Source organism: Brachionichthys hirsutus, chromosome 9 (genome assembly GCF_040956055.1).
Source record: "Brachionichthys hirsutus isolate HB-005 chromosome 9, CSIRO-AGI_Bhir_v1, whole genome shotgun sequence".
NCBI lineage: Eukaryota > Metazoa > Chordata > Actinopteri > Lophiiformes > Brachionichthyidae > Brachionichthys > Brachionichthys hirsutus.
The window spans coordinates 9,601,269-9,660,122 of record NC_090905.1 but is presented as its reverse complement, the minus strand read 5'-3'; the positions used below and the strand labels follow the sequence as shown (position 1 = coordinate 9,660,122).

Sequence of the window (58,854 nt, the reverse complement as noted above, 5' to 3'; positions counted from 1 at the left end):
GAGACAGAAAACGAGAAGAAAGACTGTGCAATGAAAGGACTGTGTAGAGAGAGAGAGATGCCAAACGAGGTTGCGCACCCACCTATCGCTGTTTATGCACTGTGTGAATCATAGAGGCAACCACATCCTCTGAAATAAAGTGCTTTTAAAATGCTGCTCAGAGGAACCGAGAATACAGGCACTAACCGCTGCAGCGACCATGCAGGTGCACAGCCTGGCAGCGGCTACCGGCGTGGTGCTTTCAATTTGCAAGTGTAACTCCGGATGAGTGTCAAGTCCAGCTCGCTGCACATCAAGTGGAAAAGTCTCCGCACTTTCCCACAGACAGGGCATGGATGAAAAGCACCGAAGGCCATTTCTGCCGCCGAAAAATACCCTCACACTCCAATGCACAGGAAAAGAAGACAAACAAGGAATGCAAATTGTAGTTTGAAACCAGGGATGGCATCTTAAATTATACTTACATTTGTTCAGTGGAGACAGACGGCAGCAGGAACATGTCAGCTCTCCTCCAAAACATCCAGAGACAAGAGAGGCGATAGTTTGGAATCACTGGAGGCTTTCATCCTCAGGCTGACTGCAGAGAGCCGGACACAGGATCTGAACCCTGCTTCCTCTTTGTTTCATTCTGTGCAGCTGAGAACAAAGTGCTGCTGATTGGTCCACACACACACACACACACACACACACACGCACACACACAAACACACAGTTTCACACGCCACTGCTGCTTCATATGCTGTTGCGTAAGTGCGAGCGACTTAAAGGATTTCATCACTGACTGAACTGAGCTAGGACCAAATGCTCTGATAAAGGTAATGCTCTCATGGTTGGACATCAGTGCCCCCCCCCCCCCCCATTATTAACCTGTGGGTTAGACCAGGCTGATTGGCAGACCTGTGTTCTGCAACCTCGTGCAGTTTGCTCCCACCTGCATCCTTTAAGATTTGGGTTGGGAAGACCTAACTTTGTTGAGTGGACCAAGTCAGAGCATCATCTTCATCTCACACCGAGCTGGAATGTTCTCTGGAAAGGTATATGTAAAAAAGAAAAGAAAACTGTATATTCTCTCTCAACTATTTTCAAGATGCTCTTGTGAAAGACACTGAAGTTGTGAAATTAATCCGTCTCATGAAGGAACAGCATCAATGTTAAATGTGCGTGACCAACGGTGGAGGAGGAAATAGTCTCTTTTCAGCAATGCAGTTAGAAATACGAGCTTCAGCTTCCTCACAGAGGACAAGATGTTTTGATACTTGATGGGATACATTTTACCCTCCACACGCCGCTTCAGGTGTTCTTTTGAGGGATGGCTTCATTCCTCTTCCTCACCTGAACACCGGGCTCTGAAATGCGTCCTCTTACGCTGCACTGAGACATTTTTTAAACTGTAGTACTCGTTAGAAGCAGCATTTTGAATTCACTAAAGCATTTAATTAAATTCATTGAGACATTTAAACTGTTCTTTTATAATTTAGTTATTGAACAGTGAAGAAATATGTCCTATTGACAATAAATAATTTGATTCCGATTGCATGCATCGTATTGATTTATTGTCACAAATGCATTAAATATTATGTAGCTTATAGTAATTTATAAATCAGTCTAAAATTAACAAACTAAATTACGTTTTCACACATTTATACAATTTTGGAAAAATCGAATTGTTTTTTTTTTGGCAAATGAAATCTGTTTACTATATATCGAGGCAGGTAGATTTTAGGTAAGTGCAAAAAAACACACAGATCCTCTCGTAATTGTATTCATAATTTTAATATAAACAGTTAATTGAATAATTTACACACAGCAAGATTTTTATTTTCATATCATTGCAACATTTTCTGTACAAGTCACTACTTTTCTCTCCTTTGAAAACATAGAAAAAATAAATTGTCAAGCGTTCATTTAGTCATGGCACATTTTTGATCCTGTACATGACGCACACCTTTCTGTGTGTGGGTGTGTGTGTGTGTGCGCGCGCGCATTCAATATGTTGATATACGGGATACATAAAGATAATGGCACATTTGGATCCAGTGTGAGAGATGAAGCGATCTCAGTGGGCTGCGAGTTTCTGGACTGTACAAACACACATTTACAGACCTGTGTCTCGACACGCTGTACACACAATGCATCCCAGAATGAACACATCAGCGCGTTCATCGGCAACGAATGACAATAATAGAAGAGGTATCCTGCAAGGACTTACACACAGCATTCTAGGGACCACCTATGTGCACCGAGGGGAGAGAGACAATAGAAGGACAAGGAGTAGGAGCGATCGGAGACAGAGATGTCCACCCAGACGGGCGACACACTCCGTTAATCTGAACAATGCACAGCAGACGGCTAAATATGAAGCATTGGCGTGTAAACTGGAGCAGACCACTGGACTGACAGATGAATTCAAACTTCCTAACGGCAGCTCTCTTTTAATCAATAGCACATATCGACAGGTCACCGTTGCGTGGCCGACACAGTGATAAAGCTTAAGGCCCATCACCTTTACGCTGAGCCATCAAATCAGAACAGCGTCTCATTGGGAAAGCCACTCATGTACTGTCTAGTGTTCTAGTGGAGAATAGCACTGTCCGTTCCTCAACTCCCACCAAAGTCAGCGAGCACTTTCTCCCAAGTGTCAAACTATTCCCTACAAAAACACGCAGCTTCTGGTTGTGGAACCATCGGTAAAGCGGTTTCTTCTTTTTTTTTTTTTTTTAGCTTATTAAGGATTTCATCGCTCGTTTCTCCTTCTTCAAAAGGAGGTGCAGTGGTCTTTTCCAGTTTTTCCCCACATAGAATAAAAAAAATGCATTTGCAAAATGAAATATATTGTTTATCATTTACAAGATTATCTGACAGGCGACACAGCGGTGAGACAAAGCTCCACACGAGATTGGGTCGGGGTGAAATGCATGTCGTGGGTCAACATTCAGAACGCACAGCGGGTTCATCGGGGCCCGTTTGGGGGTCACGCATTGTTTAGGTTGTGAGGTTGAACCCTCAAACTGGATTGTGCAGCTCATCAAGAGATCTTCTCTCTGTAGTTGGTTGTGTCATGAAAAACAACAAAACATCCGACTTAAAAAAAGTTATATACATATTGATAATAATTTTTAATTCTTAATGTACAAGAGTAGTAAAAGTTTACAGTCAGAAAAAGTAATTGTATTTTTCCTCCATACTTTGGCTAAAAAACTGATATCCACATCTCTAAAATGTAATACTTTTTTCTTCTCCTTAAAATAAAACAATAATACATCAAACGCTTTGCTCTCACTCTGTCCTGTTAATGGCATGCAGGTCATCAGAGTTCAACAAAACAAGCCTCCACTTCCCTAAAGTCAAGTGCTTTAGTATTTTTTTCTAGGGGGGAGGGGGGGATTACGAGTTTATTAATCAGATTATTTCTTGAATATCATGAACAACCGAAATGGAAATCCCCAATTGTAATCAAATGACTTGTTGCAAATCACATGTTTAGTTCAATGTGCTTTGGGGCCTTGCTTGCAAAATAGAAACAAAACATTACTACACGTGAAGTTATAAAAGCCATCTGCTGGTTTAGATGATTCATTTTTCATGCAAAAAGCAAGTCAGATCTTAGCAGTGTGGAGACATGAGTACAATATAATCCAAATGACAGACTTTTCCCACCAAGTAATTTGATTCCCTCTGCAGATGCAACCAAAGAACACAGAATGCATCCAACGAAAAGTTTGGGGAAGGAAGATCTGCTGAGGAGGTGGGCTGGATGGGAGGGGTCAGGAGGGCCATTAAGTCTGAGCAAGGCACTGTGTGGCGGGCCCCCGTTTACGTCACCACTCTTGACCTGCAACGCTCCCACCCATCCGCTAGAGGGCAGTCCAGACCACGTCAGGTCAGAGAAGAGGATTCCTGATAAACCTCAGAAAGATTTCAGAATTTTGAAAAGGGTGTCTTTTTGCAATGGTACTGAGAACTTCAGTCAGATAAGATAGCAGGTAGGTAGGTAGCTGTTCTTCCTCCTCCTCATCCTCTTTATCCTTGAACCACAAAGCATCAGGCTGCCCTCCCTGAGACGAAGTTACAATCTAGATTTTATATCTGTTAATAGTTATTATGGCACAGAGGATTGTCCCACTGCAGCTTTTTTTTTTTTGCAGAGTAGGGAGGGGGTTCCCCCTCGATGAAACGCTTTAACCAGCCCAGACGTCAGTGGGTTCATCCAAAACACACCCGAGCCATGGCAATGACAGAAAATAAAGGTTATCTCTTGATATTCACAGTAGAAAAAATATAGATACAAAGCAAAAATGAGAACAGAGAAACACACAAAGCAACAACAACCGGAGGAAACAAATAGGACTCTAATCGCTGTGTTGAATAAAATCAACTGGACTTGACCAGGAAAAGCTTGAAGACGTTTTCGCCTCTCTATTGAGAGGCTTCTTCAGCCAGGATTTGAATGTTAACTGTTTTGATTACAAAGAAGAGGAGCAAAGAGGAGGAGTAGCGCTTTCTGCCACATCAGAGCTGCTAACGACATACTGTCCAAATACTTGTGAATATGGAAACAGGGAAGAGACAATGAAGCTGTGCTGTTCCTTCCGGCGTCTGGGGAAAGCCTCGTGTGTGAACATTCCTAAACAGTACTAATCATAAAAATTAAATGAGGCCAGGAGGCCAATTTACTGTCTGATGTTCAACGCTGGATAAGTGCTATGGGTAAGAAATAGAAGAGGACTACAGCTGCATATCCTGAAAGACTGTTACTGAACTCCACACCAATGGCTGGAAGCGAGCTCTAAAATCAGGACGTTAAAATAGAATCAATGAAAAATATTAGCCAGAGTCAGCTTCCCCCCAGGAAAGAAAAGAAGAAGACAGGAAACCATGAGGCTGCGGGGGCTTAGCAGAGTTAATAATTGTATATACTGTATACTTTTTAAAAAAATGTGCCATTATTTGAAATGAAGGGAAACCAAGTGACTGACAGGGATGATTTATGCTGTTTAGACTGATTCCTCCATATGCACTGAGGTAGAGTCCGGCCAAACACAAAGACGACAACGACAATTAGGATCTAACTCCAACTCCTCCTGCACAACAACAAACTCTTTAACACCGCCCCGCTTGCAAACACTCAGAAATGCTTGACTGAAGAGCTAACTGTGTTCTTCTTACACAACGAAAATGATCATAATAAAATAAATATCTGTTATTTTAAAGATATGGGCACCATCTCAATTAAAAATTGCATATGCATGTGAACATCAGCACAAGATTAGCAACATAGGAGCTACGTCCCGCTTCCTCACTTACACACCAATTTCGACTGGGTTTTGAGTATGTAGTGTTTTGTTTTCTTTCTGGTAAATTAAGTACACTCAAAGTACAAAAGATGTACTAACAGCCGAACCATATGATTAAGAGAAGAATGTAGCATTAGCATATAGCGTGGAATTGCAACACAGCAAAGGTCCACCACTTTTCGTGTCGGCAAAATTGACAGGAATAAGGTTTTTATTTCCTTTTTTTTTTTTTTTTAACTTTTATTCTCCAAACTATATCACAGATTATTTACAAAGTACAAAAGCTCAAGATTGTAACGCCTCAGAATAATAAGGTTAAATCTACATCATCACATCAGGCGCCTCGGAGCGCCTGCAGCACAGAACCCGGGTCGATCCACAGTGTCGCTGCTGAAAGCACGAGGAGAACATCAGCGTTCGAACCTCAACGCCGGCAACAAACAAAAGACACCAAGTAAAAACGACCCCGGAGACACCTGCTCCTTCTCTCCCAGAACAGAACGGCGTTTTAAGCCGACCAAACACGACTCAGAGAGAGCAGCAGAGGCCTGTGTTTGTGGGTCACTCGCCTGGACGTGGCTCTGGGTTTGAAAGGCACTGGTAAAACACGGAGGCAGCTTTCTCAGACTGATTCTGTGGGTACACTGCTGACAGAAAGCTGTCAACACTTTGGCTATAGTATAAGTGCTGAATGCTGTTCGACTAGATTGGAAACCACACTGGTCAGTGCGTCCGGATTACCGGACCTCCCATGTTACTGACTGCTGTTGCTAGAGAGGCACTCTGACGCCTGGGTGCAGTTTACAGGAATGGTTATGAAGGGGGGGGGGGGGGACTTCAAATACTCCACTATTATGAAGGAAAAGCATGTCTTTCATGTCTGTTCTAGATCCGACGGGGTGGGCTGATAGTAAAGGCTTTGCCAGCAGCACAACAGGAAGGCTGAAAAGGGAACGAGGAGTTCCAGCGAAATCCTGGAATGTCAGACCTGAGTGAAATAACCGCTGCACACTGTGTGATAGCAGAGAGAATAACAGGATTAACAACCCATCAGTCACACACTGTCTGTCCCAGACACACTGTGAGAGAGACTGCCCCCCCGCCCTCCACTACCTGCTGTGGACTCTGTATACAGTTAGAACTTCATTTCCATATTCCCCAAGCCCTCCACCACAAAATGTGGAAATTTCCATTTTGAGCAACAAGCACAGAAGCCAAAGGGAAGCTTCATGAAAACTGAAGAGGGAGGGCATGCGGGAGGCGCAGAGCAAAAGGTACAGCAGCGAGAGGAGACCGGTATGTGCGCATTTGAGGGAGAAAAAAAAACTCTCCACAAACCACTCGAGGCCTTGCTCTGTGCCAGCCCTCAGCTCAGGTAGGAACACAAACTCAGATCTAAATGATGGTTTCGCCTGCGTTTGGTCGAGAGCTGAAAAGTCAAGCTGAGATAAAATCACCAGGCAAAGACAAACACTCGACCTTCCCGAACGTCACTGATGGCTACCGACGACCCAACCGGCACAGACACAATAAAGCTGTGATCTGACCAGACACACAGCGGACAAAGACAAACCCGCAGCAGGTTGCACCTCTACTAGACCCCTCATTCCCCTTTTTCTTTTTGGTTATTCCGTTGTTGTAAAGTTGCACCCAGATACTGACAGCTCTCAGTGGTTACAAGTTCCTTTAAAAAAGAAATCATACAGTGAGTTGATAACATTATTTCTCCCATTCAGAGGGAGACGAGTATTCAAAGGGTGGACTGTAGGCCTAAGACACAGAGAGCGCTGATGATAGTGTGATTTAAGGGGCTGCAAAAATAGGAACATTTAAAAACCCAGAAAGACAAAAACCTGGCCAACAAAATACAAGCAAAGCCTGGCAAAAAAATATTACAAATATGAACTATTTACAAAAACATCAATATGTTATCTATTACATAGAAAATATCGGTAAATGAATACCAATATTCCATATATACTATATATATTATATATATTTCTATAACCACTAAAATATATTGGAGCAGCAGCTATTGGTCAGTCTGAGGAACTATTTTGTCCAATTCTCAACTGTTTAAATATCCTTCAGCCATATCGTGAGGACACAGAAATAAAATCAAGAAAAACAGAATAAGAAAGAGCAAATATCAATAAGAGCAAATAAATTAAAACTATCTCACCAAAAACCCAATGAAATCTGTGTGTAGTTTGGAATTCTGTAGACCCCCCCCCCCCCCCCCAAAAAAAAAGATTCCTCCAGGAATAGACAGCCATCCTCCTGTTCCAAACTGATTAAGTAACTGTTCAAAAGGAAACGAGTATAGACGCTGATAGATGCTCCTCTTTGTTGATAGGCCACATATAAAAAGGCCACAATTTGAGTATTACGCTCTCTCTTGAAGAAAAATGCACAGAAAAGTAGACTGGAAGGGAGAAGAGGGGCAAGTCTAGGAGAGGCGTTAGCAGCCTTCTTGGTTGTCTAAGGTTTGTTGTGTTCACAGTCTAGTTTTATCCATTTCCATCTTAAGTCCTGGAAACACGGCAATAATGAAAATCAATACACGGCTAGTATGGCAATAGAAAGTCCAATGTATTGTGGAGGAAGTTAAAAACGTGTTACACCATGTTTATTTCCCTTGCTGGCCTGTTTGGCAGCCATGAGGAAGAAAAGTAAAAGTCCTGAGATCTGTGGTTATTTTGAAGGGCTTCAGAAAAGGATACAGAAAAGACAGACCGGTAGAGGAAAAAAGGAGACGTGGGGTTAAACGAGTTCTTTAAGGAAAAAGGAAATGTTAGGAAGGGCTGGATCTGGGCAACGATAAGATTCGTCCATTTTTCTTGCCACCGTTCATGTGTGTGTAAGGAACATGCTCCTCATAGTTCCCTCTGAGGGCCACCGAAGGCCCGCTGTCCCTGCTTAAGATCTCCTCTCTCTGCGAGTAGGAAGACGGGTCCAGAGGAATGCTCTCCATGTTGTCCAGGTCCAGGTCAAACTCCTCTGGCTCTGGGACCTTGTGCTCCTCGCTGTAGAAGAAGGAGACCTCCTGGAAAGATGGGTGCAGATCCTCCCGCAGCATCTCAATGAGCTCGTGGAACATCGGCCGCATCTTGGGGTTGTACTGCCAGCACATCTGCATCAGGCTGTGCCTGGGATAACAGGGAAAAGGAGACCAAGCTTAAACCCTTAATCCTAGACCCATACATACAAGAAATGCTATGACGTCAAGCAAGTGACAAGGATTTCATCTTTAGTAGCCTCCAGGTAGGATAGTAAAGAGTATAAGGGCCTGAAATATAAAGAAGTACAAAAAATAAATACATCTGGATGAATGATTGTAAAAATCATACTTAAAGTATATTTCTGTGTTTGTTATTTCTATTTTCTCTATCTCTATTGTACAGATAAACACATTACAAATGAGTTGAGTGTAATTGTACAAAATCGTTATTTTCCTGTTCATGATAATGCAAGCCCTGTTTGTCGTCTCTTATAATATTTGTTTGTGTGGTGTTGCACTTCTGCATCTTTTTTTTCCCCATGTGGAATTTCTAACTTTGTTTTTTATTTTAAATGTGAGTTATAATACAATTAGACAGCATGTGCCGTTAGCAATAATGATTGGGTTTTTGTGATCCTGTCCATTAATTAAAAGATTATTGTCCAATCCGTATTTCTTTGAAGATCTGAGTTATTTCGAGTTCTTTTAATCTGTTTCTATCAGCTGTAAAGGATCCACGAAGTGCTCGTAGAGCTCAGATTTTCTACCGTGTCAATGTGTTAGACTCACATCCTCTCGGGGCAGTTGTCCGGCTGGTCCAGGTATCCTCCATCCATGACAAACTTCAGAACCTGTTCGTTGGACAGACCCTGATAAGGCTGCTCTGCCAACGTGCTGATCTCCCACAGAACAACACCAAATGACCTGCAGACACACACAAACACGTGAGAATGAATGCCCTACAAACGTAATCAGGAATGTAATCCCTGAGCTGTGACATACCAGCAGTCGGAGTGGGCGGTGAAGACTCCGTCCTTCAGAGACTCTGGAGCCATCCATCTGACAGGAAGTAGTCCCTTCCCTCCTTTACGGTAGTAGTCAGTTTCATAAATGTCTCGGGTCATCCCAAAGTCTGTGGAAGCAGTGAACACGTGCTGTGACAACTGATTTCATTCAACCACAAGTAAGAGGTGAAGCTTTAGCTGCGATATAAACCTCCAATCTTGACGGCGAAGTCTTCCGCCACCATGCAGTTCCTGGCTGCCAGGTCTCTGTGGACAAACTTCTTTGCGTTGAGGTAGGCCATGCCGTCCGCAATTTCTGCCGCCATCTGAATCATCTCTTTGAGCGTCGGCGGTAGACGACCAGTCGGGTTGTTCTGCAAAAGCACACAAACATAAAATACGTATTTTCTTTGGCTGTAATAAGGATCTCTTCCCAGTTTCGTAGATCCACGGTCGACACATACCTCAGAATCTGGCCTTAGACCCCGCAGGTAGCTCTTCAGGTCACCGTGGGTCATCAACTCCATTACTACCAGTGTGGGCTGACCTTTGGAGACCACGCCCAACAGACGAACCTACAGGGAGAAAACACACAACGTTATGCAAACAATGGCGACGCTGACATAGACGAGAAACACCGGTCCAGGTTTACCAGGAAGGTAAAAGCGTTTAATATTTTTAGTATAACATGCTTTTGGAGCCAAGCGGTCATTATCATGATGGGAAGCTGTAAGTGCGCGCTCGTGAATGGCGAGCAGCCCCAACGGGTTTGTCAGTGATGAAGCTGAGAGAGAAAGCAGTCTGTCAAGTGTCGTACCACGTGGTGACAGCTGAAGGCCTTCATGACAGACGCCTCATTGAGGAACTCAATCCTCTCCCGCAGGCTGGCTGATTCGTTCACAGTCTTTACGGCTACGCGTGTGTCCGGATCTCCTTTGACAATATCCTTGGCGATCCCCTCATACACCATGCCGAAGGAGCCCTGACCCAGCTCTCGGAGCACCACGATCTTCTCCCGTGGCACCTCCCACTCATCGGGAACATACACTACGCGGAACAATAAAACATTTTGATGAAGTAAACTTCATAAATCATTCTACCATCGCTTTTGTTATAATGTTCTCCTTACCATCATTGGCGCTGAGGTACTCGGGGTTTGAGGAGGCGATGAGAGGTCCCGTCGGGCCTTCTGTTTGCCTGTAACAGAGCCACAGAAAGCATCAGACACCGAGACGTGAAATGGCATAACAAGCTCTGTTTAGGCAACAAAGATCTTACTTCTTCTTGAAAATCACAAAGACCGCGGCTCCCACGAACAGCAGCAGGATAAAGCAGACGACTGGTCCAATCACAATCCAAATCAAACCTGGATCCGCTGTAATGAACACAAAGACCGTTTGCGTCACTTCCAACAACAGATCTGCATTAAATGATCATTAGTGAACAGTGTACGTGTGAATAATGCACGACAATAATACATGTGACTACAGTAAAATCTTGCACACATAGCCTGCAGTCTTACGATTAGGCATGAAGAAATACGTGGTTTCTGTAAAGGAGCCATTTCCTGCCAAGGACGTGGCTCTGACCCTCACGCTGTAGTTTCCAGGCTGCACAAGCGAAAGCTTCGTACCACCTGACTTGACGTAGCCCGGCCGTGACACACAGGCTGTGTGGACCTGGAGTGGGTGACGGGGGAAACACATTTCAGTATGAGAGATGAAAACCAAATAATGATGAGTGTTAACATTTAACCCTTCATTCTCTCAGTCCTTCAGATGCTTCTTCTTCCTCCTCCGGCTCGTCCCGCCCCTTCAGGGGTCGCCACAGAAAATCCACCTTCTAGTCGATTGCATGATTAATTCTGGCAAAGTTTTATGCCGGACGCCATTCCTGCCGCAACCCTCTGCATTTATCCGGGCTTGGGACCGGCTCAGGGGACACGCTGCTGCCTCTGAGGCTGTTTCTATCACATATTAAAGACTAAAATGACTTATGAGGCTCAAATGTGAATGACTTTCAGTTTGAATGAAATGAATCTGGAAAACCGTCAGTCAAGTAATTTCAGCCAAGTTATACAAGCTCCAGACCCAACGACAGTGCAGAACTCAGTGAGAGGTCTTTATTAAATATGTGTTTGACATACTGTACGCCACCGCTGTGAGATAACCCGAATAATTGAACGAGAAAAAAAAAGAAAAGATCCGGATCCTCCTTAGAAGCAGGGTGTGTTAGTGAGCATCCTGTTAGTGGTGCAGTGCACTGAAAATGTAGTCCATCCCAGGCACTGCATGCTAGTCTTTCTTCCTGCCTCTGTCACTATGGCAACAACACTGCTACTGGCTCTTTGGGTCCGGCAGTGCAACAACGAATAGCAATTACAGATTAAATCCTGTGTTTACGTCAAACAACAACAACAACAACACATTTTACGCGCTGTCACACACTGACTTGTGCACACAAATGCACAAAAATAATAATGCATGCAGCAGAGCACATCAAAACACATAGAGGTATTGGGAGTTAGTAAACAAAATGTTTATTTTGTTCCTTTATAAATCTAAGATTTATTTTACTTAACTCGCCCCTCAATTGGGAAATTCTGTTTTACACTCTCCGCATAGATAGTATACGAACCCGGCACCTGGGAAATTAATGCGCTACCCACTACACCACCGTCCCGCCTCAGTTTGCATTTTCTCCTTGTGTCTGTGTGGGTTCTCTCAGGGTTCTCTGGTTTCTTCCCACCTCCAAAAATGGATGGATTATTTCACTCTATTTTTTTACACATACAGTATATAGGCCAAAACTAAATAAATTCTCCTCTGCCCTTTAAGCCCTGTGCCTTTCCTACCTACAGATTACATTCAGATCATTCCTGGGGGCTCTGTCCTTCCCTCGCTTGTGTCTTCAAATTAGGACAAAAACAATAAGCATAACACTCTCACACTTCTAAATGCTCATAGATGATTGATACTGACCTCGGAGTCGCCAACCTTCTTGTAAAACACTTCATACAAGATGATGAGGCCATTAGGAGAGTGGGGTGCATTCCATTTAATCATTACATAGGGAGGCTCTGCTGTCACTATCTCATGGGTCACTGGGCCTGGGATTTCATCTGCTTTTTCTGCAGGCACCAGACCAAAAGAAAAACACTTGATTATTAACTTGGCACACATACAGGGTAAACCACTGCATTTTCCAGTGTTCATAGTTGGTCACTTAGCTCTCCAACTGCCTCTATAAATTGTTTGGCGTATAATAGGTGCTTTTTTTTGTCGACAGGGGCATGCATTTTTGACTACATGACTATTCTAATCACCAAGGCCACTGAAAATGATTAAATTATAAATTAAGCCGCCAAATGACAACATAGTTGAATCAGCACCTTTTAAAAAGTCATACCAAGAACTGTACATTTGACATTTTTTGACAGCAGGATATATTGCAGGCCTATTGCATTACCTGCTTAAGCCAACTAAACTGGCAAATGATGAGGGGAGAGATTTGTATTAGTTCTTACCCTCCGGCATAGTTCGAGCACTGACACAAGTAGCCAAGCTGCAGCGTTTGAGGTCTGTTGGGTGGTTACAGGCCATGATCTCTATCTTATAACTGGTAAAATGCTGCAGGCTGGAGATGACTGTTGATTCCTTTAAGAACACCTTCAGCTCCACCTTCAGCAAAAGAGACAGATCTAATTAAACCAACATGCACAAATGGTTTATGGTTGAATTCAATAAAACAAAAATAATTGTTCTTTTAATTTGCTTATTAAAGTTCTAAAAATTAGTTTGACTCACATTTATGCAAAAAAGTTCTTGTTTAGTGACTATTAACTGTGTGTTACTTTAGAAAGCCGAGTAGCTACATTGGTCATTTCTGAATTGGATCATGATTCGTTTTCTTTTTTCTTGTGGAAAAGCAGACGAGCATATAATTTTAGGTTCAGTGTTTGAGACCTTGGATCCCTCCTCATCCTCTTCTTCAGCAGTAGATGCAGTCGAACCAAATGGCCAACTGGGAGCTGTCGTGAGGAAGAATGTTGATTGTGTGGCATTGGCAACTCCCACTGAGCGCCGCCGACGAGATGGTCTGAAGAGACAAAAAATGGGCAATGACTCTTAGACCTTATGAACATACACCAAGACATGGGCCACCTATAGTGCACCTAAGCTATGAATTAGGGCTGTTTCTTTTTCCAAGATGGTCACCTTGCAGTTTCCTGAGCAGTGCCTGTTACCCTTGTTGCTTTGCTCAATGAGAGCATGAGGAGTTCTTTGTATAACAATCTCCTCTTGACCATTCAATACTGTGTGCTCAAATGCAGCAGAGATGTGCGACAGTTTGATTGTTCGTGTGTGTGTCCAAATAGCAGTGTGCATGACTGCTCCCCTGACTGGCATGAATGATAATGGGAACAGTAAACACTCTCCTAGGGACGCAAAGGCTGTGGGACCATGTGTCGGGGGAGAGAAAGCGGCAGCAGGGCCTCGACGATCAACACCTCCCACTCCAAGACCTCCAAAACGCAGGGCACAAAAACAAGCCCCCACCCCCCCCATATACAGATGGACAGCATGGTGGCTGGGATAAGAAAGAAGAAAAAAAAGGATAGAAGTGCTCCTATTTGGCCGCCTGCTGTAGTGTCACAAACAGAAACCGTGAAAGACAGATAGTCCTCGTGCTAAGCTGGGTATAAGACGGAATTTTCTGAACTTTTACATCAACCTTTTTGCAACTGAGAGCTACTTATCGGGTACTGATTAGTGCAAAGAGTTTGATAAACATGTCTGAAATACGCTCAATTTAACTTTAAAGATTGCTAACAATAATTGTCAACAAGGTAGGAAACAGATAAATATTAATAATCAACAGTTGTTCAGTCATGCATGTTGCGTCCACGTTCAGGCATGGATTGGTAATGAATGATACAAATGGCTCAAACTGCTGAAGGTCAGAAAACCGGTTCTCACGCTCTTGCTCAAGTGAATTTATCACTTGAGAGCACTTTTCTGCAACTTTGTCAAAGGTCTCAGACGCAGAAGCATTGTCTTTCAGCACAATCTGCACAGAGAAGTGCGGCGCCTTCTTCTCTGTAAGTACACAGAGAAAATGTTCATCTGGGCTTTAAATGCATTTAGAGCACTTACGCCAGTAACAGTTTTGCAGTTCACAGTTCAAATGGTTCAGTTTCTCAGTAATGTCCTGTACGTAAAACACATGCAAGGTCAAGTGTCCACTCAATGTCCTCCAGCAGCAAGGCGTCTTTGTCTGTGGTTTGCTTCCTTAAACTTAAAACAAAGTAGATGCAACCCACTAGTATGTGGTGCTATGGTGAGCTATTTTTAGAAAACATTTTTGTACATCAAAAACATCCTCAATTTGGAAATGGTAATCTAATATGGGATGTCTACCTGATCTCAAAAACTTCATTGTGCAGGTAGTCCTCAAATGTCTTGCGGTACTCAATCTCCTCCTGCTCCTTCTTTAGCTGATTATCTGTCTTGGGGCAGGCACAGCACCTTCCCCCTGAGGTTGGCTCATCAGTGTGGTTCCACTTCTGCTCATCCTCACTGTCCAGGTGGGTTGGAGTACGAGATGGGAGCTTCATTCCTGCACAGAAGAAATTGGTGTGCAATTTTCTTTTTAAATTAACAGTCAAATAGGCAGAGATAAACATGACAAACTTTGGATACTAACCTTGAAGGCAGTAGTCAAACTTGTAAAGGTCACTGTCCTCAGGCTGCTTACGACAGATCACCCGGTAGTGGGTGATGTTTCCATTGGGACTAGTGGGAGGCTTCCACTTCAAGATGATCTGTGAGGAGGAGTTGGAAGAGGAAATTGGGTCCAGAGGAACAGAGGGCTCTGAAAGAGATGGAAAAAGAGTGCGACAACAAATTACAACTGCAATGGTGTTGACCAGACTACTTTTAGACTGGCCTTAGCCTTATAATAATAATAATTATGGAAAAACTTCAAAGACTAAATTCAAACATTTGAATTGCAGTAAGTACAGCTTATACCTCGACGAAGGTCAAACAATCGGACATACCTGCCAAGTTTGTCTGGCCCCACCCCTCCACACAGTTTTGTGGAAATCAGTCTTGCAGTTTTTCCATAAACCGAGAAAATGTCATCTAATTTACATTGCAAAACAACTAATATTTAATAGGTCTTCTGTACCCAAATTGGAAATACAATTTAATGCATTCTATGTTCGCCAATGCCCCATCCTTCCCAGTTTTTGTGTAATACTGATTTCAAACAAATTAGAAACAAAAAAATCAACAAAACCAAATGAATGGCTACATGTAAACTTAAAACCCCCTTGGAAAATGCAATTACTGTGTTTGATTACATGAAAACACCACAATACATCATGAAGCCAGGAGCTTCCAAAGCACAATATTTGCATTTCTGTATTTAATTTCTTTATTGTCCAATTGCAAAGTCAGAGTCACTTTAATTCCAATTACTTTTAATATAATATAATATACTAAAATCCACTTTGTGGGATAAGTAACTCACTGGAGGCATTGGTGCGGACATAGATGATCTCGCTCTTAGCTCCAAGAACCTGGTGCTCATCAGATGCAGACAGTTGAGTCTTAATCATAATGGCATACTGGGTCCAGGGTTTCAACGGCTGGATCAAGTATGCTGGATTCTCCGCTTTCTTGCCATCAGTGGGGCGGGGTGGAGGCTCTACATCAGCGATGGCCCAGCTGTTAGATCCACACGCATCCTGTCCATCGAACTCTGTCACGTTCTTATACGGCCTGGAGCAGATGGAATTACGGAAATGAGAAAGAACTCATATAATAAATAACTGATCCTATTTCATCCATCTATTTCTCGCTCTAGCTACTCAGTCATCATGAAGTATAAATCTTCCCAAAGTATTTCAAAAACCTAAATACTTATTTTCCACAGCCATAAAGACTGAGGGAGAAGAAAAAAAAAGAACACAAGTCAATAGTACCCTTTAAAATAATCTTATATCTGACCCTTGTGGAATCCCTGAGAAAATGTTTACTAAGTTTTAAAGTCACTATTATTTATTTTAATTGCTGATATTATCAGAACTGATGTGATGAAAGGCAACAATGAGAACAAGCCAAATGTAATAGCTGTCAATTGTAAATCATGTCATTTCCATCCATTTAACTTTTATCAAATACTTACGCCTCTTTGTACAGAACCATGAAGCCGAGTAAATCTCTATAGTCTGAAGGCCAGAAGGGCTCCCACTTCAAAATAATCATATTTGATGTGGTCTTGATCGCAGTGAATTTCAGCACCTTGGTCTCACCTAAAGGGTAAAACAGACAATGCTCAGCACATGCCTTTGGTAAATTAGCAAATGAACAGTTGAGCGTCAAACAACACAGTGAGACAAACATGTCATTGCTCGGAAGAAAGAGAGAAATAAGCTTGAGCCTCAAAGCTTACAAATAAAATCCAAAAAGTCAAAGTAGTTAAAAAAAATAGTAGCATAAAAATCTTTAATTCTTTTAAAATGTGATTCCGTTTTTCTTACACGAGGCTTGGTCCCCATTGGTACGTGCGGCAATGTCATTCTTTAGGTTGCGCTCCTTCGTTCCTGTTACTTCCTCCATCTTTCTGATTTCAGACATGCAAAGTTTGGAGTTATAGTGGAAGAACGTGCGACCACGGGGAATAGTCAGGTTGTGCTTGGACCAATCCCATAGCTCACGTAGGTTCTGGTTGTCCAGTGCGTAAAAAGCATAGATGCTGACAGAAACAAATACAAAATAAATACATGCATACATAAATAGCATACATATTTGTATTTATATATACAGAGGGGCAATAAAAGACATCTTACTCTCCATCAAGATGCTCCCCCCTGATGGTGTGTAGTTTGCGGAGGAAGGAGAGGGAGACCAGGGCGTAAGCTCTGCGAACAGAGAGGTAGCCTGTGATCTCCTCAATCTGGCCCAAACTAGCCTCCAATTCAGCTGCAATGTTATCTGAAAGGAAACATTTGGTCACACGGACAAATTGATCAGCCAAAAGTTGATGACAAAAGACAAATGTATGGTCAATTAAATGGAAAGACAAAGTGCATGGCTAAAATCCCTAATAACTAGAGACAAGGGGAAATGAAAACCGGCAGCATTTGAACAAAAAGCCTCTAAAGGAGGCCCAGCAGGAGGTGAGGTGGAGTAGTACTCACTCCCTCCTCGAATCTTGATGATCATGCTGCCATGGAGAACAGTGCAGCCTCTCAATGCCTGGGCTGAAGTTACAGACTCAATCGTCTTGTTTCCCACACACAGTTTTGGGCACAGGCCTGCACATGGTGAACAGGTCAACCTGCAAAGAGACATGCACACAGATTAAACCATTAATGCATCACAGAGGCAAGCGTGTGTGAGTGAGTCCCAATGGTCATTTAATGCAGTAATTACTGGCTGATAGAGTAGCGCACCTTATTGATGCAGATCATAACAGATGACTGACTTAATCATAATTTAATCACAATTAATAGCTATGCCCGATATAATTCAAATTCTATCAAACTTGGGCTAAAAGGGTCATAAAAACCAAGAACTGTAGAACAGAATCATTTTGTGGCAGGACGCTTGGAAACAGAACAGCAATTAGACTTCAGTTGATGAAAACAACACACTTGTTTAGGAGAGTGGGCCGGGAGAAATACCACGAATGCTTCTGCGTGCATGCATCAGAAATGGAATGAAGCAGAATTTACAGGTGGGAGGTAGGAATGTTCAGGGACATGTTGATATGACGTGGGCTGGGGCAAGTCAGAGATGTGATGCGCTCAGAGGTGAATTTCTAACTGCCTCGATCAATTTGATATTCCCCATAATGAATCAGCGGGCTTTGATGAGTGGAATAAAATCAATCAATCTCATCGACATGTGAGTCTGTTTCCTTTTCATTAGCATGAATGTACACAAAGCTTAGTTCAATGAGAGTCCTCTCCTTGGAAATGTGTTTAGACATGCAGCCACACACACAAGTACACAGAGAAATGAAGCATTGATGATGCTGCCTTTCAGAAAAATGCACTCACAAAGGGCGGGGCATGACTCATGAGCACAAGGATTCACCCACAGCAGAAGACTCAACGCTTCATTCACCGACGATTACTTTCATTTGGAGATCTCGCAAAAGAAAATAATCCCTGTGTTTAATTTTGCTTTCGGCTTTGACATCCCAGAACACAAAAGATACGCCCGAGACATAAACTAAAGTGTTTATTATGGCAGGTCGGCTTCAGCAACCCTTTACATATTACTCTAATGATAGCTTGGCCAAAATCTGTCGTCTTTCCAGGTGAATATACCCACAAATCAGATGATTGCAGGGGGTGACACCGGCTCACTAGAACATAATGTGAAACCGTTCCCATCAGGCTTTAAAAAAAAAGCTTGAAACAAAGATTGAAACAAAGAAATGAAACAGAAGTCTTGGCAGGCAAATTTGTAATTCTCAACCTGTGGCCCGGGGGAACAGCTAACAAAGGAGGCTGCTGTTCACGGCAGAAACCAAACAAGCTGTGAATGAACTGCCATTGTATATTCACCCTGATATAATTTCATGTTTATTCAACTCTTATTATAATCCCCTCTCCAGGAAGCACGCACGCGCACACACACACACTCACACACACACACACACACACACACACACACACACACACACACACACACACACACAAATCATTCCCATTCTTTCCCCCCCAAGCAGCCATGCTGCGTTAAAAATGCCATTCACCAAAATGACACGAATCTCTGCTCCAGGGGTGTATCTGACTTTTCATTACTAGCCTGAGATCGTCACACGACCCATTACACACCTGGCTTCTCCTAGTTACAAAAACCAAATCACTGTTTCCCCTCTATGACTTCTGAGTAAATGGAAACATCCCGTCATGACCACTCTCAAACAAAAGCGAGAAGAAGACAAAATCATCGATAGTATGCGTGTCTCTTCCTCCCTCGTGGAAAATTGCATATTAAGCATCTCAGAAGTAATACTCTCGTTTTGCAGTGTAGGAAAAGGGAATGTTTTGTGATTTTGTACTGAAAAACACAGACATACAGGCAAAGCGGCTGGAGATAATGGCAGCTGGAACAGAGGCAGTGTTAATCTGTCTGACTGTTTAGCCATCCAGAGATTGGAGCTGATGATCGGCTTCCAAAATCAGACGTGTCGTCGCATGCGAACATACACTGCTGCGTTTTAGCTGATGATTGAGTGTCTCTTATTCTAAGTCCGATGTCCTTTTTCCTTACACCCCAACATCTCTAATACTTGTTAATTAGAGTGCACTTGCATGCATATACCACGTGTGTCATCTCCCTGACTATTTGAATGTGTGTGATGATGCTTGTTCTCGCCTTAATGATGTAATGAAGTCATGGCAGTTAAAAAGGCAGAGCCTCTAATGTTACAACTGCAACAGGAACCCAATGAAAAAAAGAAAAGCATCTTCTATTGTGTAGTGTGTGGTATAGACTAGAATGCAATAAAAGCGTGCACACACACACACACACAAAGGAAGCCATTTGCAATTATGCGTCAGGGTTTGTGACAGAGGCCTAAAGCAATGTTCTTTTCTGTCTAAGCATCTGATAACCCCCAGCAGCAAGGAAGGGAAAATCAAATACACACACACTTTGAGAGAGTCATGCTGGTTTTAAATGTCCTTACTATTTCTAATGTATGGGGTGAAATTCAATGATTAGAGAATATGTGTCGTTTACCTAATAATCTTATTAGTTTAGTTTTGAGTTAGGTTGAGCCCGTAGCACAGAGTGGAAACATGACTTCAAAGTCCAGATAGTGATGCTTCTCTTCCCCTGTTTACTACCAGAAAAATGGTAAGGTCATACCCTTGCTTGTTGTACATGTAAATAAAGCTGTGTCCTAAACAGGAGCAGGTGAGATGCTCAGAGCGTTTGAGGTTGCTTCTACATTCAAAGCACCCGGCCGCCACTTTTATTAGGGTGTCTGTGCATGAATACAAATATCATTTCCAGGTCTTTGGTCCTGTGATCTTTGCCCTAGTCTGATATACAGACCCTTAAACAATGAGCTTTACTGCTGTTACAGACACCCCGAAGCATCCTTCAGTCTAAACATCAGCGTCTCAGTCAGTGCATTTTTGTTGTTATCCTAACTGGCTCAATTCATCCACCAAATGCTCACTATCAGTAATTACTGGCTCGCAACCGGTTCACATTAAATCTTATATGAACCACTCAACCCGTCGAAGTTAACAAGTCCCCGACAGAGTGCAACGTTGAGCCTGCTGAACAATTCTTTCAGTGGGAACGTAATTGGCCAGGCACATTGTTTCCCTCCAGTGAACCTTTCTAACTCACTTCCAAAGAAAATCAACACTTCTGCGTGATTAGAATTAGTGTCCCAGCTCCATTTTAAGTTAATGACATTCATGCATTTAATTTGCATGTTGAAAATGTTGAAGCTGCTGTGGGCAGGTGTTCCCCTTTTTTTTTTTCAGTCAGTTTGGTGAAGCTTTGACTTCCTCCAGCTGTGTAATCATCGGGAACAGAATGTGACAGAGGCTGAGAAAACACCAGACACTCAATTACTGCAAATGAGATTAGAGGACTTATTTGCACACGACATGATGTAGCCTTGCATCTTTATTGCACCTTTATTGCACCTTTGCATTGTGTGCCATAGCAATATTGGGCTGACAGCACTTTAAACCTGTCTGTCATACTCTCTCCTTCATAAAACAGACAACATGTTCCTGAGACTTTATTTTTATTTTTATTACCAAATCATAATGAATTAGTTTTTGTAAAACATTTAAAATGAATGACGAGGAATACTGTGAGAACCCCGTTTACCTTCTATTCAAACTAGCCTGCATGTTTTACCAGCTAAACAGCACTCTTTATATTTGACAACGAGGCAAACAGAGAAGCAGGTGAAATGTTGCCTTTTTCTTTCTTCTCGGTTATTTGTTCTCAGCAGCCCGGCTGCCCTCCACACAGACATTTTCCATATTGCAAAACGCTTCTGTCTTATCGTTTGATTGACTTCCAAACACCCTGATCTCTGGTGAGCAAATGTCACTAAGTGTGATGAGTCACTACAATCCACTTGCTCTGTTGCAGTCACGGAGGAGTGACTGTTAGCGTCTACAATCATGTAATGATGACCACCATCAATAACTCGGCAGTGTTTATAGTGGCACATGAAGGGTGTGCCGCTGTGTTTGAGGTAGACATACGTGGTGGAGTTGATAGTGGTGTATCCAGACGGACACTCTGGAACACAGGCCCCATCGTGGATGACGTATTCACGGCAGCCCGGCTCCCGGTCCTGGTCGAATTTCTTAATCAGCCTACATTGGTTGTGGAGTTCCTTGAGTTAACGACAACAAAAATACATATAAAGCATATGTGTATATAACAGTATGTGTCCATATATATGTGAAAAATGATACGTGTTAATTTCCGAACTATAATTCCAGTTCATTACCAACCTGGCAGAAGGAGAAGCTGACGCAGCGCCAGCCCCTGAAGATATAGTATCCAGGAGGACACTTTTCCACGCAGCTATTCCCGTGCTGGAGGTTCCTGCAGGCCACGCAGCTGCTGGCATTACCAGGTTCAGAACAGCCGCCGAGGCACTGGTCATGGCAGCACTGGCCCTGGAGGCTACACGCACCGTGCTTACAGTTATCCAAGCACACTGAAATAAGACAAAAGGGGTGAGGGGAGAGGAAAAGAAATGGTTAATAACAGGTTAGATACACGAGGACTCCAACTATTATTATCTTAAAGTCACTTTATAACTAGATGGAGATGAGTAGTAGCGCAGAGGATTGAACAAAAATTCTGAAAAACACAAATACCCTGCAGGGATAAGGAAAACAAAAAACAAATATGAAATAAACAGCAGCGAGCTGTATTTAGGTAGGATGCTTGTCTCGATCTTCATTCCTGTCTGGCAAATAAGGCTTCATAGGGCATAAAAATAAAAAGGGAAAGAGAGTGTTTAAGTAGACACAGTGGGGATGTACTTACACGAGAAGGAGGAAGATCAAAATGCAGCTAGACAACACTCGATCCTTCCAAGGTTTCAGGTTAAGCATTTGGTGAATGAGTCCGTGTGTCAGTTGTGACTGGATATCAGTCAGTTTTGACCTGAGCCCTGTCTGATTCTAAAAAAACTAGCTGTTAATTAATATATTGTACCAAAGGCAGGAAAGTCTCATGAGATTTCACCTGATACCAGAAAATGCCCTTTTTACCAACCTTACGTATTGATTTAAACAATCACAATGCAGCTCTGAGGCTTCAAGATGCACCTTTAAACAATAAGTACAAGATTCATGGAGTGACTCGAGTCCTGGTGTTCATTAAAGCATCCAAAACTCTCTGGGTTTTAAGTGTCTAATCCTTTTATTCAGTTTCCACAGAGAAAGACGGCAAAATATCTGGGTCACGACCTCCAACTGGGCTCTGCGTTCACCATCGCTCACCACGTTTCTCACTATGCTGTCAGCTTTGATATCGAGTGCCAAGTGAACCAGAAAGTGTCAGGGCAAGAAGCAGATCTAGGTCAATCAACAGGCTATAAGCATTTCATATCATTCATGCCTGCTTTCGGTCCCTTAGCGGTGAACATACAGAGACACTGGGCTAATATTCACGACTGTTGAAAAAAACAACGTAACTGACTGGATATTAGCGATGGCTCCCTGCTACAAAAAGGAAAGAAACAGTGTTTAGAACGGTGCATCTGTTAGATTAAAGTCACTGTATGCCATCCCTGTGGATCCCACCTGCCATCCCTGTGGACCCCCCCCCCACACACACACACACACACACACAGACACACACACCAAGTGCTGCCTGAATAAATGCACACAGGACAGAACAGATTCTTGAGGGGAGAGTAAAGGGCGGGAGAATAAGGTTAGAGAAAAAAACAATGGTGAAAGGCAGTGCGGGTTAAAACCACAGACACAGAAAAAAAAACTATCTCTGACATGGGGGGGGGTCATGTAGGGGCTGCTCAATAACATTTCTTTCTAACAAGCTACTAAATCTACCACAGTGCACACGCTACTCTGCCCCAGAGGAAAAAATGCACAGCTCTCCCTCAACCCCCCCACCCCTCATCCACTGTGCTGTGTGTGTGTGTGTGTGTGGTGTGTGTGTGTGTGTGTGTGACCACGGCAGGGAGCAGGGAGCTGATGCAGCGTGCAGATCCAACTCCAGGTGCGGATCCATGCCAGAGTGCTGCTCCAGCTCCAGATCCACCCTCGGTCTCAGCCAATGTGTTCGCTGACTGAGGGAGGCAGCCATTCAATGGTCTCTTCCATGTTGGGGAGGAGAGCCACCCAGGGTTAACCCTGGCCTTGCTGGGGCAGACGAGGGGGGGGGGGTGACGAATCCAATGCCGCTCCAGGAATGAGCCAGCACAGATGCTGCTGAAGCTTTTCCTCCAGCTTTAGAAACGTGCTATAATTGAATTATCTACCTCTGGTTTGTTGTTGCTTTATTGATCTGATGTGTGTTTATTCTGTTTCCTGCTGCTTTCTCAGCGGGAAACACGATAGTAGGATATCCCCACTACTGCAGGAGTATTATTCCTCATTCTGCTCACGGATATGCCAAACATCGTCCAGTCAGCTCCCTCGCTCATTCATTCCCTCCCACTCCACGGCCCTCTTCTGTGTACCACAGCTTCACCCTGCCCTGCACCACCATCTCTCTATCTCTCTATCTGCCTGCCTTTCTAGGCCGCACAGCCCCTCCCACTTTCATTCATACGCCTTGTTTTGTTTTCATGCTGCCTGTATGGGGGGGGGGGGGGGGGGGGGGGGGGCATGGGTTCAGGCTCATGCTTCAACAACAAGAGCAGTGGAAGGAGCATGCTGGAGCATCCTGGAGAGCTTATCTCTCATTAAGCTCAACACACACACACACACACACACACACACACTCAAAGTCTGATCAAAGGTGTGTTGTGTTTACCTTTCATTTGGCCATGGCAGTAAAGAACCCCGGCTCTCCCCAGGGAAGGAACATTGGAGAAGCTGGGCAGCAAATAGCATGCAGCCCACACTCTGCAACACTTCCTGCTCTTAACACATAAAACCTCCCCTTTAATTGGCAGTGTTGTCTACAGGTGAAGTGCTGGGAACAATAACAAACACGTTTTACCCTAGAGGCAGTCACTCGGGAGAACAGGCGCGCGCGCCCGCGAAGCTGCTAGCAGCGTGTTAACTATATTTGGCCACAGAGGGGATCCTCAGCTTCAAAAGCGCCGCTATAAATGCGTCGAGTGATCTGATGTAAGACATTCTCCATGAAAGAGTAAAGCAGGGACGGGGGGTTAAACAAAGACTTACAGATTGCTGTGAAGGTGAGAATATGACAATGTACATACAGGCACGTACGCAAACAAATACAAGTAACTGCTCAAACAGAGACGGAGTTCTGCTTCTGAGCGTGTTCATCGCTAGCATTGTAAAATTGTTGGTGATAAATGTAATCAGTGGCGGGATGAGTGTTGTGTTTTTGTTCCATGTTATATCTTTATTATTATCAATCAAACCCAATTAGTTCATGCAGCGGCCTCTATTCAGCGCCGTTCCTTGTATATGTCACACGAACCTTTATTCACTCCAAGCGCTTACATTTCCCTCTCCAATACACACAATGACAGGCGAAAAGAATGTAAAAATTGTAGCCTTGCAGAGCTTCTTTTTCTGTCTATAATACATACATACAAGAACAATCCTTCAAGAAGAGATCAGCATGCCTGTCTCAACATGTCGACGGGTTCACGCACTGGAGATGAAGGCAGCGCTATGTCAGTCGCCACACACGAAAAAAAAGAAACTGGTCATTTTCAAGGCTTTTGTTCCATGTGGACCAGACTGTTGTAAGAAACATTTATTCCAATGTCATAAAATCAAACTTCCCTAATCTCAAACCAGGGAAGTGTAAATATCCTGTTATGTATGAAAAGTTAGCTCTTTGTTGACAGCTGCTCCAGCAATGAATCATCTCAACGTAGGGTCGACAGGTATAAAAAAAGTGAATCGAGCTTAATAAACATGATTTCACTCCCTCCTTTGTGAGTGTGTGTTCATTGATTTCTCTGTCTGTGCCTTCCTGTGTGCTGGCCAGCCCTGGCAGCCCATCTGGTTACCATGGAGATGAGTCCAGACATAGACTGTCTGCAGTAATTAGCTGCATGCACCCAACAGGCTTTTCTAAAATTCCCCTCCAGTCACCGTTTGTGTCTCGTCTTTTATCGTAGAAGCCACACCGTCTCCTCTCTCTGTCTCTTTAAGCTCTGGACTCCCTTCTCCTTGATGTTTTTCAGTCTGTCGCCTCCTCTCGACCCTCCTCGACTCGTTTCCCTTCTCCAGCTGTTCCGCCCAGCCGCAGTGTCTCGCCCCAGGTGATAAATTTGCTTATTTAGAAAGCCACAGAATCAGATTGCATAAAAGTCTCTCAAGTTATGAGTTATGTGCGTCGCGTAATGCCCACGTGGTTCCATACGCCATTTATGATGACGTCGAAACATCCGTAAAAAAGGCAGTGACAAGTGAAAAGTAGGCAAAGGTAGGGGAGGCTGTGATGCACTCAGCGATCAATACAGCCCTCACTGATGGTCCTCCTCTTCCCTTGTATTACTGTTCATTCCACCTAAACCCCCCCATCCCTCTTCTTCTTCCATTCACTGTGCCACATCTTTAATTTGGCCGGCCGCAGAACGTGCTGCTGGCTGGACTTCTTCCCTGACATTGTCAATACAAACTTGAAATACACGCGCACAAACACAGACAAGCCGGGACCACACACACATTTATACATGAACTAGTGCAGATGACAACATCTTTCTCTCACACCATGCAAAAAAAACCAAACCCTGATTTAGACATGGCTGGGATGAACATACGAGCGCTCGCTCTCTCTGATACACAAACACACACACACTGGTCTAGCAGGTTTTGCTGACTGGGCAGTTTGGTGATATTGGGAAGGTGATGAAGAGAGGCAGCGGGAGCACATTCATCTATAATACAAGACATCGGCATCATCACCGGCCTTTTGATTTTCCTTTACATCCCCACCAACGACAATCACACACACACGTCTATCTTATTCTGAGAATGGTGGGAGATGCTAATCTCTGAGCACCAGCTAATAATCCAAGACTTTTCCCCTGCAGCAGTCAGTCAAGCTGAAAACACGTGAAACAACTGGTTACTAAAACTGTCTTCCTGTCATATCTTCTGCAAAAAAAGTGGACATACGATCAGAAACATCCGTGATATAACATCTTGAAATACATATTCTATGCACAAATGTCTGGATTGCAGTCATGCTCAGATAAACACCCCTTCATTTGTGTAATTTAATAAGAGGCACTAAGTGCTGGTCCAGTCATGACTAAGGGGTTTTAAAGCTTTCCTTTTCTGCCTCAATGGCCCATTATCTCCTCAAATTAACTGCAGAAAGAGAGGGGGAAACAGGCTAAGAGAACTCAGATGGCTCTCCCTCTTTCTGTGTCCTCAGTTGGCATTAATGTTTATCAAAGAGTTGATTGTAACAGATTCCTTCTCTTTTCCACTTTGCCCACACAATCTTTCTCCCGTTTCCCTCTCGTTTCAAGGGCTTTGGTCTTTAGTTGGGTTAAGGACTTGGCACAATCTTAAAGCTGGTGGGGCTACAAGAGCTGCAGAAGCATCCCGCCATTTACCGTAGGTGTGAGCTCCTTGTTTTGTCTTCATAATTGTTCTGAATTATCCATTTCAGGCCAAAATGGACACTCCTTCATGTTTCGATTGCCTTCATGCTGCACAGCCTTATCATGTGAATAATATTTAAGATACCCAAACTTGGCTTCTTACTGTAAGGCTGCTTGATAGCCCATCAACGCCTCCTTTGATAGACCAGGCGACTTCATCCACGTCCCCCTTATGTCAGAGAGGCAGATTGTTTTCCATACATTGAGCTACAGTGCATTCTACCCAGCTGTGTGAGGGCCTGGGAGGGACGGCTGCAGTGCAGATGCTGGCTGTCTAATTTCATATTCACAGCATTACACTGAACAGAGCTATGGTACACAGGGAAGTATTCATATACATGCAGTATGTTCACACACACACCGAGGTGCATAAACAATGGGAGACGAGGCATACGGTTCATTCAAAAACATCAGAAGTTTCAGAAAAGATAAGGCTTACAAATGTTGGAACGTCATCAATAGGACACAGATGGCACAAGTTAAATTTCCACGCACAAAAAATATCTAATTACTATAAATCATAAAGGCAGAGACCGTTTTTCCATGGCAACCATAACACATGGAGCAGCCAGTAGATCCTTCATTATTACCGGTAATATGTTTCTGTCTTAAATCATCTCACACTGATTTTAGTAAGTATCATCATCATGTTTACATTCACCAAAACACACATTTAAAAAGCAACATGATCTGTTTTCCCCTTTCTGTTATATGTGTAAATGTGCACATGGGTGTATTTGTTACTTCTTTTATTCATTCATTTCTTTTATTCAAGGACTACCAAGTTTGGTTTTCTGAAATGATAAATTACATTGAATGTTTGACATAGCCAATAAGAAACCTTTCATCTTATTTTTGGTCCAAGCCGCTGAGTTAAGAACACACGCTTTCTTAAAGCAGGATCTTATTAAATAATTCAGATTACTTTGTATTTAATTATTGTTTTTGTTTCAATACATTTATTAATTGAATATGTTAATGAAATTATCCAATAACAAATGGATACAAATGCAGCTAGAATACAATAATACAAAAGGGCAGTGGCCCCCGCATCTGGATTTCTTTGATTATTTTGCATCTCATTTAAAAGGGTGTCTGATCTTCCAGCAAATTGTAAACTAAAGCAAAGTCAACGTGACCCAAGACAAAATGCCAGCTTTGAACAATCATTCTAATTTAATGAGACACAATGGATATCAATACCTAAAGCTCAGAGGTCATGGCACGAGACAACGTGAATAACGGAAACACGTGGATAGAGCTACCACGGCGGCTGCAAAGCAAACAACTAGCAAAATTACACACCCTAGGCACGTGGATTCAACGGTCCACGGTGAAGACTCTCCCATTTCTGTCCTCCAATCCCCTCCTCACTCAGACTGATCGGTTTGCTTGACAAACACCCCTCCCCCAGGCTTGTTTTTCCTCTACTGGTACAGGAATTCATGGGGCGTCTCCTCAAAAACAAGATTACAGGGTGGATACATTAGTTACCTAGGAAGGCCCATTCAACAGAGAAGTTACAGCTATGCTACTTTTAATACACAATAATAATATTCTTCTGTGTACAACTGAACAACCGTTAGAGTGCTTTAAAGCAGATTACGCCACACGTGATTATTCCATCACTGCCTTTTGAATTTTACTATTAAATTCTTTACCTGAGATGTAAGTCTGAATAAACACAAATAACACATGCACACGTCTGCTGATCCCAGCGCTTAAGGGAAAACACATGTACATGCACTTTTGACTTTTCAAGACAATAAAATCTTCCAACACTTCTCCAGAAATGATGCAAACCAGTGAACGTGGTGAACAAACATATTTGAAGGACGACTATGAATTGAGGAGGAAGAGAATGTGTATAAAAAATGCATTCCATACAGCTGGCTGGCTATAAGGGTACACATTGGCAGGGGTGCCGCCTGTTTTACCGACAGATGAATTAAATCAAGGGTTTTGCAGCTTTAAGGGCTTGGATCCTCTTCTATCAAGTGTTCTGTCCACATCTGATAACAATAAAAATGAAACAAACTGGAGAAAAAATAACAATATTGCAAAAGGTTTAAAAGCATGCCATTTTCTACTTGTTGTCCGACACGCCTCTGGCAACAGACAGATTTATTTCTTTGTTTATGAAAACATTCGTGCTATTAAAACTGTAGCTCGGGCATAATGTGGACAATCTGAGGCAAAAAGGAGAGGCTGCCGAGGCACATCGTTTCTCCTGAGGGGCCTGACTGGAAAACAAATCTCAGCCGAGGGATTTACACAGCAGGGTGACGGCCGAGGTGAGGGGCCAATCACAAATGAGGACTTATTGGTAGCATGTGGCTATATTTGTGCATGTATGTACACACATAATACCTGTACACTAAGGCAAAAGACAAAAGAATAAGGAACATAATGTATATATTAGGAACAGAGTCATAGAGGCCCTTCTTGTTCTTATGGGTGCAGGTGTTGTCAACAGAGGCCCAACTAGAAGGCAGGCAGTCTGGGGGAGTGTGCGGGTGGTACACAAAATAAAAGCCTTGCACAGAAATCCAGCATTCAGGGGGCAAAGGAAGAGAAAAACGAGTCAGCAGACATTACCTTTGCCTATTGTGCAGCATCAACACAACTGCTGCACATGAATAAGGGATAAATAACATATATAACCGGAACAAATTTGAATTATACATGAAATAATCATAACATGATTGCGGACATTTCAGAGTGTTGCTTTCCTGAAAATTGCTGGAGTGCAGTGATATATAGCTGCAGGTCCTTCTCGCTTTTAAACACACCAATAACAAACAAACTCTAAATGAGTATTTAGTGAGCTGCAAATACTAAGGTCAGCTTCTAAACGTGACACAAGCTTCTACACCGCAGTAGAACAGATGTAATTCTCAGGCACAGACCATAGGCCAGGCAGAGGTGGGGGGGGGTCGTTGTAATAAGATTTTAAAAGCAAATTGAGGGCTGAATTTGATCAGCGCAGACTGGACAGTCTGGTGGGTGGTCAGGAGACAGTGGTTAGCAGGAGCCAGTAAGAATGTAGTGGCGATTGATGCCATCAGAAGAGGAAAGCATTTACCAGATGACCTGTCGACAGAGCTGTGTCCAAAGGGAAACAAACTACCACTTGCAGATGAATCAATTTTCATTCAATTTGGTCTTGAACATGAATTAAGAGGGTCTGGCCATGAGCCGTGGTGACTTAAATTAATCGCTACTACTGTAACTTTGATTAACTGACCGGCTGTCTTGTTTATGATCAATAATCAGCACAGTCAAACTCCTTAAGAAGCAAACACATTGAACTGGCCATTTTTCTGATATTGGCACATTTATCTCTGTCAGTGGCACATGTGTGATGAAGAGGCTGGAAGCATCTGCCTCAGTCAACACATACTGTCCACAGAATGGAGTTATGGAGCGCCAGACAGCCCCTCCTACAGCCATACGTGCTGTCAGGGACGACTGCGAGCTGGACTCCTCATTCAAGCTGCTCTCTGTATCTGTGCTATCCAATCCCTCAGAGGACGACACACATAGAGCTCAAAGCAATTATGGACACACTGACTGGTCAAATGGAGGAAGCAGTCATGTCAAACAAAGCTCGTTGTAATGAAAACAAATACTGAGAGAACTGGGTGTATTTGCATTTTGTGGACGCTATCCGATGTTTTTTTCTTATAAGAAATGCCTAAATTAGCTATTTTACTTTAAACTCAATCCAAAAACAAATACCTACAACGATGCTTGTTGCAGTTGTACTAACACAATTTCTCAACTGATTTTGTTCATACCAAATAGAGTCCTTTATAGTACCTGAGTTTTTCATGTTTACAGAACACAAACATACAAAGTTCCATTTTTGTTTTATACAAACAAGCCTGCTCAACCAGTTATTTTAATGTAATTAACCAGACGGGTGAACGTTCCTTCCACACTTGGCCTGGATTAGTTCAGGCTGGTAGCGGGAAGAGAGCTGGTGGGTCATAAGGGAGGGATACACCAGCATTCCTCCTGGGAGTTTACATTTTACATGGGTGACTGATCTGTTATCAGATGCATCAACGACAACAAAACAAGTGTGCAGTTGGATCGGATGGATGTGGTGGGTTAGGTGGCAAACGGACTACAGGTGGACTGGCGGTGTTGTCCTGTCTCTATTAATGTCCGCTGCTCTTCCCTCATGACTGATATAAATTACACTGTAACACGCTCACTGTCCGGACACCAGAAATACTGCGGGTCCAAGTTGATCTCATTAACCTAAATTCTGGGTTGTTAGCCAGACATTGGTGCAGTGCACAGAGGCGACCTAAAAAAGGAAAACCCACAGCACATGACAGCAAAATTCCTGGAGAGGGGATGGGATGGTGTGGGGGGGGGGGGGGGGGGGGCGCAGAGGCGGGGGACCCATTCCATTCTATCTCTGTCAGGTTATGAATCACACAAGAAATAGTCAGATGATATATGGATATACCCAGCAGCACACACATTTGCACGCAGGTGCATCACAGTCCATTCACAGCACTAGCAAACATAGCTGTACAATTCATGCATGATGTGTGTGTGTGTGTGTGTGTGTGTGTGTGTGTACAGCTGACAGCAGAGTGCAGTGTGTCTGGCTGATGGGCTGCGAGCAGAGCACCGCAGTACAGCCTTATTTAGCTGCAACAATGCCATCATGGGGCTTGGAACAGGAGACACCGGGGAGAGGAGGCAACAGCCAAGGCATGTAAATATTAGCTGGGCTGAACGTCATTCTGCTTAGTGATACAAATACATGTGTGGTAGCTCATAGCTATATTAAGGGATGGGCTGCTCAGTGTCGTCTTCTATATATGAGGAGGTGTATATAATGGAAATAGAGGTTTCCCTTTTAGCACAGTCTCCAAAAATGTCCTGGGCCTACACAATTATAAAGAGAAAGCATTTAATAAATTGATTTATCTCCCTCCCCCCCCCCAGTGTTTTATAACTCTGCGCTGCAATCCACATTCACAACATGTAGCACAGCAGTGTTGGCAACTCGTGTAACATTTCATATCTGTGAATGGTTGAATAACACGGCAAAAACAATGATTTGCAATCCCTGCAGAATGGCTGTTGATCACGTCAACTCGACCCATGAAATCTTCGGCTAATTGCCGCTGGAAGTTTTTAAATCCACGGTGGAGTTTCACACGCCTAACATATAGCCAAAGTGTCAGAACTGTGCCGACTGCTGCCAGCTTAAACTTGTGTATACAGTAAACCGTTGGTCAGATACATTTACAGTCATTGAGTTTTTGAACATGTGAAAAACAAATCATAACATAGATCCTGATTTGTCACATATCTTTAGTGTGTTGACAGATAGTTAAATAAAACATTTCAAGACATAGTAATCTTGGGCTTTTGGAAGTCACGAGTTCTTTGTTTTGCTGGCCTTTCATAGACAAACTATAAACTATGCAGGAAGCCATTAGCAAAACTAGGAAATTCGGTTGCAGCCAGACTGTTAGCCACTTTGTGCTCTGGTGTGCTGCAGCTCTTCATTTTGCCAAAAGGTGAAAACAACATCCGCTGAATAAATTCATGCACACAGACGCAAAAAACAGGAACATGCAACAGCACCAACATCTCTCAAAGCAAAAGCATGGCGTGGACAAATCAAATGGAAACTGTGTCCTATACGTTCACACCAAATAATAGGTGGCCAATCACACCCAGAGTAACTGAGTGGGCGGCCAATCACAGACACAGTGCCAGGGTGGCCATCTTTAGTAACAAGAGCCAGAGCTGACAAGTTTGGTCTATCATTTTGAGGCTCAGAAATTCCTGCATGTCTGCATACCACAGTGAGCAATAAGAGAGAAGAGGGAGAGGGAGAGAGAGAGAGAGAGAGAGAGAGAGAGAGCACAAAGCAAAGTGCCTGAGAAAAGAAGGGAAAAAGGAGAAGGAAGAGGGAGGATCTTTCACATGAGGTGGAACAAAGAAGCAGGCGAATGGAATGGACAAACAAAGGGGGAATTCTTTTGCAGAATCTGATTCTGTGTCTGTAAAAATATAATTTATATAAATACTGCATTAATTTCTTATCAGCGCACCAGATCCACACAGTGCTGTAAAAACAGTAGAAATAGCAGGGGCCTCCTGCTGTGAGCAGAATTGACTCGGTACTAGTGAGGTTTTATACCCGTCACCTCTCTATTATTATGAGGCAAAAAGAGAAAGATTATCAAAGCATATTTTACATGCATCATACAAATATATATGATCATTGAAGCTATGACGAACAGGGTGGAGATAGTACAGAAACTTTTAAATTTCAAGATCATTCTGGCTCAATCAAAACAATCAGGTGGCATGGTAGATAAAAAAACAAAAAGCAACCAGAGTAAAAACTGAAGCAAGAATAAGGACACATTTGTCTGGATGACTACAAAGAAAGAAACATTTAGATATTTAAAATGGTCAAGCTTTAGTAGAAGTCCTCATTGTCTAGATTAGAACATAAGCCAGAGAGGAAGTTTCAATAGTCACAGTATACACAAAATACAAGAACTTGTCTGATGAAGAGCTGGTCAAGGAGTCGGATGCGTTCCCCTCTCCCAACACACTGTACGAGAAGGCCTAAGGACGTAGAGGGAAATCTGGAACTTCAGCTGTAGCACAAAGCGGTTACATTTAAATTGTACTTTCTTCTCCTTGGCTCTGGATGAGATCTGTGATGTTCGTGACACTGCTCAGCAAATCACCGTTTTACGTGGTACAACCACGGACTTCAGGTCCGTCTCCCACAAGGAGGAGAACTTTCACCAAATAAAGATGCAGAAGATTATCTTCCTCCTCGGTTCCACCTACATAGGTGAACAGAATTCCTCAGAGCTGAAGTTCAACAAATCCAAACACAAATCCTCCATCATTGTTGTAAATCTCCCAGCTGTCCTTCAAACACCCACCTCAGGCCAGATTTCGGTGCACTGAAGCCCAAAACAGATTTGATTTTTCTCACTGAATAATAAAAATGAACTCAAAGACATCTAAAGCATTTATTGATTTTTGTATGAAGTAAATGAATGTTTACATTTGCAAAACAATTCTTTATTTCTGATTCTGAACTACTGATGCAGTTGTTTTCTTGTTCAGGTCTTGTACTTTTGACTTAATCCAAAATGTTCTTTATTGTAATGAGACGGAACTGGCTTCCATAATAACAAACGTTTCCATGAAACCATTTCCATACTAATTTAGATACTAGTTCTCCTTATGAGCTCTCCGGCTAAAACCGCCAGTGCTTGCTCCAGGTACTCTAGCTGGGGCGACTTCAAAGAGTAACAAATGTTGACACACATCAAATTTTAATTACAGAACATTGAATAGCTAGCTAGACTTTACCAGCATGTGTGTGTTGTTTGAATGTTTTCATGTTCAGCTCTCTAGTTGTAACCAGAAAATGGTTCGCTGGTTTCTGACCACTCAAGCCTGTACTTGCTCACCTCTGACCTGGGTGGACCAACCCAGGGTCACATTCTTCCAATAACAGGCCCCTGCATTTGTCCACAATCACACCCTCCTGAGCAACCACACGAGCCTAGTCTGAGAAGTATCACCTTAAATAGACAGAAATTCTCCGAACTCACCATCACTGCCTGCACGGGAGCGCTCGGCACCATCAAAGCTCCTGTTGACAGAGAATTATGCTCTTTTCCTCGAACGCTTAATGTGTTCTGGAAGGAACTGAACTCCCTGGAGGGTGATAGAGTTTTTTGTTTTCTTAGAGAAACTTACTACTAGGATCAAGGACAAGATTAATTTCTTTCCACATTTTGTGAGTGAGGACATTCAACAAAGGACACTGGACCTGGACAGATCTGCATGAAAGATTTGGCTTTGGGCGTAACCAGCTTCCATTGGAGGTTATGTGAGGAAAAACAATTTCAATACAGGAAAATCAAGTTTAGAAACACAATAATAATTTCCAGCAGTGTCTTCTAAGGGCTTCCCTTTAGTGGATGCACAGTTATGCGCTTCCGTAACTTTTGTCTGCTCTCGCTGAACAAAGCCAGTAAAATATGTTCAAAATACCAAAAGCAATTGAAAAATCTGATTTTCTTTTTTCTTTTAATTAAACAAACATTTCACCGCCGCGACAATACCAGAATTTAATTCTTAGGAACAATTCTTTCCTAAGAAGCCAAATTAACAATGAAATTCTAAAAAGTCAAATGTCTAAACATCCATTATATCCCCTTCAGCTGAGCCGGTGGGCCACCTCAAAGTCACCCATGAGATGCCGAGTATTCTATATATCCCTCCAAATACATTAGATACTTAGCAGCAGCGCTTACAGACTATGTAAAGTCATTAGCACGTGGTTCTGAGATCATATATGCGTGAACACAGAACTTCCCTGCTCGACTGGCGCAGCAGTTTTCAGTGTTTTCGGCGTTGCATTTACTTGAGGGTTGCTGCATTTGCTGCATTTTGCCAAAGGATTCTACCGGTAGGTTTAGAAAGCGATCATCCACCAATCTAAGCTTTCCATAATTTTCTATCACATGCAAATAACATCCAGTAAACTCCTCTTTCTTTGTCCCATCAGCCCCCCCCCCCCCGGGGGGGGCCCAGTTGTACAGCTTGGCAGTAGAAGGTGCTCAGAACAAAGGCAGGAAGTAATGAGGAAGTACTTTCATGCAGCTAAAGCAGCAACAAGCACTCATCTAGCAAAGCTTTATCCACTGGTCAGATACAAATTCACACATAAAAACAAATCTGCCGAGACAGAATCAAATATTACTCTAACTGGGGAGATACAACAGTGTCCTCCTCAACACCGCTGTGTCCTAACTATACACTTGTTAGCCATCATGCTATAAGCTACTTACATTCCTAAGAGCTAATCGCCTGTTAGAATAAAGAGCAACAGTGTCCCTGTGCTCTACTTAGCCACATGTGTATGATTGGGCAGCACTTGCCTCTCTGGGCATGTGTGTATTTGCTGTGCATATGTCTATCTGAATGTGAGCATGCAGAACAGGATGTGGGAGTGCCCATCCATTGATGATTTGGAGGGAGGGAGGAGGAGAGAGTTTTCCAAATCCCATGTGGCACTCACAGCTAGCGCTGTGCACATTTTCTTTTTTTTTTGCCTTGGTCAGTTCTGAGATCCAAGTATCAGGAGCAAAAACACAAATATTCCATCAGCAATGATTAAGTCAATTTAGTTCTTAGAGAAATCCCTTTGAAGCAACATCACAAATGATTAATTCCAACACTTTATAATTAATGATAAGCAATAACCTTCATAAACAATAGTCCTAACATGAAGAAGGAGGAAGAAGGAAGAAAACCATGCAGTGTGGAGTTTCCTGCAGTATCAGGCAGTCTCTCCATTTGTTGCATTTCTTTTCCCCTGAACGGCTCATTAAGAACAGCATCGCCAGGAATAACTCTTTTTTTTTTGTTCTCGTCTTTCCAAAAAATGAATCTATGTAGAAACTGAATGGACGACAGACAGTAAAGGAGATAAAGTGAGAAGTGCACCCGGAAGCAAACTGAGCTGAGACGGTTTCACACCCCGGTAAAGTCTGGCAGCGTGTTTTTGTTTGGCTGTGTGTGCAGGCCAGCAGCACGCTTCACTAGACCCCCCATCATTACCATTGTCATTAACATTGTCATTAACATTGTCATTGTCCTTCTCTCTTTAGCCTTCTCCAGCTTGCCAAATATATTTGGTGAGTTTGTGTGTGTGTGGGTAGTACGTGTGTACCTGGGAGTCACACTTGAAAAGCTCTTCATTGTTTGTTTTGCTCTGTTTATTTTGCTTTGCCCCCCCCCCCCCCCCCCCCGACCTCCTCATCTGGCCCTCATCTCATCCACACCGCCTGTCCACTTTCATCTGATAGCATTAAGGATGATAAAAATAAAAAAATAAAAAATAAAAAAACCCTGAAGGAATTGACAATGGTATTATTTTCCTTTGCCATGGCAACCATGAACAGCAGCTGTGATCAGTAATAAACAAATTAGATGATCCGAATTATTCTAATGAGCTATAGAACTGTGTTCTACACGTGGCCAGTATGGGCATGAGGAATGATCACATTGATCGGTGACTCCACATGTAGATGTTTACATGTGATTAGTGGTTTAAGGCAGACTGAACTCTCACCTGCAACGTAGCGCTTTAGAGTTCAAGCTACTTCAACTTAAAAAATCACACTAACTACATTCAGTAACCAGTGTTCTGTTTCATTCTCAAAACTCCCACTCTCTTTCTGTGTATGAAGCATCCTATTCTCCTTTTACAATGTTCACGTTAGCTAGTTCCTGTAAATCTATAAATTAACAAACAGATTGGACGGTGTCCAAACATGCTAATCTCTGGTCAATAGGAGGGTCGCGAAGCCTCGTCACGAGACACGCGGTCATTTAAGATCGACCGCCGCCGCAGGCCTAACCTGTGCGATCGTGATGGTCTGAAAGTGGGATGTGTAATGGTGAGAGAGCACTGTCCCGGGGTGGTTGTGTGTTTGTGTGTTTGTGTGTGACAGAACGAAAACAATCGCAGCGAACAAAAAAGCACGTAGACGCATGGCAAAGTGAGCTTTGGCCTGAAAAGCTTTCTCTCCTCCTGCTCCTGTGTGCTTTTGTGTGTGCAAGTTGTGCAAGCACAGCGTTGGCCGGTGTCTGTGTGGCTGAACACAGTGTGCCAGGCCTCAGCCACAGATAGAGCCTTGTCTAAACAGGAGATCGACTGTTTGTTCCCATTCCCTCTTTCTCTCATCTGTGAATATTATCCTCTCTCTCTCTCTCTCTCTCTCTCCCTCTCTCTCTCTCATATAAATCTACTGCTTGGTTTTCTGCATTTGCTTTTCAACAACATAATCCACATTTGCACATCTATCCATCTGCCCCTCAACTGTCAAAATGAAGCTGTGACTTTTCTATAAACGTCTCTATTGGTTCCATTTTCCCCAAACTTTTTTATTTTTCCTTTAAGAAGATGCTTCATTTAGACTCCAGTTAAAGATGACAAAATAATTCTTGACACTTAAATTCGAAGTAAATTTATTGTGCGAATGTGGGTGAGCAGGTTGGATCCGCATGCCTACATGTCTTGCCTTTTTTTTTTACAGGTGCCAGTAAACCATAAATCCCACTCATCACAGACCAAACAACCTTCCACTTTGCTCTATTTTTCTTAGTATAAATGTATTTTATTAGCAGTAGTATGCTTCTTTTGACACACAAGATATGATTTAGAAATGATTATTTTTCCGTTTCCGGATGGGAAAATCTTTGTAGAGAAGCCCCAAACTTAAAGGATGGCTCAGAAACTAATTTAGTAAATTGAAGAGTGAAAATTCTTAAGGCTTCTGGAGGTTTTCATGCCTTCATGAAGATTTAATGAAACACACTGTGGCACTACTGTTTTCCAAAAGAAAAGCAAACAACTATCCTTTTTCAATCGGGCTACAAAGCCACAGTGACTGTTGACAGCTTGTAAAAGTTGAGAAAATTGCAGTCTGTGTACACTTCACACAACCCATACTGCCCTCCACATCCAAACAGCCACCTGCACTGAGCTGGAAAATCTGGATATTAGTAATAAAAACACGCATACACACACACACACACACACACACACACACACTGGCTTTCCTGCTTGTAAGACGCATGTGTAAGATCAGAGAAATGCAGGCACCCCTTCGGCTCTTACCTAAGTCAAGTGAAACCTCGTAAAAACAACAAAACAGCCCCAGAGTTTTCCATTCACATCCTACAAGTGTAATTGGAGAGCGGTTAGCGTGTTTGTCCGTTTGTGTGCTTGCAATTTCTCCCAGTCACATTCTTCTAATCCCCTTCAAACTCGCCCCAAAATAGTTTCAGGGAACCAAATGTTGTAGATGGTATCTTTAATCAACCACGGAGAAGGGAAAAATATGTGTGTAATAATTATTAGAATTACATTTACGTCACTATAATATGAGTGTGTATAATGTGTGTGTTTTTCATATATTTGGCCTATCAAAACATTTCTTCCAAATTCTTACCTATGGCATGACTTGCTTTGAACAGCATATTATTGTGGGGCAGGGCTTCGGGGGCAAAGGCCTCAGCGGTCAGGGGAGGGCCGAGTAAAAGGCACATTGTTCTAGTGAACTTTAATGTTCCTCCCTGTGCTCCCTTGTCTTGGGTGCATATACTCACATGTGTGCATCTAAGTTTGTAAACTGACTTTTCATTCACAGAAACCCTAATTAAAGATCCAACAGTTTCCTCACACCACCACCCAACACATGCTCCGCTGTACAGGGAGCAAAGAAAAGCAACACATTTTTCTCTCTTGAAGTTCACAGCTCCCTCTAACCTCAGGAGACCCGAAACAAGCCATGGAGGATATTGCTTGATTTGATTTGGAACAGTTAAGGATAACAAAAAAGGTGCTGGCTTAATCGTGATCAATCACAAGTTTGAAATACTAGTATTTGCTTGTATTATTATTATTATTTTTTTAAAGAGAACTTTTGGTCATAAATCTGACTTTAACATCTTAAATATTTTTTTTACAATTTCCTTTTCCACAACATCCATAACGAATTGCAGACAACCACATGAAGAATGGAAGTATTGTCTGCTACAAGCTGAATGTAAACAGCTCTGCTTTCTTAGTTTTCACCGTCGTACAATTGATGAATGTTTGTGTTGTCTTCCCCTCGAGAGTGGCTGGTATGATGTATGCCTGAGGCAATCTGGATAATGCCTCAAAGCCCTAATCCAACAATGTTAATGACTTCATTCCATAGCAATCCATATTGCAATTGCATTAGTTATCTTAATTATGGCCATGTTCAGAGACCTGCTCTCTTGGTGTTAAAATCTTTGCTAACTTCGGCAAGAGAATATTTTTCCTGAAGATCCGACTCGTGCTTTTTGAGTCAGGTCAGCAAAGCAGTACTTGCAGTCAACTTTGGTTTTATTTAAATTTCCAGTCTGGAAACCTTTGAAAGAAAATTTGCTGTTCAGCAAATGAGAGGGTGCCTCCACATTGGAATGGCTTTAGCCACGGTTACAATAAAAATAAAGTAAATATCTATGCTGGAATTAATTACATTAATGTCTCCAAGGGACTCGAGCGGCAGCGTGTTAAAGCTGATAGCCCTACATTTCACTTATTTCCAACATTGGAATATAAAAACTGCATTAATTTGAGGAAAACACCAGTTTGTGTTTAGTCTCGTCTGTTTGGCCACTGTAAAAAAACAAAACAAATGTCTGACAGGCAATGTGGAGGTAATGCTCTCACCTCCAGTGGGGAAAGGCAGTTAAGCACACTTACGTAAAATACACACAAACATTTACATAAAGTGTACACGTCTTGTCCCAATGGGTAACACACACACACACACACAGTCTCTCTTGCAGCTATTGCATCATGTTCTAGTAATAGCTCACACACAGCTCTTGACTTAAGCAGAGCCCGTCACGTGATGCAGAGCGGTGTCAAACCTGTTCCCCCGGCCAATCCAATGGAAAGCAGACATGAACGCACAGGCACAAGGTGGGCTGACATGCTGCACACACTCTGCGTATTTTCATTGCTCTTGACATTTGTTCACAGGCTACATTCATCGCACTGCTCAGAAATTATATTGCGACTATATCCGTTCACATACCAGGGTAAAATTGCTACTACTTCTTAAAAGTTACTGCTTAATATATCCTTCATGACTGGATGTTGTGCCAACATCCCAAAGCATGTGTACAGTGTCTGATCAGCCCTGTCCATGTCTACAAGCGTAGCTTCTTTACCGTAAACAGATAGTTCTGCTTAAGATCCCTTTTCTTTGATTATATTTCGGAATCAAATTGATCAATAGCTCATCAATGGATGACTTTACAGCAAGCACTGTGACGTATTCTGACAAGATAAAGATTTGTCCCATCGCTCCCTAAATACACAGTTCACGTGTTAAACTGATGAGTATCAGGGATTAATTCCCCCACATGTGTGGGCTTTTATTCATTCATTTGGTACAAAGCGTTTGTATCAACTATCAGGAGAGCAGTTTAATTCCGACGCTGAAGTTATTACACACATTAACACGCACACACACACACACACACACACACACTTACTTCTCTGGCAGTGATTCTGTGACCAGCAGCGTCCCCTGAAGTGTCCGTTGATGGTGTTCTGCAGGCAAATGGTCTGACCCTGGGCCGTGCCAGGACACACATTTCCACACTCTCTCTCGTTCTTATTGGCCACAATGAAGTTGTCTTCCACTGAATCCAGGATCTTGGACCAATCCAGGGTGGCCAGGTAACATAGGTCTGGATTCTTCTCAATCCTCACAGCACCCCGCGTTATATTCATGAGACTGTGGAGGCCCACCTCCTTCAGCTGCAGCATCTCATAGAGCACAAGAGCGTAGTTGAAGAAGAGGTTATTTCCACGGACCACCGTTAAGTTGGGGAAGAGATCGCTGAGGCTCTCGAGGCCGTAGACCCTGAACAGCAGCACGTAGTCGGTGACCACCCGCAGCTTTGGGTAGCTGAGGCCTCGAAAGTCCTCCGTCTTGGTCTTAAACATGAGCAGAATCTTCAGGTGACCCTCAATGATAGTGCAGGTCTTCAGCAACTGCAGGTTGGTGACATTGTTACGGATGTCCTTGCTCTGGCAGACTGGAAAGAAAGGAATGTAGATGTCAAACACAATAACAAACTGGTATTTCTTTTTAATTTTACTTAACAAAAAAATAACAATTATTCAAAAGAGAGGTATCCTGCAAAAGAAGTTGTAGCACAAACAAAACCATTAAAAAGCACATTTATTGAAAAGGTTTGCAAAAGGTCTGAGAAGTGTTATTTTCTCAACCACAATCAATGATGTAACAGAGAAACAATATGAAAAAAGAACCCCACAGCTACTTTGCTCCAAACATCCTCCGTCTGGGAACAGAGATGCTGTTTTATGTGAAAGAGAAATAAATGGTCTATGGTGATGCTATGAATGACAGTTGATCTTTTAAGACTATAGTAGAAGGAAGAGGACATTTTTACTCCTTTTCAAAATCATTCTTTCCACAGTATTAGCACAAAAAACAAGCAGGACAAAAACACATTTGCAAAACTGGTCATATCTACGCAGCCTTGCGTTAAACATCTGATTTAAGATTTGTATTTTTTTTAACCTTGGCGCGTTAGATTCTAAAAAAAAAAGAACTTTATTGCTTTTGATTAACTTACCGGTACAAACAATACTGACTTGCTCACATGGCTTTATTATGGACCATATAAGCCAGCCATAAAAATAAAAAAAATAGATGAACAATAAACAACATTCAAAACTGTTTCCACTACAAGGAAGTACCTTTAGTCTACTTCTCTTTTGTTCGATTCAAAAAGAATGTCTGACAGAATATTCCTCACAGTTGTTCTGAATAAATTTAATTATCTGTCGGTGCTATTAATTTAGATACAAAAAATAATTAGAAAGAGGAGAACACTGCCTGTTCTACATTCTGGTGCATGCGGGGGGGGGGGGGGGGCTGGTTTCATAATACAAATAGGATCTAATAGAACTTTGCATTGATGTCACAAGTTAACACACATCTCCCATGAACCCAGTCTGTCACCTTTTCCCTACTTCCCCCTCCACTCAAAGCTCCACGATCACATTTACAAGATACAAGCTACACATTAACTTCCCATTCTGGTAATTGTAAATGAGACAAACAGGCCATTAATCTGAGCACAAACGCTGACCAGTAGCACATCAATGGAGCGGTTTAAATTACTTCTTCTGGGGGGGATACGGGACAATAAACCCAATAATCACCAAAACCCCAATTAGGGCCAGCTTGTTTTCTACACTGCTGCATGTTGGCAATAAGGCTGAGTTACACAGATGTGAAAAACGCAGTGAACCCGTTCAGTAGCGAACAAATTAATGACAGTCGTCCTGTTGTAGGCGGCAGGGCATGTTTGTGTTTGTGAAACAGCACCAGGAGTTGTTTTTACCACCTCTCACACGGCTTTATAGCAAGGCAAGTTAACTTTGAGCTCCACTGTGTGATGCGGGGACTTTGGAATTGGGTAAAGTGTCCTTTTACAATTCTGCTCTCCATATAAGAACGAGATGAAATTATATGATGTTTGTTTTGTTTTTTTGCTGAGAGAATTCATTTAAATGAAACACTCAAAAGAATCCACGTTCGCGCGGACGTGGCCAATGACAGCTCAACTTTGCAACAGCAGTTCTTCATTCACACACAAGATAGCTGGGGTTGTCTTGAACACACCCTCTTTATTAGACACGCACAAAAACACACTTCTTCCTCCTACTACGTGGCAGTCGATGCTCTTCCCGGTGATAAGAGCAACCTTACACCTCTCTGTCCGTCCTGCGTTATCTCCCGGACACATCAGACAGGCCTGCAGGCCACCCACTCGCTGTCAGGCTGCAGCGCTAACCGGATACCTATTGTGCAACATGACAACCTAACAAACTACGTTTACGCAACACCGACAGGGCCAGGGTGCAACTCACCCAGGACCCAGTGATCTGCAAGACACGCCAAGAGGACACAAACGTCACTTTTCCACTTCAGTGTATTTTCCTCACCACGGGGGGCAGAGTTACGCTACTGAAATTAAGTCGTTTTATTTTTCCTCTTCTGCACACAGCATGCTAACGGCGCAACACATGTCTCCTGTTGGAGACGCTTTACTGACAGAAGGGGAAGCAGGAGACAGCGATGCTGGGAGCTCCCGCCGCAAAATGGAGTCTTGTTTTCAACTTGACAGGAACGGAACAGAGCGGGGTCATTGGGGTGGGGGAAAGGGGGGGGGGGGGTGGCGGGAGTAAAGGGTTGTTATGGAGTAAAGGATTGGCTGCAAGTGCCCAATGCGTCTTCAAAAATAATGAGCCACCTCCTCCCTCTTTCCTCCCAGGTTCAGGAGCAGCAGGACCGAGGACAGGGAAAGAGCACAAACAGTGTGATGGGGCGAGATTGGGTCAGAAGGAAACAGATTGTGGGCAAAAGAGTTGAAGAAGGGGCAGAGAGATGATGGGAGGGGGCAAGAGTGGGGCAAAAGTGGAACTTGAGCCCGGGCAGGAACGCCGGATGACGTAAGGGATCTGCAGGACGGTTGGTGAGCACATGCATGAATGGAGAGCCGCTATGGCGCACTCTTTACATAGCACACGACAGGCAAGAGGAACACACACACAGACTCACAAGGGGCAAGAGGGGGCAATGACAACTAGCAATGAAGAAAATAAAATGAGCGCATGACTGCATATATAATGGGAAAAGACAGAGGGCAGAAGAGGAATACACAAAAATTAAAATGCTCTTCCAGTTCACTTTTTGACATGCATAAGGAGACGCCATCCCAAAAGAGGACTGATAGATATTTTGTCGGTTTGGGGAGGGGGGTGGAACAATGACTGTGACCTGACTGAGGACCACCCATTAGACAGCTCGGTGCTCTAACAGGCGTTACAAGGGCTCTTAATTACAATAACCACCCAGTCAGTCGCTAATGAGCGCGGCTGCAGCGGGGGCATCGGAGCAAAGTAAGGCTGGGATGGACTGTACCATCCGCTGGGCCTCTACAGGAGCAATGGGGGCCATCGAGCCGCCCTCCCTGTCTGGTTGACACTTAATTTGGCAGCAGGAATGAAGAGAGGCAGATGAAGAGGATGAAGAGGATGTGCATAGCGGTGTCAGAACTAGACAGCGCTCAGAGATGGAACAAGGTGAATAACTTCAAGCCTAAGTTTCTAAACTTTACATGGGCTGAAGTGCATCCTCTGACATCAGTTTTCTTGATAAAGAAATGCAGATATTTGTTGCTGAAGTGAGGTAATCATCGGACGTGTTCCAGTGAAGGCCTGTTGCTGCTCGGCTGTTTGCATAAGCAGCGCTGAGTTTCATTTTACATGAGGTATGACTTCATGCTATTTTAATCTGCCATGAGAACTGGAATGTCAAGTGATCTTTTCTAGGGGGGGGGGGGGGGGTCCTTTTCATTTTTCTTCAGTATAGTTAGTAAAATACAAATGAAGTCATTAACATAGGATTTCTTTTTTACTTCATACAATTGAAAAGTGGAAGAACTTTGCCATTTTTGCTTCTCCGAATTGACCAAACTAGCAATTTGTTTCCAGCCACATTTCTTCAGCCATGATTTAAACGTCTCCAGGCTAGCTCTCCCATGTAAAACCTGAACACTGTGGATAGAGTTCAACCTCGGATCACAGACACATCGTCCTGGATTGCTCTGAAACCATTTTCATTCTTTATTACCAAACACCAGACACATTTGACTGGTACATTGAATTACAGAAGCATTGACACATCCTACTTCGGCTCCTGGCCATTCTACTGTCTTTACTTGCCAAACATGAAACAAGCTTATCTCACAGACAACACTCGCCACAATTACAACTCTAAAATTACTTGGCCTGAGGTCATGCCCATGTAACGCAATCGCTGATGGGGTTCCATCTCTCGCATTCAGCAAAGACCCTCAGCTGCAGCCTCTGTCATAATGTCGATACAATGTCCAAGAGATTCTTCTCTTATTTTTAGCGTTGTGCTCCCTGCAGGGAATTTAATATGCATCTAACTAACAGAGTAGCTGGCCGGACGGCCCGGTGCTGGCTGGCAGGGAGAAAGTGGGCGACAGTGGCAGTTTTAGTGGGTGAGAGGAGAGCAGAGCCCTCTGTGGCACGGGGACCAGCCGACCTTCGCCTTTCCCTGCTGCAGAAACCAGCCACACTTCAGCCTGGCATGAAACCAGACGTGTCTACCGTGAAACCAGGTGGCAGCCAACGCCGCCAAGTCCGACTGTGAGAGGTTTCCTCTCCGCCTGCTCCCAGCACACGCTTCTCCAGATGAGATTCTCTCCCGATTTTAGATTCGTCAACATGCTCCGTTGCTGAATAAACCCCGGGAGGGAGAATATGCTGCCGCTTTGCCTACAGGCCTGCCAGTGGAAAGAAATGTATTTGTTTGTTAATATATCTGTGGAATGTCGTGGGAAGTAAAGCCAGCTCTCCGCGTGCCCACTGCCGAGCTGTGGCTTCCACAGTGAAAATGATGCTGAGAAATTTGCACGAGAGGCATTTTGATTAACAAGTACCAACTTGTGCCTCCAAAACAAAGAGTTGTGGACCAAAATAACAGTATGTGAGCCAGGAAAAAGCTGAGGGGGGGGGGGGCAGTTTGAAAAGTGGAAATATAATCATTGTGCCAATATATTCAAACACAGGAAATATGTTTTTCTTAACTCCATTATTGATGATGATCGTGGCAACATGTGCAGCGTGACTGACGTACACTTCCTCGTTTGAGAACGTCAAATAAAGGTGGGAGGCCACCTGTTCCTCCTTCGCCTCTGCCTCCCATTGAGGAGTATGGCAAGAGGAGCTGGCATCGCCGTTTTATACACGGCGCTGTGTCCCAGTGAGGCTGTGGGCACGGCGCCGAGCGGTGACAGATTGAAGCGAGATAGAAAAGAGCAATATGCCAGGCTGGCGCTTGTCAGGTGGCTGGCCAAGAGAGCGCTTCAATAGAAAACACGCTGGTGAGTTTTGGCTTGCCTCGATCTCTTTACCTTCCAGCACTGGCAAAGGAGGGAGAAAGGGAGGGATGAAGGGGGGGGGGGGGGGGGGGGATTACAGATACAGACAGAGGGAGACAAAGAGAAGGAGAATTCTGGCCACACCTTACGAAACAGCTGAACCAGGTGGTCCTCAAAACACAAATCACGTTGGGGGAAGCAACCCTACCGACATAGCCGGAACCTTTGGGAACAGATGGAGGACCGTGCAACAGAAGCAGGCAATCAGCTGCAGGCTGGACCATACCAAAGGAGATACGGTGCGGGACACACACAAACAGGACGCCACACTCACACAGAGTGACTAATACAAAAAGCATCTGATGTTCCTTTTCATCTTCCCACGTTAGTGAGTGGAGCTCAGCGCAGCGTGTTTGTGTGGTAAGCCTCTGCCTGAAAGCCAGGCAGACAGGGCTCGGGTTCCTTGCTTGACTTGCAGCCACATGGCAGCAGCTGCAGGGCCCGGCCCTACCAACACGCCGACCCACAAACCAGATCTACACAAGGCCGGAAAAGCTACGCCTGCATGATGGCTCCTTCAAATCTCGGTCTTCCATCCCATTCGGAGTTCTATCTTCTTCCAAATCAACCCCTTTTCCTGCTTAAAACCTCTATGATGGGACAGCTGTCTTGGCTGGGGCTCAAAATGTTTTTTTGTTTTTTTTTAACTCTGTGGTTTTAACCTCCGACTAAAACAGTTCAGGGTTTTAGCAGAGGTATTCCCTGTGTGGCGAATGGACAAGCGAGCTCATCCCAAGCATGGCAAATCCTATTGGTTTGACTGGATTACTGCAAGGCTGCCAGCTTCAAGATACAACTGAGTCCAAAACTTGAACCAAATGAAGAAGGAACACCCAGAGAGGGAAAACAATTATTTAAAATAAAATAAGACTCCAAATGTTAACATGCAGCTCGGAAGAAGAGGCAGAACTTTAGACTGTTATCAGTTCTAAGGGGAGGAAAAAGCAAGAGACAAGGGATGGAGAGCAGAGAGGCCAGGTCTCATTGGCTGCTGAAGGACAGCCCTCTCTCGCACGCGCACGCACACACACACACACACACACACACACACAGCCTCCCTGTCCCTATGTTCTTTCCATATTACCCCTCCCTCCACCTTTTCCATTGCTCTGACATGTGCGCGCACACCTCCAGCGCCTCCATCCTTCTAAAGTTCAACTGAAAACAATCTTTTGTCTGTTTTCAGCCTGTACTGTGGATCTGTAAATCACCTGTCCTGCTAGCGCCCCGTGGGTTTTGTGTTAGATCGAGGGGAAACCACCAGAAACCAAAAATAAAACCACCATTCTGTCAAAAGCCTACCGTCGCGCTGATTCCCAAAAATGGCCATTTCTACACAGTGAGAGGCAAACAAATACTTAGAACGCATTTAAACCTTGTAGATACTCACTACGTCCTGGGTTTTGATTACGGGTATCCGTGACAAACCTGGGTATGTCATAATGGTGGAACCAGTGACATGTTAAAATTCAAAAAAGTCCCCCAGCCAACAACACACTCGCTGCTCGCTCGCCTCTGACAGACGGGTCCCGGGAGTGAAGGATATGCGGCCGCAGCGGCATCGTGAAATGATTTCCATTCATTACGCTGTCGTTTAACATCAACTTCGAGTTCAATTTGGGTTCCATTTAACTGTAAATGAATTACGAATGCTCGATGGAGGCTCATAAACTAGCTCTTCATCTCCAACTTCCTTTTCCATCCATCTTGCTGCTGCGAGTCTCTCATGGGTGTTCCCCCCCCCCCCAGATGAAAGCGGCATATCAGCTTCACCTCCCCGAGACATTCCTTTTACACGAGTTAGTCCTAAGCGTCTGTTTTCTTCACTTTCAACAGCGCCAATGCCTGAAGACTACTTAAATACTGTTACAGCTGAAAAGGAACATGACGTGCACACAGAGCGAAGCACAAACGTATCAGCAGCTATCTGAAGTCATTAAAAACACCAATCTGAGCTGAATGTTTCAAAGAATAACAGATGCTTACGTTTCCACTTGAACGCTTTGTTGTTTCTCCAGCCAGCACACACACACACACACACACACACACACACACACAGAGCGAGGCAGAGAGGGGTTTTCCAACATAGCAGAGGAGTAGAGCTAGCATTAGCAGCAATTCCTTTATTAAGGTGGATTCTGCCGCCCTCTGACTCTTGTGAAAAGTGTGTACATTACATGACGTCCTTGGAATTCAATGGTAGCGGTTTGCCGGGACTTGATCAGTCAGTCAATCCACTTATTGCAGCAACAGACGGGTCAATTAAAATGCTTACTAAATTGAATTGAAGACAGAATTTAGTGGCATAGCCAGAATCCAGGGGTGCACCAATTGTAATTTTCTGGCCGATCACGGATCTTTTAAATAACTGACGGCATACGCCTTCAAATGTTCCAATCCTACTTTATTGAAAACAAACACACAAAAAAAACTTGTGCAACAGGTTACACTGCAGACCTGTTTTGTGCCTCTCACCAAAAATACATGGCACGGCAGTATTTTGCTTTTACAAATAAAAGGAAAGGTTTGAGGTCGCTAATAAAATAACTATCTACGGGACAAACTAAGGAAACAAGCCAAGACAAAGTGATTGGTATCCGATCACAGAACCCCAAAACAATCAGGATAGATCATGATTGATTGGAGGCAGGTCAAGAAAGGGGAACTCAGCCACTGGCAGCACTGTAACAATGTGTTACTATGGAGTATAATGGAGTTACAGCACCAACAATATTATTATCGTACGTTCTGTCACCACATATCAGAACTGTATGAATGAGTTAGATGTGAGTCAATGCGGTGAGTCTAGACATGGGAGGCGGGAGGGGGGGGGGATCTGTAGCTGTCGCCATAGTCACCCATCTCAGAACTCAGGCAATATTCATCAGGACAAATACAGAGCCCACCCCTTACAAACAATGACCGTACACATTACACTCGTACAAGCAATCGCACGGACACGTAGCAGCAATACGATACAGAAGATTGAGCAGCTTTTTAATTTGTCTGACTTGATCTGGAAATGGCTCAAATGAAATGCAGTATCCGATGGTCTGACTGAAGTTACTTTATTTGACAGCTTGAATCTATCAAAGTCTCGCTTTGCGTGTTTGTAGTTAACTGCAAAAAAAAAAAAAAGAGAGAGAGAGAGAGAGCAGTCTGTACAACAAATTGACTTCCCAGTCATATGAGAACCACAAAAATAAATATAACCAATCAGGTTCAGGTACAGTTAATCCAGCCCAGTTCTCTCAAGGAAATCCCGTTTTCTGATTATACATTAAATCCTTTCTCACCGTTGATCCCAGTTCAAACAAAATACGGCACTTTCTAAAACTACACCTCTAAACAACTCTTTAGTTAGTTCTTAAACTATCTTTATTGAACCCACAACCTTATAAGGTGCATTTATGTTTAGCGAGGTTACTGTGATTCCGTTTATTTTCATGAAACTAGAATTTTCCGTCAACGGACGTAGACGGTCCTGCACTGAAAGGAAATGCCCTCAAAAAGAAAAAGGCTTTCACGTTCAAATATAAAAATATCCAAATTGAATGAACCACATGTGAGAAGGCCACCTGAATATAAAGGCACGCATTCCATCTAATTCTGTCCAGCACTTTTTAAGGACGTAAAGCTATTCCTTATTTAATGAATAAGACTCATTAAGTCTTAATTGATATTAAAAATCTCAAAAATCTCTTTTGCACGAGTGACTTAAACAAGCGAGTCACACACTGGAAATGAATCAATAATAAATTGATACCATGAAAGACTAGTTCAACTATTCCAAAGATTCATTCTCGGATGTGCCTCCTTCCAGACTCAGTGCATGTGTGTGTACGTGTGCAGGCTGCTGCCATGGTGATGCAGAGTGTATGCTTTTAAATATACCATATGCATTGCATTGGGATGAGTCCAGACTTTGCATACTTTTAAAGAATGCGGTGACTAAAAAAAGAGAGAGAGAGAGAGAAGCACAAGAATAGAGGAGAACTCACTCCTCTGTAAATCGTGACATTCGTCACCTTCATTGTTCCGATGAATGAGTCATGCATTGTCAGGAATTAATGCTTGCTACTTTCAAAACAATACACCACGGCATTTGTCCATCACTGGGTGTGTGGTGTGTCAAGGGACCAATCAGAGAACAGGGGGGGTCAGCGTTAACCGGGCCTTCTGTTACACACCGTTGTCATGCACGGCTTCCTCCACGGGACACACACAGAAAACATACGTTGGGAGGACGTGGGCAGGCTGGGGGGGCACCGTCATATGTGTATACACACACGCACACACACACACACACCTTCATGGACCACTTCAAACACATTCCACAGCACACACAACACTGTGCTCTTCAGTCTGTAAAACGGACTGCAGGAAAATCTCTCACTCAAACGAAGAGCGTTTCCACTCGTTCTAACGGGACAGATCGGGATCGGCTGCTAACTTAAGAGTTGTAGAAGCAAAACTAAACTATTTGATTAAAGCTTTTCAGAGCCGGAGACGTAGCTTTTCATCCTTACGGTGCTCGCAGCACATGCACTCACTCAGGCATGCCACCACTGAGCTTAACAGCCTCCTGAATTCACAGCACAACAGGTTGTAAACACTTTTATCGCATTTTGTAGAGCCCAGTCAGCAGATCAACACGACGTGGCGTAAATATCAAAACTGCTTCCTGCCCCCCCGTGACTGTAGGGTAGACGTGTGAGACGGTGTGTGGAGTTAGAATGAACATTTTCAAGAATTTTGGTTGTCGTCCACCTCCCCTCAGCAGGAACATCACAGGAATGCCAAATCGTGGCTTCCCAGAGAACTGAGTGCATTGGGAACCAGACAATGAAATGCATCCCACTGCCCTGATAGAGAGACAGAGGGAGCGAAAGGGGAGGAGGGGGGGGACCAGCAGCCTTGTCTCATAAGACCCCCTTTCAGGGGCCTCCGTTCTATCTGCACACATGACTTTTACATGGGAGTCGGAGCAACTCCTTTGAACCCGGCCACCGAAGCTGTTCTGTGTTATTGATAGAAAAGAGAAGTTATATTCAGGGTTCCACCACGGTGAGCTGTTCTCCAGTTTTAAAATGATGCAGCTCCTCCGTGGACTTGAGCAAAAAATCACAGACTGACTAATCGCTAAAGTACAGATGGAGGCCGAAGGTTAAAACAACAAACAAGTGTCATGAGCTTTGATGTCAGTTCGCCTTTCACCCCAGTCATTCTTTATTTTGAAGAGAATATGATTTCCAGTGGTGCATTTATTCATCCAAGGAGATGACAGTAATGTTTTCACCCATGTCAACAGGACCATGTTTGGGTTTCCATGGAGCCTGGGAGGATATTTGGTATTTTTTAGAATCTCTCAGGGTAATAATCTTTGTGTAGCTTGAGTTATGACAACAGCGCTAAACGTTTACACTTTTTTTTATTCTAAAATTAAAAAAAGAAAATACATTTTAATTTAATAAAATATTATTAAAATGCCGTTTTATTATCGTAACAAAATCATCTTAATTCATTGCTTTTTAATCCGGCCTGGGGCTCAAGAGCAACACAAGATAATCCACGCCTTCGCAGAGACTCCGTGTCCAGCGGCGACTTTGTTTACGTCCAGCTCCGTGGGTCGTTTCTGACGCTCACTGGGCCAATCCCGCTGCTCCCAGTTTAGACTCGTCCCAGTACCAGCTCCTAATCTGGCCCTGGATCCGAAGCATCTCACGGGGGTCCCGTGAGAGTTTATGAGTTAACTCGTGAATTATGGCATTTATTCATAAATCACAAGGACTGATGTTGTTTTTTCTACTGCAAGTAGAAACTAACGACGGGATTTGAATTCATCAAACACGGTGTGGAAACAAGTATAGCAAAATGGAAGATAAATAAACTTACTTTCTCCGTTTATGAGGCCGCACCGGGAGATAATGCAGGTGCCGAAGATCAACAACACAATCTGCGCTCGTAGTTTGAGCGTCCAGCGTCTCATTTTGGCTCGAGGGTAAGTCTTCCTCTCCTCTTCAAGCTTCATGAAAATAAAACCTCTTGTTTGAAAAGATATTACAAGTATCCAACAAAATCCTGTGAATTCGGCTCCAATATCGCTAAATTATCCAAAGTGCCCCCCCCGTAAACCAGGAGGGAGGGGGGTAATAAATGTATGAGTTATCTCTCCAGGATTTTTGTTGTGTGTGTGTGTGAGCCCTGGAAACACCACTAAATAACGTGATCTTGGGTTCTGGGAACGCACGTGCGACTGAAGATCTTCATTTTCCACGAGTGGAGACGACAGTCCACGTTCATCCGTTTGGCTTCGGTGCTCCGCGGAATCAAGAGAGAAATAACTGTGTTGTTATTAATAATACAGCATGAAGGGTCCCCGAGGGAGGGCCACTGGCCCCGGGCTCATTTCTCTCTTACGCGCGCCTCTTCTGCTCCTCCAACGGGCTCCAGTTATGGATCTCATCAGCTGCAGGGCTCGCCGAGTCTTTCGGGTCCGCAGGTCTTTGTGTTTGGTCCTTTTTGCTGGTTTCTCCTCCGCAGCTCATCCTTTTTATGACATACGGGAGAGGAAAACTCCTCAGAGGAGCTGCGCGCAGGACAGACGGAGCAGCATTCCCCTCCGACGACCTTCCTCTGAACTCCTTCACCCCCCCGGGTGAAAAAAAGGGGGAGAAATAAGATAAAGGCTGAAAACGCGCGTCCTTGTCTCCCGTCCGCTGCGCGGATTGCAATACGCGCTGTTGTGGTGTGCGTAAACTCCACCACGCCGCCTGTTCCTTAATGTTAGCTGATGGGGGTGTGGGGGGGGGGGGCAGCTAACGTTAGCTAGCTGATCCAAAACAAACGAGGTTTCAGTGTCGGCGATGCGAGTTTGAAATAATAAAACCGCGCAGACACACACATGAAGTCAGAATGGCGTCTCCGGTAACCAAAAGACGAAGAAGGAGACAAACCAAAACGGGAAAAAGACTTCAGAGGACGGGTCCGAGCGTAGAAACTTGGATTCCCGTTCCGTGGAGCGCGCAGGTTCCCCCTCTTCGCCGTCTCTCGGCGAGTCTCTCCTCTCCACCAGTAAACAAGCCCTGCCAGTCACCTCAGCTGGGGCGCACGCAGCCTGCGCCAAAACGCGGAGCGGATCGCAGCTTGGTGAATGAAAACGGTCCGGATCCGGACTGCCTGGAGAGACGCCGCCAGTGGCGTCAAAACACACCGGCGCTCTTTGTCAGAGGGGAAGTACTTTGTATAACACGTCGACAGCAGCGCTCCCTGATCGTGCGTAATTACGCACAGCTGATACGGTCTGCTCAGGGAGTTTGTGTGTTTGCGCAGACGCATGAACAATTAGAGGGAACATTTGTCGACAGCCTCTAAAAAGTGCAACAGAGGAAACATAAGGACAATTGATCTGTATATAAAAGCAAACATGCCCACCATGACGTCAGATTCTGCACGCCCGAAGCTTTTCGTGTGTAAACCTGGTTAAATTGTACTTTTCAACAAATTGTACTCTCTCGTTTTCCGGTTCTCTGTCCTTCTACTACACACAATAGTGTAATGATATATACTTTGATATCACTGTAGTAATTTACGAGCGGCAATATAAATGCAGTATGTGTATATTTGTTTAATTTACATTTGTATTTTTATGTTGCACTACATTTAACTGTCTTTTTTTATAAAGCTATCTCTATCAGAAATGTAAAGGTCTATCAAACAAAAGTGAGATATTTTTCTAATAAATTCGATTTTTCTTTCGAAGACATCATCTTTTTTATTTTTCAGGCAGATTTCACCAGTTTGGAATCAACACCACCAAATATGTCCCAACTTGAATTCCTGTAGAACCAAACAACTTGCCAGCAACGTGTGTCATCTTAGAAAACAATGTACATCAGGACAACATGCTGTTTTTGTCCTTGAAGATTTGATACTTTTGCATTTGTCACATTTTCTTTTCAACATAGATGTGTGAGATTTGTGTGCAAAACATAGTTGCAGTGCGTCACAGAGGAGTGTAAACACTGCACAGTGCCTCGGAACCAGAACGCACAATACCTCCTTGAAGCAAGAAAAGAACACATAACTCCCTCAGATTTATATAGCAAATATTCTTATGATAAAATCTGCCCTATTGAAGGAAGCAAAGTGTAGAGAATACCCCTGAAGGTGTTACTTCAAACACCCACAGGGTATGTGAATGTTGTCATGGTTCTCACCTCAGCAACTGTCTTAGAATAGATTATGCTTCATGTTTATTGCATAGAGGTGCAGTTTGTGTGCTTGGATGGGAACATAAAGAGCTTGTGGAGCAGGCCTGTTGTTCTGAAGAATGTTGTTACCCGGTGAACAGAGTTAGATTAAATGTCACCCGTCTGAGGGGCTGAGGCTTGTGTCTTTCTCTATATCACAGATCTCTTGTGGTAGTCACTCGGTCTGACGCCAGCTGCAGTCTTTCATTCTCTTCACACACTTCCTTCCAGGTACTGTACATGCCGCAATTGTTTTTGTTTTCTTTTTCAGTGGAAGTAGAGGACATCAAATGAATGTTTTTTTTTTTTTTTTTTCTACTAATCCACTTAAAGTGTTGTTATGAGTGCACACATGCAACACTTGAGCAGCACACAGCCGTGTCTCTGTTGTATTGTACTACGACTTTATTTCATTAGATGGCATTAAAAATAGCGCGAGTCAATTCACTTTCTCTAAAAGTCAAACAGGGACAAAGGGTACAGGTTTCTATAAAACTAACATCAAAAATGATGCTTTTGGAATAAAAGAGGCGGCTTGTCCAGGGTGTGCCCCGCCTCTCGCCCGTTGACTGCTGGCATAGGCTGACAGCACAACCCGTAACCCGGTAACGGACAAAGCGGTCAGGAAGATGAATGAATATCCACATGACCTCTTAAAGTTAACACTTGCTCATGGGCGCATCTGCATCTGCAGTCTGAAAGAAAAACTGACGTCGCTGTCATGAACTTGTTGACTTTTTTTTTTTATCACAGAACTGTAGGGCAGAAATGGAAATATTTGCTACATGGAATCGAGTAGTTTATTCAGGCCCGAGGAGATATTGATATGCAAATGGATCAAAGATGGTTATGGTTTGACAATTGAAGAAAGAGCTGCAGGATGACACTCAGCGAAAGGCACTCCTCGAGCATCCAGATGTACCGTGGTGGTGTGGTTGGGCTTGATTCGTACGTAGTGTCAGGCGAAGTTCAGGTTAGCAAGGTCAGGGAGGGAGTGTTAATTATAACTGGAGTTTGTGCTGTTAATTTTACCGTTTGCTACCATGAAAATGATGTTTTCTGAAAAACGGCTAAATGATAGGCGAGTTAAATATGTTTATCGAACATAACAGGGTTTGAAAATTACTGCTGGAAAACATTTCTAGTGGAGGTATGACTTTTAATTTATTTTGCAAACAGAATGTGTTTTCTCACAAGGCTATTAAAAGATACAAAACTTAAACTTGTGGGTAGCTTTATTATTTTCGGAAGTAGTTTATTTGGCATTATGGCTCCTGGTTTGAATTGTATTGCATTCTGTGAGTAATTTCCACTTGCCCAGTGCAATAATTCTATTTTAAGCTGTTAACACTGCTATCTGCAAACAGAAGCCACCATTCAGTCCATCAAATGCAATTTTGTTCAAGCTATTTATCAGTGCAGCCTTGAGTCAAGGGTTTCTTTATTATTGATACTATTATTTATTTAGATACTGTTTATGTTGGTGTGCATTATACCTCATTTACATATAGTATGTTAATTATATTTATACTGAAAGTGTTTTTTTATATTGTGACTTCAGGATGCACATGCTGTAGTTCTCACGTATCTGTCCTTGATCTGGGGTAAAGTGGAATAAACTTGTGCAAGTTGTTCCAGGTGAGGGAGGACTAAACAGTGAGGAAGATGATGAACGTTGTAACAACGAGATAGAACCTTTGCTGAGGAAGACTAGTGCTTTTGGAAAGAACACAGTGGATGACTCGGTATTCCCAATGGTGCTTAAAACTCTGATTGCACCTTTTTCCAAACTTGACTGAATGACAACTGCATATTTCCATGTTTTCTGTACTCTGATTTCTATCTGCTACACTGATGGGCGGTTCAGGGAGCCATAAGGCCATGAGAGGGGGGGGGGGGGGGGGGGGGCAGGATTAACGTTTTCATTGATAAGGAACCGGGGGAGGGGGGGATGTTGAACGCAGGCCTGAACCTGGATGTCCTTTCTGACAGGATGTGTCAGTGACAGCTTTATCCACACATCATGTCAGAGTGGCTGCAACACGTCCGGAGAAGGAGTTCCATTAACCACGCAGGATGGTCAAAGTCAGGTCAATGTCGCAGCTCAGAGGGAATATGTGTGCTGGATTCAGGAAGATAGGCATGGCTGCACAACATCAAAGGCTGACTCCAACACTTCCCCTCATGTTGGGAAGATGTGGCTTCTGTTTTTGTTGTTCCTTTTACATGCAGGGTTGCCAAGATGTAATCATCTCAGTCAGGGGAAAACACATCAGGAAGGTGTCAGATTCTCCCAGTAAACGATCCCAGTGTGTTTTGTGTCATGGAAAATGAACTCCAGAATCATGACATTTGCAGTGCTAACAAAAATCTAGTCGCTGATGTTTATTATTGCATCGCTGTGTTTGTTGTATCACTTCAACCGCAGCTTGACAAAACACATGATGGTGACTCCGTTATGATTTTATTTTACATTTAGATTAATTATACTTTACTCATCACCAGTAGGGATATTCATTTTATACTTTCGTACTGTATACTACACACATATCGACTGAATGCAATTGTGGAGAGAGACGGTGGAGTGATGGGAAGCCACGTGGCTTCGCCCTGAGAGCAGGTTATGGGTTCTGTGCCTTGCTCAAAGGGACCTCAGCAGTGCCCGGGAGGTGAGCTGACACCTCTGCAGCTATCAGTTCACGCTCCGCACTGTGGGCCATGCTGCACTTGAATCACCCTGTGGTTCTCTGTGAACTGAGCTGCTGCTGTCCCAATGATGAATGATGTCACGGTACTCAGATCTGTCATACAAGATCAAGACGTACCGTCTCATTACTTTTGACCTGGAAACTTACCCAAAACATTTAGAACCATGTTTTTAATTTAACGGTAATTTCTGTGTCATCAACAAATGATTTTCCACGGGGGGCAGATCCTGATCTGTCTGACGTCTAAATTTAACAGCTTACCTTCCTCAGACATGTGATCTGGATATCTGGATCCCATTACACACAGTGGCAGAGCATGATGAGTTGTCCATGCTTGGTATTTCTATTTTTATTGATCTTTTTTGTTTTTTCCACAGCAGTGGCAATATGTAAAAAAATAAAATAAAAATAAAAATACAATCCAGGATCTGCATTTGTATGTTTTTCAAAGTAGTCAACTCTTCCTGAAGGACCCCCAGAAGAGACCCATCCCAATAACACCTCTGTATACCATGGCAAGCCCATAATTGTGGCTACTATGAGTAAACATGTTCATTTCCGTCCCACGGGAACAGAGGTGGGCAAGACAGACGTCAAGGCTTTATTCAGTCTTCCTCAGTCCTATTTCCAGCCACAGCCCCCGGGCGTATTATGTCCACATCCTGTGTCTCAGGCGCGACTGACCGAAGCGCTGCTCTCGGACCCCCAGGCTCCAGGTCTGTGGTAAGCTGAGGACAGGGGAAACCGGGGGGGGGGGGTCATGTTGTGTCTTGGAACGTCTCACAATAATAAAAAAACAGTGTTTGTTTATATTCTCACAGGGAGACGGATGGGGAAGTTGGATATGAAGGAAGTGGAGCAAGTGTTAAAGGTCACTGAGGGGTCTGGGAGACAACACACTGTGGCTTTAGAGTTACGCAAGCAGGAATTATGGGGATTTAATGACATTTACTTGACAGAGGACAACAAGTCAAGTGCGCGTGTTTGTGAAAGAGGCTGGCTGTGCGAGAGGACTGTGTGTCTCGCCGCTATAAATAACCCCAGATCGAAAACAAGGAAGAAAAATAGCCAAATTAGGACATAAATATCAGCGCAAGTGCAGAATTAAACCACAACTCCAAGCGA

At 43.4% G+C, this 58,854-nt stretch overlaps 1 protein-coding gene across 3 annotated transcripts; it reads right to left on the bottom strand.

Annotated features, from left to right (window-relative positions):
* Nucleotides 1-7,526: 7,526 nt before the first annotated feature.
* Nucleotides 7,527-53,813, bottom strand: insrb (insulin receptor b). Of its 3 annotated transcripts, XM_068743176.1 has the most exons (24): nt 53,020-53,061; nt 52,665-52,794; nt 41,250-41,798; nt 21,826-22,034; nt 21,571-21,704; nt 17,509-17,648; nt 17,158-17,302; nt 16,849-17,063; nt 16,494-16,620; nt 15,837-16,087; nt 15,006-15,173; nt 14,720-14,918; nt 13,265-13,397; nt 12,826-12,979; nt 12,281-12,429; nt 10,822-10,978; nt 10,578-10,674; nt 10,429-10,496; nt 10,117-10,346; nt 9,764-9,874; nt 9,511-9,673; nt 9,298-9,427; nt 9,085-9,219; nt 7,527-8,443 (listed from the first exon to the last, which is right to left on the bottom strand). In XM_068743176.1, the coding sequence occupies exons 2-24, from the start codon at nt 52,756-52,758 to the stop codon at nt 8,089-8,091; spliced, it is 4,113 nt and encodes a 1,370-aa protein (XP_068599277.1). In that variant the 5' UTR covers nt 52,759-52,794; nt 53,020-53,061; the 3' UTR covers nt 7,527-8,088. The 3 variants fall into 3 exon arrangements, with proteins under 3 accessions (XP_068599277.1, XP_068599276.1, XP_068599279.1); XM_068743175.1 differs by having other exon boundaries at nt 52,665-53,813; XM_068743178.1 differs by lacking the exons at nt 52,665-52,794; nt 53,020-53,061 and adding an exon at nt 48,160-48,338.
* Nucleotides 53,814-58,854: the final 5,041 nt, after the last annotated feature.

Excerpts from the sequence above, each read along its gene's own strand:
- insrb (XM_068743175.1), bottom strand. The coding sequence starts at position 52,800 with ATGAAGCTTGAAGAGGAGAGGAAGACTTACCCTCGAGCCAAAATGAGA. Across the intron at positions 12,980-13,264 it reads AGGATGAGGAGGGATCCAAG|GTGGAGCTGAAGGTGTTCTT; the intron begins GTCTCAAACACT and ends CTTTTGCTGAAG. Across the intron at positions 8,444-9,084 it reads GACAACTGCCCCGAGAGGAT|GCACAGCCTGATGCAGATGT; the intron begins GTGAGTCTAACA and ends CTGTTATCCCAG.